We start from the raw sequence: 72,089 nt of genomic DNA on the forward strand, positions 1-72,089 counted from the left end.
TTTTTATAAGTTACATAGGAATTAAAATAACCACTTCTATTGTGAGCTTTCGACGTTTTTGGCTTTCATTTGACAACGACTTCACACAATGCAAAATTGATTGTCTGTCATGTGCTAAGAATTGAATTTCAAGTAGAATGTGAATATGAAGATTGAAAAATTTTCATTGAAGCTCGAAAAGGCTGCCTATCATCTATATCATGACACACAAAGAGTGGAATGTGCGCACCGCATATCAAAGTCAATGAATTATTTTCGACATCAGGAGGAATTGATCTGCAGAGTGCATAGAATTTCGTATATAAAATATTTTGTGCATCATTTGGTAAGTGGCTATCACCTAGAGTGAACATATTCACTACTTCACAACATATTCACCCCATGAAAATTTCATATTCCATCAAATGATATTGTTAAGTCTACGGCTAACGACTGGGCCAATATTAACAAGCAATCGAATTTTATTTCAATAAAAAATGCACTGGCCCCAAATTCACTGCTTAGAAATCTCACGCTCTACCTCATTAATATACGTTAATATCTGCAATGAGATCTCGATAAGTCAGTCAACAATGGAAGAATAATAAAATTAATTTATTGCTTGAGGAAAAAATCGAGAGGAAATTCCATTCGATCAGTTTTTAGTGCATTTCCATTCTTTTTATTATGAAAATATGTGATGAGAAAGAATTTGATAGAAAAAAAATGAATGGATTTTTATTATTTCTTCTGAATTTGTTCATAGCCATATTTTTTCCACTGTGTCTATTCCATATTTCGTTAAACAGTAGAGGGGAAAAATATAAATTTCATGTCAAACAATTCCTGTAGGACAATGAAGAAGAATCTTTCTTTAATAAAATCATAATTGATTAATTTATTTTAAAAATAGACAAAATACTAATGAATGCACTAAGAATTCCTCTCGATGTTTTCCGCAAGTGCTGTGACATTGAGAATGAAAAATTCATGAAGCGAGTTCTAAGTACTGAGCAATATCCAAAATGTCAGTTATTCATCGATAGTAAATAATCTTTGCTTCTTAATTCTACCCTTAAGTCCCGTAAATAAGTTTACATGGTAATAACCCTGTCTATCACATGAAAGTTTCACTCAACGCAGATCGCTGATCCTAATGTATTTTTTAAATAGCGTTGTCGCGTCATCAATTTCAGCCTTTTGCTATCCAACTAGACGCATTCACAACTCGAGCGATAAAATATGACAGAATTGATTCGTTAGTGGAGGATATTTTCTGTGGATTCGAGAATATTTTGGTCATTATATCGAAATTTGATAAATATTCAGTGTTAAGATTTTTTTCGTGGGAGATTAAATTTGATTATTAAATATCGCAGTGGTATGGATTGGGAAAATCATTTATAAGGGGTGCAGTAACAGCTCCATCCCAAGCAAGTTTTCGGTAAACAAGTCTATTCGTCTGTAAGTTTATTTTAATAACTCTACCAAACATGGAGTCCACCGAGTAATCCATATCTTACTCTATTATATATATATATTCATTGGTGGAGATGATGGTGATAGAGCTGCAATGGCTTGAGAAATCAGACTAGCCATAATCATCGATAGAGTTATCATTACCATTCTGCTTCCGAATGGAGACATTGCATTCGTCAAATTCGAATTTTTCAACTTCTTACCGTTCCCTGTTGAATTCAATTTAAAATACATCGTCATAGAAATTCCATTCGGAAGCAAATTGCTAATTTATTAGCAAAAATATACTGACCTCGATGTTCGTTATAGTTGTTATGATAGACCTGAGCATGGACAGACTTGTTAACGGGAGACTTGTTTCGGATAGAGTGCTTGTTGAACCGGAAATATCATTTCTAAAGTACATTACTCATTAACTCGACTAAACTCTAGTTACTGTGGTCCCTCTAGGTCTCAGTAATGACCACCGATAATTGCCAATTCAGATTGGCTAATGAACGAGTCAATGCACTTGCAATTGCTCGAATTTTCTCTCTTGTTTCATTATCTCGTAACATTTAACTACATATAATTGTAGGAATTAAAAAACACTCTTCATGATAAATCATTAATTAATTCAAATTTTTGAATGGACAAGCGGATTGCGACCTGTCAGGGTTTGCTCGATTGAGCTGCAATTTCAGGTTTTCATGTCCTCCATTCACTTACGATTTATAACAACAATTAAATCATATTTATATATTTACACTCAAAATCATTCATAATCTGAGAAAAAAGATGAATCTATTAAAGAATTGAATGAATTGGAAATGATTCTCAATCATTGCATCGATAAAATATAAAATAGACAACATTATTATTTCAGACATAAATATCTTGATCATTTGGTACGCTAGAATGATAACTGTCAATTCACTGGCAACAAACAACTATATTTTATTTACCCCTTTCTTTCAATCCTGGATTGATTTAATAGTGCAGTGGTAAAAATAAACATTTTTGAATTTGACGTATTTATTAATTTTGCCTTCACTTTGAGAATAACTAATTTTATGTAAAAAAATTCTATATTGGAATGCTTTATTTTCGGCTAAATGAATTAAGAAAAATGTTCCTTGCAATTATTTTCTGAAATTCCTGACCATTAACATCACTTGAGATAATTTTTTTTTTTTGAATTATTTTCAGCACAATTTCATGAAAATTAGGAAGAATTTTAATCCGAATTGCAACAATAGATTATCGAAAATTTTGCATGGGTTTTATTTTTGAAACTATTTGAACCGTTAGAAAACATTTCGAAAAACGAAAAAAGGGAAGTCTTCTATGATGATTCAGAAAATAATTGAAAACTTGCCCATATTGAAAATTAAGAGCTTTTCCATGGATCATTGATAAATAACCAATTTTATACTGTAGAAATTATTTAGCCAAATTCGTAATCAATTTATTTCTGTTCAGTATGTTCCGAGAAATCTGTTTAATGATGGAAAAAACAGATTTCAAGTTCAACCAATCTCTATTACCTATTCATAAAAAGAATTTTTTTTAAACTGACGCATTCTAAAATGTAATTGGAATGATGCTGATTACCTATAAATTTTCCCTGGTTTCTCCCACGCCTATTCATTAAAAAAAAATTTATAATTGAAAATCTCTCAATTAAGGGGATACCAAACTGAAATTCCGGAATCGCTGGTGCCTTAAGCTATCGTGCCGATGTGTTTACTACTTCAGTTTTAATGCGAAAAATAATAAAAAATTAGGTTTTGATTTTTTTATTCATCAGACTGAAGCTTTAAAGGAATTTGGCAAACAATTCTAACCATGGGCTTCCCGCGCACTTGCGAGAGCATTGTAAGAAAGTTGATGGGATCGCAACACGTGTCTGTGAATATACAAAGAAAAGATTTTCATATTTATTGGGCACCAACGTTGGTAGCCGAGTGGGCCAGACGCAAGTCCGATGTGCTGAAGGTTGCGAGTTCGATCCCAAGTGGAACCGAATTTTTCAACCTGACGCTTTGACGAGTGGGAGGTCGCTAAACAGTAACCGCCTGTATGTGAATGCGATACAGTGTAAAATCCACAGCCGCATGAATAGTGTTAGATAGAGTGCCAACCCGAGTGGAAATTCTGTTCAGGTCTCGATCAGAAACTGATCAAGTCCGATCCGAAATTCTGATCAGGTATGTTGCGCCTCTGCCTTATGTTTTTCCACTAGGGTTTCTCCGCCTTCCATCATTAGGCATTAATTAAATTTAATTTTTTGAGAGAAAAAATTGGTAACTTCCTAGCCGGGAATCGACCCCGGGACCTCCCAATGTCGCGTCAGGTGCTCTTACTATCGGAGTTACCAGGACACTTACGAATTTCACTCTCAAATTGACTCATACCTGAGTGGAAATTCTGTTCAGGTCTCGATCAGAAACTGATCAAGTCCGATCCAAAATTCTGATCAGGCATGTTACGCCTCTGCCTTATGTTTTTCCACTAGGGAAATGGGACGCGAAAAGGGACTCGAAGGCCATAAAAACATTTTCGTCACTCGGCCCGATAAACGGCGCTTACTCGGGCTCTGTCGAGAGGGGGTAAAGAGAGTTTACCGCGGCACTTGAATAATCGGTGCTCCAAGGAGGGTAAATGAGACGCTCGGTGCTCCAAGGAGGGTAAATCTCACTTACCCATCCTAGGAGCGATAAAGTGGGCGTCACCATGTGCCCTGACGTTCCCCCCACTTGGGCATGCGCTCTGCGTTCGGGTAAACGTATAGTCGGATGAGCTGTACAGCGCCTCTAGCGGCCTTCTCTACAACTTAACCCACTAGTGGTAGCCATGTTGTTGTGTGTCATTGAGAAGATTTATCATTAGAAAAAAGTCACTCTCCGAGTTTTTGTTCAATTTAAAGTTGATATTTTTGTTCAAAAAACAACAATTTCTAAAATATCAGTATTTATAACGTCGACTTCTGTTCTTAATAAAAGAAGAAAAATTGAACAGCTGAGTATCTTCTTTTATCTTTGATATCTGTTCTTATTTTCTATTTTTTATGCAATTTTCTTTTCACAGGTCCAAAATTACCGTCATCAACCTACTGTTTTTGGATATTTTGGCGGACTTTACTAGTTATTTATTTTCGCATCAACTGATATTGATTTTATTTCGATTTATTNTTTGTCTGGGTCATTCTCATCGCCCCAGGGGACCCAGAAGGCAGGCGGGACAGTTTCAAAAGATCACCTCATGGGTTACAAGGAAATATACTTTCCTTCCTTGAAGCAGGATTTTAAAGAGATTTATGTATACACAAGGCTTGGAGGCTATTATATGTGGAAGAATCAGAAGGATTAGATTCATCAGAGGAATAACTAACATCTGTACAGAAATTGGAACAATTAGAGTCCGAAAATGAGTGGGCGGAATTGAGAGATTTAATCGGCAAATATATTGGAGTACCTTCAACACATGATTTAGTAGTGAATAAAGTGACTAAGTGACTCTGTGGTCCCATACGATGCTGAAAAACAATGTCAGATTTTCTTGAACAATGATCGAACCAGTTATTATCCTGGGTATGAAGTCTTTGAGATAAAACTACCTGCCTTCTTTACTCCTGGTGTGAAATTTGTCTGGAATACGTGAGAAGCACCAACAGATTTACCGCAAATGGGTTTTTCTCCACATAGTACGGAGATCATTGAAATGGTATATCAAAAAGCCGTTGGGACGGGGAATGACCAATTGAAAGATATTTTGAAAACCAATCTGGAACGGAACCCAAGCGCAATCGAAATTATTCACTGGTTAGAAAGAAGTCCTGGATGGGAAGGACTCGTCGACAGTGCCTTGTTTGAACGAAGTATTGATATTCATACTGGCAAAAACTTGTGCTACAATCGTTATTCCAAACCAGAAAACATTTCAATACTAGAAAACCAGGGTCATAGAAAGCCAGGGTCATGTAATTATTCCAAGGGAAATCATTTGGAGCCGAGACATTGTGTCCGTAACATTGGTGGATCTCCAAATTGAACATCCACCTTCGGTGACAAGACAACAAGATCAAAATTTTACGATGGCCCTACCGAGTAGAACACATCTGGCTGATCTAGCGATGAACGAAAGTCCTGTGGATGGAGCAATACTCGATGGCCAGTACTATGAATCGATAAATCGAATGTATTGTACTTGGGGAATCTATTATGAAAAATTTAATGAAGTTAGATACATTTGTACGCGTTGTTATGAAGAATGGTAATGTTATCATGACCTTGAGTATGCACAAAATATGGTCCGTGAAACTAGCAAAACACCATACGTTCATCTTTGCTCAATATATCAGATGGATTTTTTCACTAGTATGCCAGAAATTACTTGTCTTTAATGTATTGAAATCTATCAACACAATAAAGCGATATATTCTTCGAGTTCGAAGAATTTCCTCTGTATACCGTATGCATGGAAAATATGAATAGAGTACTATGGCAACCCAAATTATAAAATATTAAGTATTCTATCTGCATGGAACTACCTGCATAACAACCAGCAATGAAACCTTTCAAGTGAGAACTCTTTGACTGATGTGGCGGTGACAATCATTGGCAGACTTCACGCAGAACTGAATGAGTAACTTCGACGTTTCATTAGTAATACGGGCGAGCTGAGGAATTCCAATCAATATCGATCGTGGTATTCTATGAAGACGGAATTTAAGTATTTAAAAAAAAGAAAGAAGAGAAAAAATTCATGAAAAGTTTCCTATTTTAATTCATGACAAAATTTTAAATATTATATTAGTATATTATTATGTCAAGATTTTTTATTATATAACAAGAGACTGAATTCGTACTTGAAAAATTAATTAGTAAGGAGAGAAAAAGTAGTGAATATTTAAACATTGCAAAAATTAGTCAATAAATAAATTGATTAAGAAAATATGTATATATATATATATCTATATAAGTATTACCATGGATTTTATTATATTGTGGTGGTTAAATATCTCAACTATTGCTCATCAATTATATAAAATGTGAGAGAAATTAATATATAAGAATAATCAAAAAGATAAATATTATCTTTGAAAATACAATCGAAAATCAAATGAAACAGGAAGATAAGTCTAATTCGCGATGAGGATTTTCAGGTAATTGTGATGTCTAGATTGGATAAATCCAATTAAAAAAATTTTCTCTTTAGATTTATAGTTCTCAAGTTTTTCTAGGAACGCGTGGGTCTATTTTTAGGTGAGAATCTAGGCACCTTGCTGTCAAGTGCAATGTAGATCGCATGAAACTGCGCCATGAGTTGATACATTTTTGTTCCTTTTTACTCTTTCACTCGATCGTCTCATGTGATCGTCTTCCGATCACGACACACTGAACATCGATTAAAATTTGAGAACAATGCTAATACTCGTGGAAAAATCCAGTCTAGGCACGACTATATCTCGTCATGAACACCTAGCAACAACCTTGTCTCTAGCCTGTAAAAAGTAATGCACAAGCCTAGCAGGAGCACTACTTCCAATTGTACTTTTACGGAACCAATTTCCTCACTACCGTTAATCTCAGATTTTCAAAAGAAGTCTGATCCGAATCCTATTTCAAACGTAAGTCAAACAAATAGGATATTGAAATAAGATTCAAAATCTTTAAAAACAGCTTGCATGACCATAGAAGCCTGATTATTAAAAAATTCTATTAAAATCCATCAAATAATCTAAAATTCTTCAAATTCAAATTAGATAGAAAAAGTAAGTAAAAGGAAATAACAAGAACGGAGCGTATTCATTGTAACTTGAGAACATTTTATCATAACTGACCTGCGAGCGGACGACATACGCATCGAATAAAGAAGATGTATTGAAATGTTTAAAAGACTTTTTGAATTGAATTTGATCAATAAATTGGCAAATAACTTTCTTTTCTGAAATTTATTGGAATCAGCCGAGTATCCATCTATAATAGTTCTATTCTCAACCAATTAAATCAGCAGAAGGCATCAGCCAAAGTCGAATATCTTAAGGATATTCGACTTTGGTCTCTGTCCCTGGAGTAGAAAGCATAATTTTTTTGCTTTGAATCGAAATACAGACTATCATTAAGTATTGTGTTTGGACGTAACAATCCTAATGCTCATTTTTAATTGAGGTGCTTTGTGATGTCTCAACTTAAAAAAGAAAAAAAGAAATTTACTTATAACTAAATAAATTAGTCCTGAGAAAGATTTGCTAGGCTTAGAAGCCGTTAGTGGAAAATTCCACGCTAAACAAGTGGCTATCCACCTGCATGGAAGTCATGCAGGCATTATACAATGACAGTTTTTTTCCTATTATTCTCGCCATCACACGTCCGGAGATGATATTCACCAGTGATTCATCTAAATCATAATGCACGGGTGCATAGAGAATAGTTCCGCGCATAATTGACGTCACTTGTTCTTAGCAACAACGCTAGATTTCTCACTGTAAAACGGAATGCAAAAAATCCATCAGACTCACTTCCAATTGTGCATTTAAATAGTAAACTAGATCTGTATAATTTTTCGAGAAGAAAATGGGATTGAGACTCAGTTTCATACATAAGTCTGCATGATAATTGAGAAATATTTAAAACTGCTTGCATAGCTAAAGAAGTTCAATTAACATTGTCTGTCTCCTCAAATCGCTTTTAAAACATAAAAATCGAAAAGCCTCTGGAGGTCAGTTAACCGAGTAAGAAAGAAGATAACAATACAATCGATACGAGCTCATTGCTACCAGAGCGGTTTGTTATCATAACTGACGAGGAATCAATAATTGTACGCATCGCTTGAAGAGAAGGATTATAAAATTAAGGAATCAACTCTTGCTGTAATTTGGATTAATAAATTGGCAATGAACTTTCCTTCCTGCACTTTTATTTAGATAAACCTTGCTCAACTCTACTTCTCATCCAACGGAAAACGTTCAGAAGACATTTGCACATCTAAAGGACATTTGACTTTGGTCTCGGTCCCTGGAGTAAAGAGCATAATATTTGCTTTGACCCGAAACAGAGACCATCAGTAAGTATTGTGTTCAGACGTAACATAACTATGTATTTCAATTTTTAAATTTCTCAGATTTCGTACCTGTAGCAATTTTGAGAAAAAAAATCCAAAGCCCGCAAAAATAAAGATTTTCACAAAGCCCCATTTAGTCAAACAATCAAGAATTACATCATAAAGACACTTCAAGATTCAAGCAATGGAAAAAATCAAAACTTCATTTTTTCTTATTTTTTTACATTAAAACTGAACTAGTAAACTCAGCACGATAAAGAAAGCCTATGCGATATTGAAATTTCAGTCCGGTCTCTCCTCACTATCATGATCCGTCCGAAACTAGATGAAACTGGGATTACCTCATTAAGATGTTTACAAATAACCCGTTCTTTATTACATTCCACCACTTCGCTATTGAATAAAGAAAATTAACATGAAAAATATCGAAGTATTGGTCCTCTGGAATCGATATACGCGCAAGCACATTGTATATTTAAATTCCCTCTTCGCGCACACATACTCATTTAATCTAACCAATGGAAAATAAAAAGCCACGAAAGGTTTTTTCCATCCAAAGTCGATGGACGTGATGATAAAAAGTTGGATTTGCATTTACTCACCTTCCCAAGGACTTTACGTGTGTGTAATAGCCCTTATATTCCCAGAGAGTAAACAGATTTTTCCATTCTAGATCATATATCCCCCCTATCGCCGGCTTTTCACGAAAAATCCGTCTATAGGATTATTTATTTACTCGCATTACGTACATGCCATGCAGCGAAATTGCGCGAAACTATCACTCCAGCACTAAAATCAATATATATTAAACCTGGAAGATGAATTTTCGTTGGTTCGTACAAACGATTTGTGACGATCGTTTCCTCCGACTTGAGTTGAACAATTGTTGATGTATCAACCAACATTACGATTGATTGGTCCCCACTGATTCGTTAACCCTATCATTTTCTCATGGCATTGGAGTCAATGGAGAGTGTTGTAGGTCACCGTTTCTCGACTTCCACCTCTTGAACACTGACCTCTGTCAATGGTGGCAGTGATGTGTCAACTGACACTTGCCTGTGGAGTAAATCGTAATTGAGAAAACTTTGCAAAGGGAGAGAGAAAAAGTTTCTAGTTTCAGAACTGCAGCGAGCAAAAAATTTGACATGAAATCTGTTCACTTCAACTATTTCTTGATATTTCTAGCACTACAATTTTGTTGATCCAAAGAAATTTTGTCTGAATTGTTCCCTCGTATTACCGCAAGATCTTTCAAAACTGGAAATCGAAATGAAGTAGCCAATATTAGGTGCTCGATGTCGGTCCAACGAAACCATAGAGATTGGCTATTGTGCATGTACTATAAGAAGATTGAAAGAGATTTGAAACACAAACAATTCCTTACCTTCCATTCGTCTGCCACTCGTAAGAGTCTGGTGCGGAATTGCTTCTCCCAGCTTTATGAAATTGCTTAGTTCTAGTCTTCATGGTCTCCCTGATTTGAGCCCCATCACAGTTACCAGAGGCTGCGGTCTTGAGACAACTCGGTACAGCATCTCCCATCGTCGGTTTCACCATTCTCCTCGGTAAAAATGGATTCTATCGAACACAAAAGGGAAGTAGCAATCAGATAATTGTCTTTTGTTATCCTTGTATGACTATTCTCAGTAGTGAATTAGTAATTTGCTATGGAATGGATATAATTTCAAATTTGATTTTTTTTTCTAAAAAAAAGTGTCGGTATTATTTCGAATCGAAAATCAGAACTCGAACATGGCGGATATCTCGAACGAATGGAAACAGTACGGCGGTTTTAATGATGAGTGCAATCGTTTTGCGTCGAATTTTCATGAAGCCCGCCTAACAAACAAAAGAGAATTCAATACCATTCTGTGAAACATGAATAAATGAATCATAATTGTGCAAATTATTTATCGTGATATGAAAATTTAATAGCTGGTTAATTGGAATTTATGATTCTCATCGGTCGTATTGCTTTTGCGATGAGAATGATTGTAAGCAATTAATTGAGAAAAGAAATATCGAATCTGACAGGAAATAGGGCTTCAACGCTCCAACTACTTGCGGCCGGTGTGGCGCTAGTGTTTTTTAAAATTCAAATGATGGAATTCTTTCATTACAGTCAAACTTTATATAGTAAAATTGCGCAAATTTTACTGTATGGAAAGGTTACCGTGTAGCCATCCAACACAAATCGGCATAAATATTATTTTCACCAATATTTGCACCACAAAAACATATTTTTTGCGTATTCACTAATAACACGTAAATATTTTTCATTATATTATGAATGAGTAGTGAAAAATTAACATCTTTCAAATACCCTATCAATGAATAAAAATAAAAAAACAATTATTTGTCTAATCAGGAATCACATTTGAATATTGTAAAGCAGTCATTCAATCAATAATGAAAACTAAAAAAATTTTATTATTCTATTAATGGGTAGTATTGACCGTCAAAATTTTCATTACTGTGACAATGGAGAATCATTATCGAAATGTTATTCCCTATATGATGATAAGAAATAAAAACTTTCTATTAGGGGAGGGGAGGGTAAAATGGGCACTTTAGACTTTTTAAAAATTATTCATAACTCAGAAACTAATTTATTAATTAAGATCAGTTTAAGCTCAGCACAAAGGGAAATTGTTGCTTGTATTGAAAAAAAAAGATTAAATTTCATCAACATTTCAACCCGTCATTAACATTAAAAAAAAAACTCGTGTCCATTTTACCCCAACCTCCCCTACTCAATTAATCAGTAATTATAGGTGCACATTACTGAGTACTGATCTAATTAATTATGAAATCAACCTCATTAATTGAAATTGAATTTGATTTTATTATTCACGGCGAAAGAAATCGGGATTTTCTGTTTTTCATTTTCCATTAATATAATAATGAAAATAAATTTTGTAACATTATTGATTGAGAAATCATTTGTTTCTTTTTTCATTTTCATTCCTCACTAGTATCGCAATGACAAATACATATGGTATTGTTATTCACTACGAAAAAAAATTATAATTCAATTTTTTTCATTAATCATGGTATAATAATAAAATATTAAGGATGTTCTACACCCTTTCTGCCAAAATTCACGTTTTTTTAATTTTTCTGGCAAACTTATGATGGAATTGACGTGAAAAAATATAACGTTTTTCCGTTTTGTCATTATTTAATGACTGACGAAATTTTAAGGTGGTGCGAACATTTTCCTGCGTTTTCTCTAAACTTTTAAAAAGAATCACAAAACTGTAGAAAAAACGCATGAAAATTATCACACCACTACGCAGCTTCGTGAGCCATTAAAGAATGACAAACCACAAAGTCGTTATATTTTTTCACGTCGCTCCCATCGATAATTTGCCAGAAAAATGAAAACAACGTCAATTTTGGCTAAAAGGGTGTCGAACATCCTTAATAATGGAAATGATTGTTCTGCCGATCTGTGCCATTCGATGTTTCAAAAACTACTCAACCAATTTAGCCCATAAGAGCCCATCGAACAACCAAAATAAAACCATTTAAAAGCCTGCTGTTGATTTATTGTTGGCAAAAAAGCATAAACACACTCCTAAGTATAAAATCTCTAGTCACATGCTCACTGTCACCTGCTTGTTTCTCCCTGCGCATGTAAACTTAATTTTCAGTCCACTTGCAGGTATTTCCAATAAAACCCGGAAATGGTAACGACTCTAGAGCTTTCATACGCTGAAAATACCGTGAAGATTTACAACGCCTCATAAAACGCGTCATCAATTTTGTGGCGAAGCAGTCCCCCATAAATGTTGTACGCGTTTATAGTGAAATGACGTGTGCTGTTGAAAGTACACCGTTTACAGCGCCAATGGCCTTCCTTGAACCCCAGTTGATATTGACCGATCCATCGCATAACGAGGTCAAGTGTTAGATCCCTTACTCGCCGAAATGTAGAATGAATGGGGCGGAAGAAAATGAAAGTTATGCCTCGTAAAGAGCGTGAGTCATTGGCACCGATGGCGATAAATGTACTACCGGTATAACGTGCGAGGACAGCTGTTCGTATTTATGGGAAATGCGAGGTCGATTTATCCCATTTGGTGACGCGAGTGTTTGCTTCCTATGTTGTGCCAGTCGATAATTGACTGTGAAGCATTTTCTGATGAGTATGGAACGAGATATGGAGATTTCGAATGATTATGGAGGGTTTAATTGACCTGATTAGAGACAGGTTTGATTTAATTCCATTGGTAGTGAGAGTGAAGGGATGGAGATGGAGGGGTTGCGATTATTCTGCACAGAGAAACCCAGTTTTGATTTTCAGAGGTCTACCAGCAATTATTGGTGATACTGGACACTGATTAGAATGACCCTGATCATCAGTGATTGTTATCAGTTGAGTTTGGTGATAGATTTCTAAGAATTAGGCGTGACTCCCTGAAAATCAGGAGAGCTACTCTCATGATTTCCTCAATTCTAATTTCGACCAATGAGAGTTTAGTGTTTGGGCTCACGCGATACTTTCACATCAGTTTTATTTTGATTATTTTTCCCAATCGGCTTTCGACCAGTCAGAACGCAGTATTTGAGGCTACCCGACAGTTTTATTTCGGATATTTCCTCCTAGCTTGTCAAAAGTTCGCAATAGCTCTATAATTTTTTCGGCTCATTTCAGATCGAATCTTGTGTTTGACAGTGTACGGAAATCGGACTATTGTATTAACATAATTAGTTAAATCTTCCGTAAATCACCTCCTGATGTTGTCCACTGTACTTTGATTGGCCAAAAAAATCCGATTGAGAAAAATAATCCAAGAAATATCCCTCGAGCTTCATAATTAATTGGGTATTTCCCTCAAGCTCCCCTGTAAACAAACGATCCGGCCAAGTTTTTTAATCTGCAAAACTTGACACTCTCAGTTGTTTGCAACGAAGCTGTCCTGAAATATCGGATAATTGTGAAGCTCTTGTGGTATTACTACTCGTTAGTTGTCCCAAGTGGATTTCGACTAATCAGAGCGCAGTATTTGAGGCTACCCGACAGTTTCATTTCGGATATTTCCTCCTCGCTTTTGGATATTTCCCAGTAGTCCTTCATTTTTTCGGCTCATTTCAGATCGAATCTTGTATTTGACAGTCTATTAATATGATTTGTTCAAATCTTCCCTAATTTACCTCCTGATGTTGTCCACTGTACTTTGATTGGCCAAAAAAATCCGATTCAGAAAAATAATCCAACCCACCCATTGCAAATTAGTTTTGATTTTACTGCAAAACTGATCCCTCTCGTTGCAATGCAACAAAACATTCGGGAAATATCCGATAATTTTGACGGTCTTGGGATATAATAGCTGATAATTCCAATTGTCGATTTTTTGACTGATTCGGACTAACGAAGTATCTCTTATTCCCTCAATATTCGTTTCTCCTGTTATTGCTTCCGAATAGAAGCATTGTATTCGATGAAGGCGAAATTTCCGACATTCAAGGAAACATAAAAAATATTAACCTTGGGGCAATGATGAATTAAACTTAAAATACGTCGTCATAGAAGTTCTATTCCGAAGCAAATTGATAATTTATTAGGAAAAATATATTGACTGTTGTAACGAAAGGAATTTCCCAGTTGTTTCCATTTACATCGAGAATACAATTCCAGTGAAATCCCACCACAAACATCTGATCGATCGCCAGAACGACACTTGTAACCCATCTGTCTTCCTCATTCACTCTCACATTACTCCAACGACAATCAACTTAAAGGTATCTCCAATCATCACAATTAATCGCTTGTAAGTCATTCAAAATTTTAGAATTTAGAAAATTATCACTTGTAATGTACCGAGATCTTCAAACTTGTTAGATATTTGCCGAAAGTTTTGTTGCAAATAACTGAGGGAGTCAAGTTTTGCAGATCAAAACATTCCAAACGCTTGCACGAGGGATTTTTCTGCAAAACTTGGCCGGATCGTTTGTTTGCGGGGGAGCTTAATGGGTGGGGAGTAATTGAATGGGTTACGAGTGTCTTTCCAGCGATCGATTAAATGTTTCTGGTGGAATCTGAATGAAATTCTGTTCTTGACATGAATGGGGATAGCAGCATAGAGGAATGTTGAAGGGACGAGAGATGTTTCATTGATGTGAATCACTGAGACGATCATAATTAGAGACACATTTGTGAGTGAAAATGGTAGGAATTGTACGTGAAATGCTGTAATACAGAATTATTATTCAAATTTCAAGTAAAAGGTCTTGAAATGATCAGCAAGGACTGTTTTACATGAAATTTCCACGTACACTGTTGGACATTTTTGTCTGATATTTCTGGTACACTTTTTGGAAATTTTTATTGAATTTAATGCTCGCTGAAATTTCAAGGAATTTCCTCATTGAAAACTCCGAATTTCGCGGAAAAATCAGAGAACTGTAAATGTCATATTCTGGAATTTTCAGGACAGTTACACTGAGTACGACTTAAGGGGAAAAAATCATGAAATTTCAGATTTCACTGAAAATTCAGTGTAATTTGGCACCGAATATTCATATTAGATTGGAAATTCAAATAAGTTAAGGAATTCTTATATTTATGCTGCTTAAAATCCTGGAATTTTACTCAATGTTCAGTGACACCTGAAATTCCATGATTTTTTTCCCTTAAGTCACATATTGACCAATCAGAATTAAGGATTAGCGGTCAGGCAGTTTCGCGACATTTCGATATAAAACAACTTCACGTTTCTTTCATCTTTAGTAAATATAGAACAAGATCAATGCAAATGCCATGTAAATTATTAGTTGTTAAAAATTTAAAGATTTTTGTCGAATACTAATGAAAAACTAATCAAAAACTAATTTGTCAAATCCACTAAACTACAAAATATCAAATCCTGCATTTCTATTAGTTGACCTTCAGACGGGGGAAATAATCAGTAAATTTTTCAGTAGTATATGCAGATGAGGACTCCGCATCAAATAGAATTATCTCGTCAATGAATGATTTCTGAAGAGACGATCGAAATTAATTGTCGTTCGCAAATTTCTTGAGCTCTGGAAAAAGGATGATATCTAGCTCTGAAATCATTCATTTCCGAGTGGTAGAGTGAATAATTACCTGAAAGCTGTGCTGCTTCAGCATAGTCTTGATGAGAATCAGCGTGTCTAGTTTTGGTACTCTAGTAACGACCCGTGCAACTTCCTCATCAGTGACTGTAACCGGAAGGCGACAGTTGTCAGCCTCGCTGGGTAGTGGTTCATTTCCATGATTGGTCAGCCACCGGTGGCTCTTAATCTCGTCCAATGCGAGCCTCATTGCCGGATCCTTGGCAAGCATGTGCGATAGCAAGTCACGTAAATCGTCCGATAACACGGGCTTATCGGGAAAGCGCAAGGGCTCGGAGCGAACTGCGGCTTGTACACCTATTATACTTCCTGATCCGTCCCATGGTACTCTTCCGGTTACTAGGGAGTAGAGGGTTACTCCCATGGACCAGACGTCACATAACTATTCGAGAAAAAAAAATACGGATCAATAATATATTTATATTTATGAATGTATATTTATGTTATATTTATGTGACATATGGAGTTCTCTCCGATGCCGGTATGGCAAATTTTACTAAACAGGAGGATAATTTTTGCATCCACAGATGTATTTTTGCCTAAAAAATCGTAAGATATCCACTAAAAACCAGTATTTTTTTACTGAATAACATTTCGCTCCACGTTTACCGTTCGTATATTAAAATTTGTCACGATTTTCGAGGTAATTTTTATCCAACTTTTCTCGCCATGCAGTAGGAGGCGATAGGCGCGCGCGTCCAGTCTAGTAAAATAAAGGACAGTCTGTCAGACTCTAAATTATTGATAAAAGTGATCGACGAACTAGTCACATACGTCTGTGAAATGGAATTGGACAGTTGGCTTCAATCAACAAACCAATTAAACGTCGGCCCAAACAATAAAACAACCGTGCGACCCCGATGGATCCCTCAACTGTCGTTCGTGCAAAAGTTCATCTGGCTGTGGCTTTATTTCATTAACTCTCACACGTACGTACACTTTGTAACACCGAGAGATACGCACGTGCCTTCAATGCCCCCATGCGAATCATTAGATTCAATAAGAGTTCGGTGAACTGTGCTCACGTACGTGTACGAAAACACATTTCTTTAAGCTTTAATGGATCCTATTTTCGAGCGTGATTTCGATGGGATGATCTACGCATGTCATCTTGGCAAGCATTTTTGAATTTGGGGAGGCGGGGAGCCATTTTTGGGCTGAGGAATTATGTATTCACGAATCAATGGAATATCATTTCACCACAATAATTATTTTTATCAAATTTCCTGATTTTTTATTTGTTTAAATGCACTACGATTTCCAATAAAACTTTTTTAAGTGTTTTTCAGATGAAGAAAATTATTATTTTATTGAAAATTTGTGGAAAATTATCATAAGGATTGATATTAAAAATTAAAGGGAAGCATAAACTTGGATGACGTCGACTTCACAACGACTGGAAATTTCCGGACGAATGTGGACATAACAAAGAAACATAATTTTTCATTAAAAAAATATCCCGATTTTTTTTCCGATAACTTTTCTCATTTGATCCTTATCACCATAACGTAAAAACGACCATTAACCAAAATTGTCAGACTACTTGACATTAATTGAAGAACTGGTCAGAGCATCTCATACATTACTGTAAGCATACTATGTAAGGGGTATTCCTATACAGAGCAGGTTCTGCACTCCTGGCAAAGCGCCATAATGGAGCTGAATATTGATTTCTCATTTTCCGTCTCGTTTAACACGTATGGAGATTCTATTAAATTTCCGTCTCATAATTCCAGTTTTTCTTATTTCTTCATTAAATCGCTGGAGCGAATGAACACAAAGGGAAAAAACGTTTCTAGGTTCCAGTAAAAATATCTGAATTGGAGAACGCGTTTGTGATAACATTTAGTGGACAAAAAATTCTGAAAATTCGTCGAAATTGTACTCTTCCTAATAAAAATTTTCGTAACAATGAGCCACAAAAGTTTTCATTCCCAGTAATTTGCATTAAAATCTCATAATTATTTTTGAATTAACCCATACTAATTCTGTGCGCGCGCTTATCTATTCGTTGTGAAAATTAAGAATTCAAATTTATTAAAATTCATGTACTCATAAATGTTTTACAATTATTGATAATGACTTAAAGAAAATTAAGAGGATGAAGAGTGAAACATCAATGAATAATTTTTAATCTTCGATCTTCTTATTTTTACTATTTAAAATAATGTTATTAAAATCTGTAATTGCTGAAAAAGGAGGGGAGAGTTATGAATTGATTTTCTAGAAAATTGAAAAAATCTCTGGAATTCTTACTCATTGAATGTAATTCATACCTCTGTTGTCATTTATGTATGATTTATTTCATGCAATTCTCTGATTCATGATGAATTAATATGAACTGATAATTCGTAATGAATTAATAATTTTTAATTAATCTTCAAGTAACCCTGAACTTTATCGCTCTTGACACTTTTTGGTCCAAGGACTTGATTCATCTTCATTTCAAAAACTCGCCTATTTTTTAAACGAATATTTCTAATTTCGGGGGAGATCGCACTGAATTAAATTATTGGAAAAAAAACGTAAAAATTACGTTTCGAAATGTAATCCGCGAGCGAAGTAAAATTCAATAAAAAGTGTGAGTCGAAACTGAAATTGTACGAATCGCCACGTAAATTCTACCATTTGTTCCGTAAAAATTAATCACCCGTCTGGTGACTCATCGCTGTGGGGACAACAAGTCGTTCCGTAATTTTTCCCTAACGATTGATTGAGAAATTTTACAGAACGGAACGTAGAAATAACTCACCAACTTCATAAAAATTGTTGAACGTTCAAGAATTTTTTATTTTGGAGGCATAATAAGTCGGAAAGTTTCTGCAAGATTTTACTTCTTCGGGAAAAATTACGTGACAATTTCGTACTTTGTTCGGTGATGAACCTGAAAATTCACTGAACGTTTCAGATTTCTCCTCTTCCATTCCCATAAAAATTGCCGGAAGACGATTCCCCATTGCGGATTACGTGAATTGTTCCGTAATTTTCACTGAATATTTGTCTCCATATAGAGAGAAATATTCAGAACATTTATTCTCTCCCCTCCCTGCAGTAAAAACCTCAGAATAAACTAGAGAGATAATACAAAAAAATCTTCTCCATATGAGCGGAAAACAAAAAAATTGAAATAAGGGGTGGAATAACATCCGTTTGTTTTTCCTGCACGAAGCGACAACTGGATGAAAAATCAGTGATACGAGAATAAACGAGAGAATCGGAATTATCCATCGGTATCGATGTCGATACTCACCGTTCCGGAATACTGAGCACCTGGGGTAGTGGTTTCAGGGGCAGCGAATGCTGGTGTACCAGCTGAGCCAGACAGAAGTTCACCAGATGCCCTCAATTCCGCACTGACACCCAAGTCCGCGACCTTCACACGGCCCTCGCTGTCAACCAGCAAGTTACTGGGCTTTATATCGCGATGCACAATTCTCTGGTAATGCACTGAAAACATGAACGCGTTAATTTTTGTCGTTGAGTTTCTCATCCGTACGAAGTCCTTCGGGATGACTTAGAGTTTGGCTGATGATATGCGAATTGAACTTTCACGTAACTTCCGTTTATCATCGTGGAAACGTGAGATGTTTTGCACGCTTGCATGTTTACCATATTCATGTACTGCATGTTTCGTAATTACAGTACACATTCAATAGTGTTTCAATGGATGGAATTAGTTACGGGCGGGTGAAAAGCACATGATGAGAAAAGTTTCATGCGTTTGTGGAACGTGTTGTTGACACAGTATTTATCGACATGTCAAATTGGCACAAGTGCGATTTCTGTGGGGACAAAACATGTCCATTGATTCTTCATCCATTTTTTATACCAATCCACACGCCTGTGTAAATTACCCATTTAGAGACGCTGTGCGTAATCTGTAAATATTACCAGATTGTACAGACTGTATACTCTAATTCGTCAAGGCATTTTTGTTTATTGATTTTTGTGATTTAGTGAATTGTAAAGGCTCTGCTTCATATCAGAATAGTAGAATTTTAACTTTTAGGTTATAGGATCTCGGTGATAATTTTTGTATTGGGTTGGTTTGCAGAGCCTGAGGAAGCTTAAGGTGTTTCGGTTGAAAAGTCAAAATAATGAGAAGAATTTGGAGAATTCATGGGAGAAATTTTTAAGTATGCTGCATCATTGAGAATTCTTGCACATTTTCTTCACATCTCAGTTTTACACGGAGAGAAATATTCAATAAAAATTACGTATCTTTTTCGTAATTCCGGAGCGAAATGTGGTTGTAGGAAATTTTACGGAACTGTCACGGAGTTTTTCCGGAGCGTTCCGTAATTTTTATCTGAATCTACTGTGAAAAATTACGATACCGTCACTTAAAAATTCTGAGTCACTTCCGTGATCGGTGAGTGAATTGTGAGTTCCGTAATTTTTATCTGAATCTACTGTGAAAAATTACGATACCGTCACTTAAAAATTCTGAGTCACTTCCGTGATCGGTGAGTGAATTGTGAGTTCCGTAATTTTTATCTGAATCTACTGTGAAAAATTACGATACCGTCACTTAAAAATTCTGAGTCACTTCCGTGATCGGTGAGTGAATTGTGAGTTCCGTAATTTTTACTGAACATTTTTCTCCGTGTACGAAAAAAAAATAATGAAATTTGAATGTTTTTGTAAACCCTCCAGGTATAACTAGTGGGTGATAAATCAAATCTTTCTTGAGAAGACGTATAAGTTTCAGATTGTTTTCAGATTTCATAAGAAAGTTATTTGAACAAATGATTCGGAAAATTATGAGTTTCGGGCGCGTGATTCGAATGTCAGTGAGCATCATGGAGAAGGTATGGGTTGGACCATAGAACTGAGAGAGAGAAAATACTCGACAGGTTTACCAACTCGAGACGCATTTTAATATTATTTCAATAATTAGAATAACATGCAATAAAAATTATTTGACGCCCGTAGGTGATGAGAAAAAAATCAATCAATCTGATAAATAAAATCAGTATTCAAAAAATGTTCAAGCGTCCACTTAAAAAGTTACTTGAAAATTTGAAATTTTCGTGCTCAGCGATTAAATCAGGGCTCGAGAACAATAAGACTCCTCTTCTGTTTCACCCGCCGGTAATTTACACACGAAACACCTTAAACCTCGATCACTCGAGTCCAGCCGCCAGCCTTCATCCGTCGCACGATTAGCGCAGCGCCGCTGGGTTAAACCGAGCGGGCTGTTGCCACGTGAGCGCTTACCGCTATGCGCGCATTTCAAGTGTGGCAATGAATGTAGCAACAATGTCACTCGCGGGGTCGACAGGGAATCACTCGCACGGGCGGTGCGGCGCGGCTTTTCTATCCGCTCGACGTTTCTTTTCTTTTTTTAGCTAGACAAATTTCCCGAGAAAAAAGCGGACAACGCCAATGCTCCTTAATAGAAGGATTGAACTAGGAATTGTTCAGAATTTTTAAGCGTCGAGAAATACCGTAAAACATGAAAAAACGAAAATAGGAGGCATCGCGCTCATTCAGCCAGTGATCGAGGGTTAAATATTTAGCGAAACGTTGCTCATCGACTATGCATTAGGATGATGTACTGATCTTCTAATTTCCCATGATCTAATATAATTGAAATAAACATGGAAATGAGCAGTAATTTCGCTGTGCGTAATTTTTACCATACGATGTATTAATTTTCATATCGACAGGATAAAATTCACTAGCCACACCGACAATGTTCATTCATATTTGAATGAAAATTTTCTAACGAAGCGTAATATTTGATCTTCACACCTCAAATTTTATTGTGGATCATTCAATTTTTACGGATTCTCGGGATAAAAATGGATAGAAGAGGATAAAGAGGAAACGGGGAAAATTGAGGAATGTGAAATTAAGTATGAATGATTCGATTATGATTTATCTTTAATTGACATGTCGGCGAAGAATTCCCTTCAAGTGTGTATTCGAAGTTGAATAAACGAGATTATTTAATCATTCTAGGTTGCGTCAATTAATTCTCATTATACGAGAACACAAAGTCAGTAGCAGAGTTTGCAGTGAAACTTTTAACCAATTCAACTGAATATTCAAGAAAAGGGACAAATCAGTTTATCCGCTTTAAACCGAATTCAAAATAATCGCGTAATTTTGGAAACTGCTTCTAAAAAGAACTCAATTACTTTATTGAATTGAACTTATTTGTTTATGGGTTGGGGAAATACTTTCGGAAACTCGAAAATCGAAGCAGAATTCATCAGAATATTTGGAGCAACGTTAATGAAATTATCCTATGTAAAAATTATCGAACATTTTAGGTGAGCCCAATTAAAATTTAATAAATGGGTTTGGTCAATTACGTTGAATATCGTTATCGTTATATGAATTTTCCTGATGCACGGAAACCATAGCATGAGTGATTTCAAAATTGAAACCACAAAATAAACAAATTGAAAATTAAATTAAAGCAAAAGGGAATGGAGAAAACTGAATTGATGGTATGAATTTCTCTCATTCCAATTGACACGAAAATAAAATCGACAATTAAATTTATTTTGAGGTAATTTTTAATTTTGTGAAATTTTTAATGTGAATACGAAATTTAAGAACAATTTCGTATTCAACCCAAGGTAACATTGTTTTGAAAAAAAATAGAATTTTAATGAAAATTTTCCAGAAAGTTTTACCATCAGTGCAGAATCAAATTAAATTATCATATTCTCACGTCAATTGAAAATATTTACGTTTTCGAAAAAAGGTTTTCTCATAAGAAAAATGGAAAACGCGATTCAAATTAAATTATTCTTTGTAAAAGGAGATCGAACATTTTAGGTGAGCCCAATTAAAATTTAATAAATGGGTTTGGTCAATTACGTTGAATATCGTTATCGTTATATGAATTTTCCTGATGCACGGAAACCATAGCATGAGTGATTTCAAAATTGAAACCACAAAATAAACAAATTGAAAATTAAATTAATGCAAAAGGGAATGGGGAAAACTGAATTATTGCTATGAATTTTTCTCATTCCAATTGACATGAAAACAAAATCGACAATTAAACTTATTTTGAGGTAATGTTTAATTTTGTGAAATTTTTAATATGAATACGAAATTTAAGAACAATTTCGTCTTGAACCTAATGTAACATTGTTGTAAACCTGTGAACATTGTTGTGTTGTTTTAATGAAAATTTTCCAGAAAGTTTTACCATCAGTGTCGAATTGAATTAAATTATTATATTTTCACATCAATTGAAAATATTTCCATTTTCGAATGAAAGTTATCTAATAAAAAATCTACAAAACGAGATTCAAATTGAATTGAATGACTTTTCTAAAGGTATATAAATGCAGCTTACAGTATTCCACTCCCATGACCACATCTCGAAAATTCTTTCTCGCAGTTTCCTCATCCAGTGGTTTATCCGTGGGCAACTGCAGCACTTCGCCCTTCTGCACCAACTCGAACACCAAATACAAATTATCCTCGTCGGGGTCGTCCAACACCTCAACAAGTTTCACCACATTTGGATGATCCAACTTCTTCAACAATGCTATCTCACGGTAAACTTTGGCAAGTGGATTGGATGCTCCCTTTCTCCCCGGTGCCATCCGACCGAATATTCCAGCTTTTTTCATCAGTTTCTTTTTACTCAGTATTTTCATCGCATAGTGAGTCTCATCCTCCTCATTATATGCGAGTTTCACGATTCCAAATGAGCCCTGAAGATGACAAATTGATATTACGTCTCGATAAGTCACTTCTGATTGAAAAATTTCATGCAGTAATGGAGAATGGAGGAAATGGCTTCCTTCCAAATCTTGTCTCTCTATATTGTAAAAATCAAAATCGACTTCTGGTGATGAGAATTTGGTACTCGAAATTAAGACTCCAAAATTAAAAGTCACAAGGGTTAAAATAACGGTCATAAGGAAAAGAATAAGGATCATGAGGCTCCGAATAAGGGTTACAAGGATCAGATTAAGGGTCATGAGGATTAAATTAACGGTGATGAGGGTCAGTATAAGGGTCGTGAGGGTCAGAATAAGGTTCACGAGGGTCAGAATCAGGGTCGCAAGGGTCAGGTTAAGGGTCATGAGGGTCAGAATAAGGGTCACAAGGGTCAGGTTAAGGGTCGTAAAAGTCATAATAAGGGTCGCAAGGGTGAAGTTAAAGGTCATGAGGGTCAGCACAAATGTCACAAAAATCAGAATAAGGGTCTTGAGTGTCAGAATAAGGTTCACGAGGGTTAGAATAAAGGTCAAATTAAGGGTCGTGAGAGTCAAAATAATGATCCCAATAAGGGTCACAAGAGGGAGATTAAAGGTCTAAAAATGGGTCACAAGGCTCATGATAAGGGTCATAAGGCTCATGGAGGTTAAATGGGGGTGATATGGGGATTTCTGTTATTTTTTTTGTTATTAAATATTACTTATATGCTTATTTACTTATTTAAATTACCTAGAGTTATTTTGTCATTTAATTGGTTACTTTGATCATGGTACACAGAAAGAAAGAAAATATTTTCTTAAACTAGTCACACTTGAACCAAGAAAATCGCAAGTTGATAATTGCCAACATAGAAATTGTTTTCTTTGCACATACAAAAGTTTTTTCATCAGTCTTTTTTTACTCGGTATTTTCATCGCATACTGAGTCCGCTCTCCTCCTTATAGATGAGTTCTATAATTCCAAATGAGTCTGAAGATTAAAAATTGATATTAAATCTCAGTAATTCACTTCCGACTGAGAAGTTTCATTCATTAACGAAGGAAATGCAGAGTGAAAGAAACTTCTTCCTTCCGAACCTTTTATGCGATGAATCTGAGAATATTATACAGATATTCCTGTTTGAAAGTCTTCCCGTAAAATGATTTCGTTGCATATTCTTTTTAAGGATTTTCTTCTTTGATTATTTTAGCGCCGGCTATTCCGTTATTTTGTTAGTAAAGAATATTTACTTGGTACTTTGTCATTTAATTGGTTACTTTGATGATGATACACTTAAAGAAAAGAAAACATTTTCTGAAATTAGTCATGTTTGAACTGAGAAAATCGCAAGTTGATAATTGCCAACATGGAAATTGTTTTATTTGATCGTACGAAAGTTGTTTCATCAGTATTTTTTCCTCAGTATTTTCATCGCATAGTGAGTCCACCCTCCTCGTTATAAGTGAGTTCCATAATGCCGAATGAGTACTGAAAATGAAACATTGACACTACGTCTCGGTCATTCACTTCCGACTGAAAAGTTTCATTCATCAAAGGAGTAAATGGAGAGTCGAGGAAACTTCTTCCTTCTGTACTTTTTATGCGATAAATTTTCAAAGATTACACGCACGAAAAGATTTAACAAAATAACTTAGCGCATTCACTAGACAATTCTGTTGAATTTCGATTGGACTTTTTATTAGTTTTTGGTCGATTCTGTTGAAATCTTCAATAGAAAATATTTTGTGGAAAAAGGTAATAGAATTCGAATTTTCTATAAGACGTATTCTATTGAGATATTTTCTGTAGAATTTCCTCGGCTCAAATTTTCTACGTTTTTTTTTGTGTGATTGTCGTAACCTCCTAGAACCTTCGTATGATCATCATGTGATCCCTACATGAAGAGAAAAGTTGGATAAAAAGTGCCTCGAAAATCGTGACAAATTTTACTATAGGAATGGTAATCGTGGAGCGAAATGTAATTCAGTGAAAAAATACTGGGTTTTAGTGGATATCTTACGATTTTCTCGGTAAAAAATTACATCTGTGGATGCAAAAATTATCCTCCTGTTTTGTAATACTTCCCACACCGGCAGGGGATTGTTGATTTTGTATCGTCGGAGGATTCCGTCGCTCCCCATGACCTTTGCAATTTTTACCAAACGGATTCCGTAAAAACTATTCTCTGTTACAAAAAAATTATACGAAAAACTGGAGCAATTATTCACGTTTGGGATAATTTTTGATGGCATGCAGGGTAAATTTTCCAGTTTCCGTACAAATCAACCTCACGTTTAGTTTTTATCAAAAATTTCTCTCCGTGTATCTTTGAGAATTGGGTACAGCCGCAATTAAGAGTGACTCTCCCTTAATTCGCATTAAACGAATAATTTTCTCATGGAGAATACGTATCGTAGTATAAAATAACGAATAGGCAGTGCTAGAAAAAAAATTCCTCTCTATCACGAAAAATATTAAAAACAATTTTAATATTTTTGCCATTTAATATCCCCTATTATATTACTCTATTAAAACTTATGGCTGAATCAACTTTGAGTTGAAACAAATTCTAATCAAGATTCAGTCAATGTCTCCAAAATAAATTGACCACGTTTAGACATGCACGAGCTTTGAATAACTTTCCGGAAACTCGAGTATCCCTGCCTGGAGAGAATTTGACAGTGTCCCAAAAGGACCCTTGATATCCGACACACGAAGACAAATAATAAAGGAAAGAAAAATGAACGTGTCACAGAATGATGAGGGACTTCAAGCTCTTGTAACCTCTCTCAAGTGGGCCCTCAGGGATAGCTTTTACGACTTTACTGCTGAGACAATCGTTTGCAATCGAATTTCCTTTAGATTTCATACACGAACATAACTTATTATTGAGTTTCCCAGACACCAAATGAGCCTGGTAATAAGTTGAGAGCACAGAGAAAGCTGCACAAAGGAAATTGCGAGTATTTGAAACAACTGCAAAATTGCTTTTCTCGCAACATAGTCAATATGTTTGCTAATAAATTAGCAATTTGCTTCCGGATGGAATTTCTAAGAAGATGTATTTTAAATTTCATTTGATTCATTGAATTCAACATTGTCTTAACGTTGGGAGCCAACATTGCCTCAACGTTAGAATTTTTTACCTTCCCCAGAATATTAGTTTCAAGATAAATATTTCCATCAACAGAGGACGCAATCAACCTCATGATCAAACTCGATCAAGATGGCATTGGGAAGAATATTTTAAATTATAATACCGAACTTGCAGGAAGCTCAATTCTTTCTAATTCCCCTATCACGGGAAAATTATATGACCTAGTCATATAAACCTCATATGACTCCCATATGACTCTTAGATGACCCCCACTTAAAAAAAAATTTGGTTGAATTTTCCGAAAAGAGACCTAAAATTCGATTTAAGTGAAAAAAGTCAATGGAATTTCGAGTTTTTCTGAAAATTCAAGTAAAGTCCTCTGTTTTTAGCGGCAGGAAGATGGAAATTCCACGATTTACATGAATTTTCAATTGGAAATTAATATTTACTAGAGAATTTCCTTGAATTTTCAGGGCATTCATTTCAGTCCCAAACTTGAAATTCGAAAATTGAAAAAAATCATGCAAGTTCTCGATTGGATTCATTTAAACAATTATTTTTTCGAATATGAATATCATATTCAAACTCCTGAGGCCATAATTAGTTATCCTGATACAAATAATTAGCAATTTCGTATTTAACGAATACAATGCTTTTATTCAGAACCAAAATAATCGAACAAAGTTTCTTCCTTTGTTTGAATTAAGTTAATGGAAGGCCGTTAATTGCCATTACTTGCTTCCAAGATATTGGCTATTTTTATTAGACGTATCGGGTGGCTAATGGATTCTTAATGCTCCCAAGAGCTTAAAGGAGTTATCAACTCGATTTACAGCATCCCAAGACAAGCATTATCTGGGGAAATATTCCATGAACTACTTATCAAATTACTTTATGCAATGAATGAAAAATTCGGATGATATACTCGACAATTCAGGAAGTGTCTCAAATTAATATGAAACGTTCTTGAATTTATGGGAAGTTTCATTATGTCTTTTCTTCGCGAAATTATTCTTATTGTCAAATCGCTTTCCAAAAATAGATCCATTCTAAAGCGATTCAGAAGAAACAAACCATCGCTCGTCAACCCAAATGAATTCCGAAGGAACGTCGATAATTTCTTTCGCACCACAATTTTCCCGGAAATTTATGCAGAAACTTGAGAAATTGCCCTACTATAATTCGATAACTCGCCCACAACAATCTACCGTGACTCCAATATCCTACAAAGTAATCCCAACAATAAATGGTGAGCAATTACCTGTCCTATATTGTCAAGCAGCTTGTATTGATTCAGTTGCAGTGCACCCTGCCTATTGTCTATGGAAACCCGTCTACTCTCCCGCAGTGGTCGTCTCCGTGTCCTCGGGGATCCCTGTGGGCTGCCATACGGCGAATACGGACAGTAAGGATAGATCGGTCTGATTCCAACGTTTCCATTGTCCCCGAGCAATCTCTGCGCCATACCCACTTCACCAGGTGATGATAGCTTTCGCACCGGTGACAATCTCCTCACATCTAACGTCTGTACGTCGGCCACCTCCTGCTCTCGTTCTGCAGGAGGAATTTTCAGAAGAGGCACACTATCAGCATGAAGAAGCCTCTTGTCTTCTGGCGATGCTAGTGTTGCCGAGGGGGACTCATCTTCCTCCTGCCTTGTTATCTGCAAGGAGATACGCCTGTCCATGAGCCTGGGCTCTCCATCCCCTCGATCCTCGGACTGTGTCGACAGTAGTTGATAAACTTTGATGGATTTGGGAAGGACTCTCTGGGCGATCTGATCCTCTTCCCTTCCCGTACTTCTTGTTTCATCGTCTTCGTTCCTTTCTTCTGACGATGAAGAAGTTCTCACAGCGTTGACAACAATTATCGTGCTGCTGTCCTGAGAAGCCACCTCCGGCGGCGAATTCTCGGATGGCTTCTCCGGAATCCTCTCCAATTCCGGGTTCGACGAGCATGGAGAACTGAATTGATGGACCACTCGCTTCCTTTGGCGACTTCTGGGACTGCCTGGTGTCTCATCTTGGTGCCTAGCACTCTCCGACCTCGTTATCAACTTTTTCCTACTCCCTTCCGGATTCTTCTGACTGTCCAATGTTTCCCCAGTCTCAGCACGAAACTCCTCCGAGGACTTTAGTATCTGCGAACCTTCAGGCGATATCAGCGTTGAACATCCAAGCATCACGCGGCTGTTTTTTAACGCTGCATCTCCTGTGGATCGAGTGCGGATGGCTTTATTTCCGGTCAGGGTCGTCTCCGAGAGTCTGCTGCTGAGCTCTCTAGTGTCCTGGAGGTGCCTCGTTCTATCAATGTCATTGGGCTCTCTATCCTCATTGATATTTGGCATCTCCACTGTAATCCCACTGATTCGCTTGCACATTTCCGTTTCGTTATCATCAAACTTGTCGAATATTGATTTTTTCGCTGATCTTCGTCGCTCTCTTGGCACTTGTATGTCAGGAAATGTGTCGAGCTTAGTCAACCCCTTGAGGTCTTCCTGGAAAGTGTCCCGAATCTCCTTGAGCTCCTCGATATTTGGCATCTCGATACCAGCGGTGGAGACTTTACGATAAATCTCCGTTGTTGGCATTCTATCGGTCTCGTCGTCTCTACCAAATCTGGTGAATCGCTTTGTCGAGGATCTTCGTCGCTCACGCCAGCAGGAGAGGGCTTGAAGGGCATCAGTTGTCGAGTTTCTCCTGTCCTCATCGAAGGTACTCAGATTGCTGGAGTAACCGCTGCTCTCTCGTCGCGGTCGGTAATACTTTTCTAATCGTTTTCGGGGAGGTGGGTCTTCATCAAGGCTCTCATTGTTCTTGTGGAAGGAAGCTGTGGACACCGTAGGGATTCTCCGTGATGGTATGCTGGGGAGAATTTCCGCGTTCTCGAAAGCTTTTTCGAACAACGTCTCCTTGATTCTCGATAGGGCTTCGTCCTCCTCCAGGCACACAGCACTATCCTTCCTCGAATCTAGATCAACCTCAGGAAAGTTGTCTGTGTCAATGGAATTCGATACAGAATCTTGGTGCGAACTGTCTCGAAAGTAGGATCGCCACTTTATTTTTGTATTCACTCCCTCAACGCTCGCTATTTCCCCGAGGGTACCAATGCTACCTGACAATTTGTCCCTCACGGATAGAATTGTTGAAATTACACTTCTCTGGTTACTGGTATTTGATACCTCCGGCGAACCGGCACTGCCAGCTACCCATGTGATTTGTCGGAACTCTGACACACCCGGCAATCGTTTATCAACACTGACGATTCTCTCGGGTGCAATTTGGGCATCAGTCACCCTTCTTGAGTTCTTCTGGATGTCCTCAGGTGTTGGAGGACTTTTGCTTAGAGGCGTTTGGGCTCCAGTGACATAGGTAACAGGACTCCCATGAGGTGCTGGCGATATATCCGGCAGAGGGTTTGTCACTTCCGGAGATGTCGCTGGTAGCCGACGGCAGGAGGAGCCTGGAGACTCTTCGTCGACTGCTACGTGCCTGAAATATGAAAATTAGAATTTATATATGAGGGCATTTGTGGTGAGATTGGGGTTTTTGAGTATTGTTCATGATGTGTCTAGTTTTTAGCTTTGATGAGCAAGAATTTTTCATTCAGGACAGAACTGTTGAAGAAGTCTAATGGGGAGCGCAGTTCTATTCAAACCTCTCGTTTACGATCTAATTTTCATAAAAAATTCGGAAATTTTTACGGAATATACTCTATACATTTCTTTTTCGAATGGCGTAAACGAAATTTCGATTCAATGAATTACTGATTTGTTATTAACAAATTTCCGACAATTGCCGATCTTGGCAACCGGTTGTTATATCAAACTAAGATCAGTCTTGAAAATTCCAGAAAAATCAGTATAAAGGAATACCATAATTGTCCAACTTATTGGTGAAAGATCAAGATTATCATGACTATTCAGATGATAATTTTTCGATCATCGGTGAAGAAACTGTCGCGTATTGAATAGCGAATTCGGGTAGGCGGGAGACCGTCAGCCGATGAGGACACACCGCGCGATATGGGCGTCGTACTTGAGGGATTGATATTATCGAATGATGTATTGTAGTTAGTATACTAGCTGGCTATATACACTCATATACACACACGCACCGACCACCTTTACCGAGAGAAGATGATTGACGGGAGCACGAAACTCCTCGCGCCGTCTCACTTGCACTCATTGTGTCACACGTATATTTTTTATTTATTCCGTTCAAGGATGTAGTACACCTTTTCAGCCAAAATTCGTTTGACGCCAAATGATATATCGTTTTTGCGTTTTATCATTATTGACTGACTTACGAAATTTCATGGTAGTGCAATCATTTTCCTGCATTTTTTCTAAAGTTTTGTGAATTTCCGAAAAGTTTTAGAAGAAACGCAGGAAAATGATTGCACGCACTGCGAAAATTAATGTCTGAATTTCAGACACTTTTGTAGACACTTTTCAAACACTTTTGGGACGATTTTGTAGAGACTTTTGAGGCATTAAAATGTGTCTGAATCAATGGAGATATTTCAATTTCAGACACCAAGATGTCTGAAATTAAGATACAGACATCAGTTTTAGACACAAGCGGTGTTTGCAATTTTCAGCCATCAGTTAGATTTTCAGACACGGTTAAAGATTCAGACGTTTTTTGCCATCTGTTATCTTAAATTCAGATGGTTGTCAGACACCTAGTTTTTGCAGTGGATGAGTCAACTTTTCAGACATGAGAAATATCTTAAAAATTAATGTTTGAATGGACTTTGCCGTCTGAATCAGGTGAGATATCTTAATAGTGAAATGTTTGAATCGCTCATAAATAACTGAATTTCAGACATAGAAAATATTTGAAAATAAATACCTGATATTTTTCAGACACAAAAAATGTCTACCATTTTCAGACAGAAACGGTGGTTGAAATTTTCAGACATTAGTCCGATTTTCAGACACTTTTGAAAATTCAGACGTTTTTTACCATCTGACATCTTAAATTCAGATAGCTGTCAGACACCTGGTTTTTGTGGTGCGATCATGAAATTTCGTCAACCATTAAGTAATGATAACACGAAAAAAACGGCATTTTTCACGTCAATCTGACCAACAATTTACCAGAATAATTCAAAAAACGTGAATTTTGGCGAAAAGGGTGTAATACATCCTTGAGGGATTCGGCTGTCTTGCGAATCCTGAAACATCTATAACCGACAGTCGGTTACGAACCTCATACCGGATTACATCTGTGTTTACTTGTTTATATATTTCTAACGTTTTTCAAATACACTGTGATTACTTTACTAAACCGCAATTATCAATGAATTTTACATTCCGACAACGCCTCGATTATTACTAGAGTGTTCCGTTAGCGATAAAGTAAACAGACGAGAAATTCTCATTTGAACCTGAATAACTGGGGGCATTATGAACACATGCAAATTATAAATACACCATGAGATGAATCTCATTAATTTGCTAGATTAATCTGCTGGATATCAGGAATTATCTCGTGATATGTATTCGGCGGAATGAAAATTTCAACAATTTATGAATTTCTGACCGGCACGAGACGGCGAAAATATCAACTTTTTAATAAATAATTGATGGGACTATTAAGTAAACCACATGTAGTCCACAATCTTTCGAAGCGGATTGTAATTAATTCAAACTGTCCTGTCCATTAAAAAATTTCTTTGCGGTTGAGTGCAAATACTGAAGATTAAATGAGATTTTTGTAATCCTGTACAATTTTTATGTGAATTCGCCACCCACGGTAATCTCCCTTATAATGGACACTGCGGTTTTTGCGACCCCATCTGAATCCCTCCACTTTTGAAAGCTCTGAGTAACATTTTTGAAGCCTCTATTCCGCTAATTGAGCGTCGTACTATAATTTGTACCACTTTCTTTCTCTCACTTGTATTTCTCCAATGTTCGATATACTGTTGGATTTTTTTCTAATTTTCGTGTTTTTACTTGAATTAAACAATAACTGCAGTTGAAGTTTTAATGTTATGAATTTGAATTTAATTGAAGGTCAAAAGTTTCATGAAATTTTGCCTTCACGTTAAAATTGAATAGAATAGACATTTTTATTTAAAAAGAATTGGAATTCGAATTGAAATTTCATAGAATGTTTCAAAGAAAGCCCTTTTTTAATGAATAATTTTGAATTTTCGAATCCTCAAATTCCAATTCTTCCCGAGCCCTCAATGTTTGAAATTTCATTCTCATGTCCACTCAAAAGTGGTAAATCTCGTTATAGTAACTCGATACATTTCCGATTGCGCGATAAAAATGATTGATACCACTATCTAATAATAAAAACCACCCATCAAGCGGAATTGACTGTAATTCAACGTCAAATGGTTCAAAAAATTCTGCTTCACGTAAAAAATCAGTAGAATGGAGCTTTTCATATAAAAATAATCAGAATTGGGTTGAAATTCTAATAAAAATTCGATAGAATTTTCCAAAGAAACTCATTGTTTATTAGCAATTTCGAATCTTTGAATCCTCAAATTCGAATTCTTTCCGAGCCCTCAATGTTTGAAAATTCATCCTCACGTCCACTCAAAAGTGGTAAATATCATTATAGTAACTCGATACATTTCCGATTGAGCCATAACAATTACGGATACCACTATCTAATAATAAAAACCACCCATCAGGCGGAATTGACTGTAATTCAACGTCAAATGGTTCAAAAAATTCTGCTTCACGTAAAAAATCAGTAGAATGGAGCTTTTCATATAAAAATAATCAGAATTGGGTTGAAATTCTAATAAAAATTCGATAGAATTTTCCAAAGAAACTCATTGTTTATTAGCAATTTCGAATCTTTGAATCCTCAAATTCGAATTCTTTCCGAGCCCTCAATGTTTGAAATTTCATCCTCACGTCCACTCAAAAGTGGTAAATCTCTGTACGGTAACTCGATACATTTCCGATAGCGCCATAAAAACTATGGAAACCGCTATCTAAAAATAAAACCCACCCATCAATAAACATGATTTTCCCCAGAGGTGATTATCATACAACACTCGAGGCGTGCGTCAGACTAGAAAGAACTAGATCATGGTATTTATCACGGCTGAATTACGACTAGTACCCTTCCAAGTTACAAAATTAAATCCAATGTGTTGGCTCAACAAGCTTGCCCTTCTGAACAAGGAAAATCGACAAAATAGATCTTCAAACGAGAAAAGTAAATGCGATTCTTCAAGCCTCTTTCTCCCATCAACTTTTAGACGTGATCGGGATTCGGAAGTGCACCATCTGCGTCTTTACCAAGGAAAAGAACTGCAATGTTGACTCCAAAGTCAAAGAGTATTGCTTTTGTTTGTCGTTTTTATTTTCGTCTTTTCTCCTCTTCTCGGGTTTTGTTTCTCTCTCGACCATCTGTCACTTGTTTACCACTGCGTAATTACACCTGGAGGGGGTCTGTCTTTATACCGGTTCAGTCATGATTTTATTCGACATTCGAGTGAATTCTTGAGCTCCGGAGGTAAAACATTGTTTCACGGATTGCTATTCCACTGTCTCCCTGATTTATTCAACCTCAATTTTGTTCTTCTTTGATAGTAACGATGTTTCATGCATTTTATATCTGTGAAGAAACTATTGGAATATACGTCGTTTAAAATATAAAAAGCTCAATATCTGAAAAGTTCTGCATTTTTACCATTCCGTATTTTAAATTGAATTTAATGAATCGTTGAATTCAATTCAAAATACATCGTCATAGCAATTCCATTCGGAAGCAAATTGCTAATTTATTAGCAAAAATATATTGACTATACTCTGACGAAAGCAATTTCTCGTATTGCTGAAAATAAAACATTTTTCTCTCTGCGTCGTATTGCATTTTTTCTACCAACAAATCTACACAACCCGTATTTTTTCATTTTATTATTTTGGTTCCATATGTATACCCTCTCGGGTTTTTACATTTTGTTCCCTTCCCTATCTGCGTTACCATGGGCCGTCTTACTTTATCCTCAACTGCACCCCATTCGGGATTGGACTGCCAGGGAAACCATGGAAAACCTCAGTCGTGCAACCGGCCGATAATGCAGAGATTCCACTGTGTCCAATAGTCACACTGACTTATTCGTGCCTAGCGACTGTAGTCCCACGCGGTTAGGTGCCCCCAAGCGGACACCCATCCAAGTACTGGACAGACTGAACGCCGCTTAGCCTGGATGACCGCCGGAGCCACACACTTCCCGCGCGACCACTACAGCCACTCCGTATTTTTTCATATTTTTCTATTTTTTTTTTTTTTTTTGAGTAATACGCGGAGAGAAATTTTGGATGAAAATTATCCTAGCGTTCTATAAAAGTGTATCATGAGTCATCGTTTCCTCATCTCCTTCCCGTAATTTAGTAAAAATTGGTATATGATGATCAAATTTTATTCTGACTTATTCTCTTTAGAGAAATTTTATCCTAACGCATAATAAATTTTACCCTACCGGTACAGTAATTTTTACTCTATCGGCACGGTAATTTTTATTTCTATCAGGATAAAATTTCTCTAGCGTAGAATAAAATTTGATCATTATATATTAATTTTTACTAAATTTCGGGGTGGAAATGAGGAAACGATGAGTCATGATACACTTTTATAGAACGGTAGGATAATTTTTATCAAAAATTTCTGTCCAGACTGAAGTCTGTTTATCTACATGAACAGAAATGAATATGAAATATACAATTGAAATTGAATAAAAAATTGGAATTGAATTGAAACATACAATTGAATTGATTTGAATATGGAATATGCAAATTTAAAAAAAAATTGTGAAATCACTCTATTGACGTTCGAAGTCAGAATAGTTTGGAAAAATAGAAAAGGGCGGGTGGATAACGACAGATCTACATTGGGTGAATATGTTGCGTTTCTCTTGTGAAATTAGCAATTTAGATGGCCCCTGGAGCGACAGTTAAAATATGAAATTTAAATTCGCAGACCTATGATGCGGGACACGTAGCCTTCTCCGCGGGAATGTACGTTGTATATTATGACATTATAGATATGTAGAAAAAGAGGTGGATTGGATTCTTGAGTGGTGAGGAAGGTGAACTGCGTCATCCCACGACACTGAGCGACTGTGTGAGTATCAGATGATGGGACGCATTCAGTTGTCAGACGCAGATACTCTAACTTTTCGAGGGAAAACATGCATAAATTGCGCGGTGGCTTTTTCGGCGGTATTTATCGATTTATTTGGCGACGGGGTTATGTAAGCGGCGAGACCGTTTAGGGGTAAACTTCACGGAAAGAAAAGTCGAGGAAAAATTAAAAACAATAATAATTGAATTTTTATTTGCGATTATTGAGAAATCAAGATCAACTCAAAAAAGAAGAAGGAAAAGGAGAAATTTACGTATTTTAAGGTAAAAAAATATGCATCCCATAAGGAAAGCACATATATGAGATATGTAGGGGAGGCGATGCCTGTACCTCTCAGCAGCCAATCCCGTTCACCTGATTTTCTCCGCAACCACTTACTTTTTCCACCTACTTTTTTCCCACTGTCTTTCACTCAATCTAAGACCTCTACAATCAGTAGGGGAGCTGGTGCACGTACAGCCTCGCACTCTACAAGGGGTCATAAACGGTTAGAATGGGTTCTTCGAGGTGTTTACTCGAAGATGTGAAGAGGAGAGCTTTTTTATTAACATGAAACATATTTAATTATGTAATTCAATTTCCATCGGCCAGTGAGCGATGGAATTGAACTTTGAGGGTAATACCGCCCGGCATGCGTCCAATACCGCCCACCTTGTTTTGATGCCTTTTTTGAGCAATGCAGACCAACTGTTATAATTTTTCCTATTTTCATCCTTCGTTTCCGTTCTTTGGCTTCATTTTGAGAAAGATTTCATGTGAATAATAATAAATTATCCTGAATTTACCCGATGTTCCAGCGGCCACCGATTACTCCAAACAATCGAGCTGTCACTTGACCGCCCTCTAACTGCAGCGTCTAGCAGCCCTATAGAAACCCTGGGCGGCATTACCCACAAACTCTGGGCGGAATTACCCACAAACGCGGAGGCTGATAAAATAGCCAATAATAACTGATGAAGATATTTTTCTGCTGTTGAAACGGTCGCAATGGATGTGGAAATGTATAACGAACATATATTTCGCACTCCATTCAATTATGGACCACCGGAAAGCTTGAAAAATCTTACATTCTGGGATCGAAATATTTTGGGAATGTGGTAGGAAATGATTCAGATTTTTTTAACGATGATTTCACGGGAGAAAATTCAAAATTTCTGTTGAGATTACTTTTTATTAAATATTTGCATAATAAAAAAAAATTTCTCAGCCAATCCTGAGAAATACGATTCAGCAGTATATTACCCGCTGGACGGTACAGACACCAGTTACTCTAAATATCTGGCTAAATAGCCAAAAAATGCTATGCGACTATAATTTTTATTCAAATTCATGGGTTGGGATGTGAAAATTATCATTATTCCTTAGATGAGCGATACAGGCACCACTTCCCCTTAGAATAAACATCGTAATCGAATTTCGTAAACCCCAAGCATTGTCAAGAAATGAAAATATTCTTTTTTGAAATGCCTTCAACAATCGCCAAGAAAATATCACTCAATGGAATGAGAATGGAAAAACAGTAATGACATAATGCACGTAATAAGTAGAATTATGGGTCTGATTGATACTTCCACAAGTCCCAACGGAAGCAATCGGTTTGTCATCAACGATATGTCACTCAGATTGTTACATAATGACAGAGATGGTGTCGACCAAAGGATATTCTCCAAACGGGAAACGGAAGGAAAATAAAAACTGAAAGAAAGTGAATGACGCATGTGTCATGTATATCTGTTTAACAACATCATTGAATGTGATATGGAGATTGAAGAGATGTGGAATGAATATACATGAGCTCGGATTAAACAAAATATCCATAATTCCCCTGTTTACGGATTACATTATGCGGAGACTGACGCAAGGAGGATGATAATATTTGCACTGTCGATGAATAATATTGCCGGAGTAATCGACGAGTCTGATGGCATGTGCTGATTGATGGAGTGATAAACTTTGACTCAAAACTTCGTGTCCTTCGGATTGAATTGATCGTTTGGAAATGGAAGATCTCTCGTGTTGAAATCATTTTGATGTTCTGACTTCAAAGTAGCAATAAACTCCGGAAGGTTGGTAGAGAAGGAAGACGGATTTTAAGGTCATAAGATGGAGAGATGAAATGAGAGGAAAGGTGACAAGGAACTATTCGCTTTTATCCCCGTACGGGAATAAAGTATCCGTTACCTCAACAGAAATGGTTTAGTTGATTCAAGTAAATGGAATTTACGATGCATTGAATGAAAGAATTGTGGGAAATAATGGATTCACTCTTTGAATGAATACAATTATATATTCTCTCTTGCTTAATGATAGACCTCGGTAGCGAAGTAATTTTTTTTCGAAATAGCGAAAAATATCTTGAGGTTATCTCCTCGGATAACGCTTGGTAGCGATGTCTCTATGATTTATTTACATCTTATATGCAGATGTGAAGCGTTGTATCACTTTTTATGAAACTGTAAGAAAGCGGAAGTAATCTATGAATCTAACAGCATGTGGCGGTTGATGGAGCGTTAAACTTCGACTTAGAACTTCGTATCCTACGGACTGAGCTGATCCTTTCGAAATGAGAAATTTTTCATGTTGAAATCATTCTGAAGTTTTTGATTTCAAAGTAGCAATAAACTCCGGAAAGTTGGTAGAGAAGGAAGACGGATTTTAATGTCATGGGGTGGAGAGATGAAATGAGAGGAAATGTGAAGAGGAACTATTCGCTTTTATCCCCGTACGGGAGTAAAGTATCTGTTACCTCAACAGAAATGGTTTAGTCGATTTAAGTAAATGGAATTTATGATGCAGCGAATGAAAGAATTATGGGAAGTAGTGGATTCACTCTTTGAATAAAAACAATTATTTATTCTCTTTTGCTTGATGATGGACTTCGGTAGCGAAGTAATTTTTTTCGAAATGGCGAAAAATATATTGAGGTTATCTCCTCGGATAACGCTTGGTAGTGATATCTCTATGATTTATTTACATCTTATATGGAGATGTGAAGGGTTGTATCCCTTTTTATGAAACTGTAAGAAAGCGGAAGTAATCTATGAATCTAACAGCATGTGGCGGTTGATGGAGCGTTAAACTTCGACTTAGAACTTCGTGTCCTACGGACTGGGCTGGTCCTTTCGAAATGAGAAATCTTTCATGTTGAAATCATTCTGATGTTTTTGACTTCAAAGTAGCAATAAACTCCGGAAAGTTGGTAGCGAAGAAAGATGGATTTCAATGTCATGGGGTGGAGAGATGAAATGAGAGGAAAGGTGAAGAGGAACTATTCGCTTTTACCTCCGTACGGGAGTAAAGTACCCATTACCTCTACAGAAATGGTTTAGTTGATTCCAGTAAATAGAATTTAGGATGCATCACATTACAGAATTGTGCGAAGTAATGGATTCACTCTTTGAATGAAAACAATTACATATTCTCTTTTGCTTGATAATGGACTTCGGTCGGGAAGTAATTGTTTTCGACATGAAGGAAAAATATCTTGCGGTTATGTCTTCCGACAACGCACGGTAGTGATGGTTCTATGATTTACTTAAATCTTATATGCAAATGTGAAGCGTTGTATGACTTTTTATAGAGCTGTAAAAAAGTGAGAGTAATCTATGAATCCAGCAGTATGTGCTGGTTGATGGAGCGTTAAACTTTAACTCAGAACTCCGTCTCCTCCGGACTGCGATAATCCATTGAAAATGGGAAATCTTTCATGGCGAAATCATTTTGATATTTGACTTCGAAGTAGTAGTGAACTTTGTGAAGTTGATTGAGAAGGAAGTTGGATTATAAGGCCATGGGGTGAAGAGATGGAATCAGAGGAAAGTATTTATCTTCGTACTAGAGATAGAGTATCCATTACATCCGCAGGAATGATTTAGTTGACCCAAGTAAACGGAATTTATGGTACGTCGCATGCATGCGATGGATCACTCTTCGAATAAAAAAGAAATTTTTTCCATCATAATGGAGGATTCAATGTTTTGTGAATGAGAAAAAAAAAGAGAGACTCCCCTGTAATTTACTTAGATGCCGTATGCTTATGTGAAGTGTTTTATGGCTTCCTCGCAAATTGGTTCATTTGAATAAACAACGATTTGTTGAATGATAAACAGAATATTTTCTCAAATTGAAAGGAACGGTTCATTCGAATCGAATAATATTTATTTCTCAACCCAGAGAAGAATCTGTGTGTCAAAACGATGATCTGCTTCGAAAATAAGCACTCAACGGATTATCTCCACTCGATCTGAATGAGTCAGCGTTCTTCTTCGTCGTGGTCAATATTGAACTAAACTGGAATTAGCACATGCTAAAAAAAGTCAACAATCACTCGACACTCCTCACAAGACGACCCATTCAATGAATACACATTTCCATCGTTTGTCAAAGGGCACTCGTCGAATGCAAAAAGTCAGGTTGTTTACCGAGTAGTTGATACATTGATCTACAACAATGACATTGCAAGAATATGAAGATCGGAAGAGCCACGATAACACATGGTCTTTTTTCGATAATAGTTTAGTCGAACAAAAAATTTAAGAATAAATTAACCGGAAAATAACGCACAATTTACCGTCAATAAATGTATTTTTCGTGAAGGATATTTCACAACCCGCCGCATGAGAAAGTGACAATACAATATTTTTTGCTGACGACGATGAGAACGACATGCAAGTGAAACTATTTATCTGTAGTGACGGAAGACTAAAATCGATCATCGTTAGAGAATCATTCCCAGATTGAATATGTCGACCGGCCGATATTCCTGAGCTAGGAGTTAAGCTAATCACGTTATTTACAGTTTTTATGTCATTTCATTTTTCGTTTCATTAAATTAACATTCAAGACAGTATTTTATTTCAGTTTTCAGTTATATTTTTTGATATTTATTATTTATTACAATGATGAATAAAATTTTCATTGAAATGTTCATAGTTTAACTTCATTAGAATTAGTATAAAAATAAACAATAATTGAGTTCATTTTTGAATGTCCAATACACTGAGAGAAAAATCGGCGTAATAACATAAAAATAATTTCGTGAGTGGAAAACATCACTTGCATAGTCGATCAATTCATGGTAGGTTTCAGACAAGAAATCGATGCGCTCTTCGGGCTAAAGGACGATAATACTGAGTGAACAAATCATTTTTTTTTTTGAAATTAGATAAGATTCCTGAAGAGACAAAGTAAGTTTGAGAGAAGGAAAATATGTTATTGCTTTCCTTCGAACTCATTGCGATTGAGAACAAGTGACGGTTATATTTTAGAAATATTTGAAGCTTCTCCCCTGTATAAATTCTGTATTCATTCAATATGTGAAAGTCATTATGCGCAATTCTTATTCCAAGCGTTTTATCCTGAAGAGATGAGATATTTAACGCAAGAAATTAGTTTTATGATATCATGTCGATATTTCTCTCAGTAAGTACTATGTACTACACATTTCCAGCTCCTTCCATCCGGCTACGTCATACCGACCCATTTTTTTCCGGATATAAACCTCTAGCGCATGAAAATCCAAAGCTGAAATTCAGAATCTCAAGAGCCCATCGAATATGCCACCGTTTTTGCCGATGCAAGACGTCCTCGACTCAACAAATTCTCGCCATGATGCGTTTATAAAATCGATAAAGTAAATATTTATTGATACTTGTATACACGTGGCTCTAGTGCCACCAAGAAGTAGCTCGCGTCACAAGTGACGTACACGGGGAAAAAAGTTGAGGAAAAGTTACCCAACAAGTCAACTAATCGTTGAGTACCCTCAATTTCCAGTATTTTTTTACCTTAAATTGGAGAAAGAATGCGAGATTAATAGTGAATTTTACTCCGTTGGCCCGGGAAAATTTACTAAACGTGAGGGTGATTTGTATCGGAACTGTAAAATTTACCCTGTATCCTATTAAAAATTATCTCAGTGAACGTGAATAATTGCTCCGATTTTTCGTATAATTTTTCTTTAATGGAGAAAAGTGGCGAAGTGGTTTTTTACCGAACCAGTTCGCTAAAAATTCACTTCCGTCCGTACCCGTGACCTTCACACGTGTACAAAACAAACAGTCCCATACCGGCGTGGGAAATTTTACAAAACAGGAGGATAATTTTTGAATCCATAGATGTATGTTTTTTTTTACACTGGTAGAATAATTCAATTTATCCCAAACAAGATTCGTTAACTATTGGTGTTTCGGTGGAAAAGTTGAAATAATAAAAAAAAAATTGGAAACTTCATGGGGGAAATTTTTAAGTATGCTGCATGATTGAGAATTCTTGCACATTTTCTTCAGATCTCAGTTTCAAGAAAAAAAATATTGAAATTTGCATGTTTTTGTAACCCCTCCAGCTATAACCTCTGAGGTTACCCTACTCTCAATTAAGAAAATTTCCATGGCACCCAAAAAAATAATGAACTATTGAGGAAAAACTAGTGGGGGATAAATCAAATCGTTCTTGAGAACACGTATAAGTTTCAGATTTTTTTCAGATTTCATAAGAAAGTTATTTGAACAAATAATTCGGAAAATTATGAGTTTCGGGGCAATTACGCCCTCACGCGCAGGCGCGTGATTCGAATACCAGTGAGCATCATGGAAAAGGTATGGGTTGGACCATGGAACTGAGAGAGAGAAAACACTCGACAGGTTTACCAACTCGAGACGCATTTAAATATTATTTCAATAATTAGAATAACATCCAATAAAAATTATTTGACACCCGTAAGTGATGAGCAAAAAATCAATCAGTCTGATAAATAAAATCAATATTCAAAAAATGTTCAAATGCACACTTAAACAGTTACTTGAAAATTGGAAAATTTCGTGCTGAGTGATTGAATCAGGGCTCGAGAACAATAAACTCCCCTTCCGTTTCACCTCCCGGTGATCTACACACGAAACGCCTTCACGAATGGTAGAATTGAATATGAACAAATAAATATTCGTTAATAGTTAACGAATGGTACACATGAAAGGTCAAAGTGGAGTCAAACAAGGCTCTTCAAATATGCATTTGGTAACTATTAACAAATGAACATTTGGTGAGACCGAATAGACTCTAGCCTCCAACCAAATCCATTTTTTAACAATAACTAATCCTTCCTATCAGCGCAGAAAATCGTAAGATATCCACTAAAAACCTGGATTTTTTCACTGAATTACATTTCGCTCCACGATTACCATTCGTACAGCAAAATTTGGCACGATCAGAGAAAGCCATCAATTTTTCGATTCTCCAATATTAAAAGAATTTCCGACTTACATTGATCTAGGTTTAAATATATTAAACAAAATTTAAAAATACTGACATAATCGAGAATCTAAATTTCCAATCGATGGTGAATTAAATATTTAATAATATACGTCTGTAAATCTTCTATCAAGTAAATAATACTAAATTTCTTATAAGGGATTTCCGATTATCCAAATCATCGTCAACGTTCCTAACTAAATTATTGATCAATAAATAATTCGGAATTTGAATATTTAAATTGATGATTACTTCAAGAATTAAAATTTCAGAGTGATATTAGCTAACTGACTACAAAATAATTTAACGGTAATTATAGCATGTGGATATGGCCGTCACGAATTTCGAGGTAATTTGTATTCAATTTTTCTCTTCATGTAAGCGAACACTCCGAGGATCTGCAAAAAACGATTCAATCCTCACTGCGTATTAACAACCGGTGATGCTAATAACGTAGAGCTTCAACTTCTTTGTCGCACTTTTTCATTCAATCCCTCATTCGTCAGACTTGCACGACAAACACACTCGCCGTTGAATTAATGAGCCTACTAATGACTCAGGGAGAAAACGGAAACAATCCATTTACAAGTGCTTGACCTATATGTCTAATAATTGGAACTGGAAATTTCCGGATTGTTCCAGCCCACCCTTGCTAGCCGGATTTTGTTTTTCTAAATTACTCGCGCACTGGAGTGATGGATTGTCTTGACAACGACAGGATACGATTCTTCACGTGACTGAGCGATTAACGCAATTGTTCTGACTTCTGATTTAATCAGCAAGAACGCTCATTATTGGATGATGAATTAGAAAAATCGAGCAAACGCTTCCAGGAGACGACAAAAAAAATCACTGAATTGAACGCATGTTTTTCTCTACACTGAGAGAAAAACAAACACGCTGTCAAACAAGACTTGTTTAGGCCAACAAAATCGCTAGTTGAAAATTGCCAAAAAAGAATTTGTTTGTTTCAATGTGAAAGTTTCAAGCATGAATAATCGTTCTGCTTTCGACAGCAACGAAATATTTGGCTCAAGAGGCGGATAATTCACACCAGACGGTGCCTTTTCAGGATGAAAATATCTCATATAGAGGAAAATTTATCAACAAATATTTTATCACTGAGTTAGAAGATTGCTATCATATCATTATTATTGTTTCATTTATAAATGAAACATAAACCCTTATAAGGGTTCATTTCTTGTCTATGATTATTACACAGGCGAAATGAAAAACTACTATCCCTTGTTTCGCATAAAACAAAGATTTTTCGGGAACAAAATACGTATGGGAGAATCGAATAACGAAGGAGTAGTGCTAGAAATGACATTTCTAGGGTGAACAGAGAATGCAAGTTTTTTTTGACTACTAAATTTATTTTTGTGACAAAAATTTTTCATTCCGGCGCAAGCTCTGCACTTTTGGCACGAAAAAATAATTTTTTGATAATTTTCAAAAAACTATTTTCTCGGCACAAGTAAGACTTATTTGAGAACTTTGTCGTTTTTCTCTCAGTGTACGAACGAACATCGTCACCTAGGATAATCTCGTCGACATAAATTATTCGTTTATCAATAAACATTCGACTCTATCGAGATCAATTGGATTAGTCATTTCTCACGTTTCTAATTTCTGTGAGTCATGGTTGATCATCGTTCTGACAAAGTGATGATTGGAGTTGAGTGGAAAAGTGATAAAATGGGATGAGCGAACTCAACTTAGGTATCAATTCAATTCTTGTAGCAAGAGCCGGCGTTCTATAATTCGATTACTTTGACGACGACTCAATTTCATAAAAATTTGGTGACTTTATCGGAATTATTCATCTGTTGATTGATCAATCTTGAAGCTGGATGATGAGCTGCTGTTCTTGTCCCAAAAGTGAATTTTTTACAACGAAAACCCTTGTGAAAGAAAATGTTCTCCTCTTGCAGCTGAAGGAATTCCTTCTCAATAATTTTTTTCGTATCTAAATTATTCAGAGTGTTTATATTCTTTACGTGACTGAGCGATTAACGCAGTTGTTCTGACTTCTGACTTAATCGGCAGGAATTCTCGTTATTTGATTATGAATTAGAAAAAAGGCGGCAAAAAAATCGAGTGAAATGAACGCAATTTTTTATCTGCGAAGGGACATCGTCATCGAGGCTCATCTCGTCGACATTAATTATTCGTTTATCAATGAGCGTTCGAGCTATTGATATAAACTGGCTTAGTCATTTCTCACAGTGCTAATTTTTGAGAGTCATTGTTGCTCATTGTTCTGTCACAGTGATATTTTAAATTAAGTAGAAAAGTGGTAAAATGAGACAAGCGAACTCAACTTAGGGATCAAGTCAATTCTCGTGGCAATAACAGTAGTTTTTCAATTGAATTACTTTGATGAAGACGCAATGTCATGAGAAATTGATGATCTTATCCAAAATATTCATCTATGGATTGTTCAATCTAGAATTCGGTTCAGTGACGAACTTTTGTTCCTGTACTAAAATTGAATTTTTCAGTACGAGAACTCTTGTGCCAAAGCTGAAGAAATTCGTTCTCAATAATTTTTTTCGCATCTAAATTATTCAGAGAAATTATATCGTTACGTGACTGAGCAATTAACGCAATTCAGTAGCGAAGCGGTAAACCGGGTTAAGTCGATTTTGACTATTGGCTAGTTTTTGACGAATATCTGGGAATCTAAAAGAGATAGAAAAATTTTTGTCATGACCTTTTTTGTAGAGTCAACTGAGGGTTATAAAAAAGGTAATGAGCAAAATTTTGCTATCGCTGTTAGATTCCGAGATATTTGTCAAAAAATGGCCAAAAGTCAAAATCGACTTGACCCGGTTTACCGCTTCGCTACTGAATTGTCCTGAGTTCTAATTTAATCGGCAGGAATGCTCATTATTGGATGATCAATTAGAAGAATCGAGCAATTCCTTCCAGCAAACGACAAAAAATTGATTGAATTAAATACAAGATTTTTTCTGCAACGGAATCTCTAAATTATTCGCTCATCAATGAACGTTCCATTCTATCGGGATCAACTGGCTTAGTCATTTCTGATGTTTCTGATTTCTGAGAGTCATGTCTGATAATTGTTCTGTTGAAGTAATGTTTGCAATTCAGTAGTAAAGTCATGGAATGAGATACGTCAACTCAACTTGAGAATCAATTCAGGGTTCAAATGAATTCAATTCGAGTTCTTCAATTCGATTACTTTGATGAAGACGCAATTTCATGGAAAATTGGTGACTTTATCCAAAAAATTCGTCTATTGATTGATCAATCTCGAATTTTGATCATCGACAATCAGTTATTCTTACAACAAAAGTAAGGTTTCCATGAGCAAAAATAGTCTGAACAATTTTTCCCGTATCTGAATTATTTAGAGACATTCTGTCAGCTCAATGAATTACTTGAATAATTCCACTTCATCATCCTCTCGCGATTAAAATTTTTTTCCTCAACAAACTCGTCCCAAATATTTATCTCCCAATTAATCACCGTCGGATCTCGACGAACGAAGCTGTTTCTGCCACACTACCTTCATCCAGTTATGACGGCTGTTTGTTCATCAGGCAAAAAATTGTAATAAAAATCACATGAAATTTTTTAACTCTGTACGAAGCTCCTTTAGGAAAAAATTAGAAAGCAAAATAATATGGAATTCTCGCATTCGCTATAAAAAGCCTTCCCCTAAAAAGGACGCCGAAAAATATTTATGTTTCAATTAATCTTCCTCGAAATGAAATAATCGAAGCACATCTGTTTCCCTGAGACTCGCTCTATCCGGTCAGCAAGGATGTTTAGCCAAAACCCACATTATTCACCACAACTTTGATATTGTCTCATATGCCAGGTTCATATTTGAGCCACACCTTAGTAATAATCTTAATCCTTCCATCGGAGTATCCTAGTGAGAAATTAATTTCTGAAAATCACTTCTTGTAACATTACGCTTAGAGAAGAAACGTGATTGTGTGAACTTTGATCGAGATGTTGCAAGGGTTAGACACTCAAGATATTGGAAAAAAAACCACAAGCCATTTACTTTAGACTGTGGAGAATCTATTGCCGCCGACAACAAGTAGGGGACCGGGCCATATAGGCGTGATATCTTCGATTGATTTTCGAATTCCTCTTAAGGGGTCTCCGCAGTTGCGATCGGCGCGCGGGTGAGTGGAGTGTGAAATAGTCAAGTTAGTGAGGTTAGTTTCAAGAGAGCTCGGACATCAAACATGGCGTATGTTGGATAATGACAGACATCGCCATAGTATTTTTAACATTAATTACTGAGCACATCAACGATAAAACCCAATGGGACTTCGTGCCCATATTGTTTAGGGCTTAATATAGAACAATTTAGCTTCCTTTACTGGCTAGCACATTGTCAACAGTGTGAGAGGTATGGGACAAAGTAGCGTCCATAAAGGTTGTGTATAAGGCGCAATTTGAATAATTAATTAAACACGAACGAAACCATAAAAGTAGTTAGAATTGCTTTTACAAATACCTTTTTAACATTTTTGATTACTAGTTTATTTTCCTATGTATACCCTCTCGGGTCTTTACATTTTGTTCCCCGCCCCATATAAGTTATGAGATATTTCAAAATATACAATACAATACAATATCAAAGCACTAAAAAATACAATAGGTTAATAATAATAAAAAATTAGGAAGTCAATAAACACCCAGATCCCCCTAGCGATACTCTTCCCTATCCTCGTCGGAGGTCTGACGAACATTTTTCATTATTATATGATATATTTAATTCGCAAGCACATTGTCACATTTTACCCAAAAGTACTGCGGAGACCCCTTAAAAAAAATTGACCGCCATTACGAGTCGAGCAACGCGACAACACTGCACCACAGCTGATCGAGGTCGGTAAAGTGGTGACGATAATTCAGTGCTAGAAGCATATGGACACGTATAACACACACAAACATTCATCTCACTGTTACAACCCCACTACTAGCCGAAGCGTGCGACGTTGCCCGATCAAAATTCGACTGTTACCACTGCAGTCACAAGTCCTCCATTATCTATGAACATTCTCTTTAATTATTGTTTTTGAGACCGGAAAAGTACGCCACAACACTCCTAATTTGATGAGAAAAATAATTTGTAACATGAATGATTTATTTAGTCAATTTTATTTTTCTTTTCACCTGAGTTGTCTACTTGATAGGTTAAACATCCTTAAGAAGAGAAAGTAATCCATTAGTGTCATACTTGGAGTTCCTCAGATTATCCCACCTGAAATCCGTCATCGGAAGTATCCTGGCGGTGGGTGCCGTGTACCCTAGTCGGTTATACAACTTTTTCCCATCCAATGAACATATCTCGAGTGGAATCGGGTCGCCGGGGTCGTCAAGATAAATGGCAATGCGCCACTTCGCCCGAAACAAGCTTGCCCTATGAATTAGAGGCGGTAATACTGAGAGGAGGAGGGCCTCTGGCACAACACGTTTTGGCGAGAATTTCGGAATAGTTTCCGGTGAATAAATCATCTGTGCAGGCGATCCTATATACACACGGCATTTGAAATGCTCATTTTTTTCCGTCCCGAGTTTATGACTCTCTTTTTATCGGACCCTCTGGAATCTTCAAATTACTCGTTTCCAGGGGTGTTCCTCAGCTTTTTCTCGATATTCATTTCCAGCATATGAACCGTGATATCGTGTGACTGAAAGGAAGGCTCACGCTATGGAATTGGAAAATTCTTCGAGATAGAAAATTCTGGTCGAGATGTGGGTAGAGAGGCTTTCTTGAGGCTAGATTTTCTTAGGATTATAATCCTGAATAGGTGGGAATGCACTGAGAAAAAATGAGGTGAGAATATCACACAGGAAATCTTGATTCAAGATGATTGCGACTTGAGTCAAGTATTTTTTCCTCCCGGCGGGCGCAAAGTGCAAAGGATCTTCCGCTTCGCGGGGGGGAAATCTGATTTTGCGCCAACGCCGAAAGAAAAAGCACGGTTCTAACCACGGGAAGTGAAATTATTTTTGTAAAAAACACTGGACCAAGGAAAATTTTTCTTTGGGTTTTCATGGAAATAAGGAAGACTATTTTCTAGAAAAATACAACTTTCATAAAAAACTTGAAAAAAACGGAAACTAATGAAAATGAGCTGAGTCAGGGCTCAATAAAAAATCAGTAAAGATAGAACCAACGTCTTTAGCGTGGGTCAGATTGATGTTAGGCAGTGATTGCAAGAATTCCGCGCCAAGGACGTTGGTTATATCTTTACTGATTTTTTATGGAGCCCTGACATGGCTTATTTTCATGAGATTCTGTATTGTTTTAATTTCGTTACGAAAGTTGTATTTTTATCGAAAATTTTCTTCCTCATTTCCAGGAAAAACCGAAGAAAAATTTTGCTTGGCACAGTGTTTTGTACAAAAAATAATTGTTCATGTTTTTTTAAGATGATCTCATTAATTATTCATTTGAGAAAGTAAGCAATTTTGCTTGTCTAATTTTCTCTGTTGAACTCAAATTTGATGTATTTTTTTTCGCGAAAAGCACATTATTTCTGTCATGTTACATTTATACATCTAGAAAATTTTAGTCCATTTTGTACACTAAGAGAAAAATATAATTCTTCTGACTATATTCCATTACCATCGAATTATAGTCAAAAAGTCCTCAACAAATTTTCATGGGTTACGGTAATTATGGCCGGAGAAGTAATTACTACAATGGAATGTAGTCATTGCAACTATTTTATAGTTCTCCTCACGATAGATTTGTCGTGGTTACTTTTGAACTTTGGTTAGTTTAACTGCATGTTGATTTGCAAAAATTACGCTTGTGAAGTTACTATAATGTTATGTGCACTGATAGAAAGGATTAGTTATTGTTAACGAATAGATTTTGGTTGGAGGTTAGGGTCTATTCGGTCCCACCAAATGTTCATTCGTTAATAGTTAACGAATGGATATTTGAGGAGTCTTGTTTGACTTGACTTTCGCCATTCAAATGAACCATTCGTTAACTATTAACGAATATTCATTTGGTCATATTCAACTATTTTCTTATTGTAAATCGAACTTCAGATTGTTCTCTCAGTGTAAAGCCTCAATTTACGATCTCTGAAATTTCAAAAACAGTTTTTTCGTGAGAAGACCCGTAAACCGCGATCAAACCGAGCGAAGCGAGGAAAATTGCATTCATCACACGGTCCAAAAGTATTTTCTGACGAATGTGATTATAGGCCTCGCCTTCGGTTCGGCCTACAAAGCCACATTCGTCAGAAAATACTTTGTGGACCTTGTGATAAAAATAACTATTTTTTTGGGTGAAAATTTTCTATTCTGCTGCTACTGACCAAAAATATGCGAACCGTTGAGGATTTCATGGGATGAAATCCATCATTCAAAAAATGAAGCTCCATTGTTATGGCTCTATCGCCCCCCGAAAATCACGATGATCAGCTTACGTCCAGATGGATGAAGATAAGCCAGATAGTATGATAAATCGTGTGAAATGGACTCTAATGTATTCCGTGAAATATCCAACATCTGATGTTATCGTACGTTATGTAAATGATTTCTCATTGAATTTCAATTCAGTCCTCCCTCACGTGAGAGTTTTTGTTCATCTGAATCATCATGACTTCGAATGATCTTTACACAGTTCTAAAGGACTGGTAAGTAGTTCGTGAAGAATTCAGTACCGTGGGGGTACCGGTATTCGACAGTCTGAGGAGAATGCCAGGGTCAAACCCGTTCATTTCGTTATTGGACAGGATGAATAATGCATCTCCCTGTATTATAAAAATCCAAATCGACTTCTGGTGATGAAAATTTGGTACTCGAAATTAAGACTCCAAAATTAAGGGTCAGAAATGAAGGGTCAAAAAAGAAGGGTCAGAAACATTCAAGAACCTACGGGCCACAAGTGTCGAAATAAGGATCGCGAGGGTTCTAATGAGGATTACAATAAGGGTCACAAGGGTTATAATGAGGGTCAGAATAAGGGACACGAGGGACATGTTAAGGGTCATGGAGGTCATAATAAAGGTCAGAATAAGGGACAATCCCGGTGGCTTGGTGCAGTGGGTAAATTCGTTGCCTCACATGCGAAAGGTTCCGAGTTAAAATCCCGGCCGAGTAGAATGGTGCGATCTAACCATTTAAAGTCTTGATCATCATCGCAGTATACCCTAACCGGGTCGAAGCGATGTAAAGTAACGATAAGAAAAAAAAAAGAATAAGGAACACGAGGATCACGTTAAGGGTCATGGAGGTCAAAATAAAGATCAGAATAAGGGTCACGGGGGTCATTTTCCAATTTATTCATCGTTTAGACCAATACAGTCTTGCACAATGAACAGTCGAGACAATTAGTGTTCTTACAAAGTAGCGATTAATATTAATATTGTAATTGACACAATTCCATGTGGGAAATTTTTACAAATTTTATTCAAGAGGAAAAAGGACCATGGGAGTCATGGGGCTATATGGGGACCATCTGTGGGTTGGCGAGCGGGGCGAGCAGGGGGCGTAGCCCCCTAGTCTTTGAATAAATATCGAGGTAAATAAATCGTGTCCAAGAGAAATATTCAGTAAAAATTACGGCACAATTCACGTAATCCGCAATAGGGAATCGTTTTCTGGCAATTTTTATAGGAATGGAAGAGAAGAAATCTGAAACGTTCGGTGAATTTTCAGGTTCATCACCGAGCAAAGTACGAAATTGTCACGTCATTTTTTCCGAAGAAGTAAAATCTTACAGAACTTTCCCGACTTATTATCCCTGGTAGGAGATGAGGAATGGGCCAAGATTGGTCGAGGGTGGCCCAATGTTGGCCACCACCGGGCCATCCTCGGCCTACCCTAGGCCTTTTCTCATTTCTTACCAGGGTATGCCTCCAAAATCAAAAATTCTTGAACCTTCAACAATTTTTATGAAGCTGGCGAGTTATTTCTACGTTCCGTTCCGTGAAATTTCTTAATCGTTGGGGAAAAATTAGAGAACGACTTGTTGTCCCCACGGCGGAACAAATCGTAGAGCTTACGTAGCAATTACTACAATTTCAGTTCCGACTCACACTTTTTATTGAATTTTACTTCGATCACGGATTACGTTTGAAACGTAATTTTTACATTTTTTTTTTGTAATTTTTATTCATTTTTCTCTCCGTGTAGTCATCATATCCCGTTCATGTTTAGGCAATATAATTGTTTGGCGATTGTGATGTTTATTCAACTGTGGCATTGAAAGAAACAGTAGGAAGCGAGAAAGCAATAGATCTGCGAAGAAAATCTCCATCGAAATACGGGATATTTTTCTTGGATTCAAAGGTATTCATCAAGACCTCACGTCGATGATAAATTGACGTGCGACGTGACTTATCATGTTTTGTCACTACGCTGGTGAATTCATCGTTAAGATTACATTTTCGACATTGCGATCTGGGGGCTGAAGCCCCCCAGAAAATTCTTCTCGAAAAATAGTTCATAATAATATTATTCAACCCTTCTAGAAAACCTAACAGCCATTCGTACAGAAAAATACGGTAATGACAATTGGCGAGGCATAACTCACTCCCAATAACATCATCCCATAATAATAATTACAACAATAGCTCTCTACTTCCTTAACCATGACTACATCTCTCAAATTGTTTCACTCTCATTTCATCCATGATAATGTGAAACAACTTACCTGTCCTACTCAACCATACAATACTATCAGCTATCTGAAATAATTATTTATCTACTCTTTGTTTTTTTTTCGTGTCCTATAATCAAAACATTCCATAACATATGTCAATATCCACGGACGATAAAATTTAATAGAAAAACCTATCGAATTCGTTAGGAAATTCTATTGAATTTCTATTGAACTATTCTATTACTTTTGGCCGATTCTATTGAAATGTTCAATAGAAAATATTTAGTAGAAAAAGTCAATAGAATTCAATTTTTCTACACAACTTATTCTATTGAGATATTTTCTATAGAATTTCCTCGGCTCAAATTTTCCAAGTTTTTTCGTTTAATTTTCTTGATGAAAAGAAAAGACAAATAGAATGAAAAAAACTTGTAAAATTTGAGTCGAGCAAATTTTATAGAAAATGTATGAAAAGAATAAGTTATATAGAAAAATCGAATTCAGTTGACTTTTTCTATTGAATGTGTTCTATTGAACATGTCAATAAAATCAGCCAAAAACTAATAGAAATTTAAAAGAATTTTCCAACGAATTCGATAGGTTTTTCTATTGAATTTTTTCGTCCGTGTCAGGCTGAAGGCCCCCGGGCGATGGCCACTCTCAAGCTTCTTGTGACAAATTTCGTTAAAAAGAAAAAAAAAATTATTCGCCATAATATGTCGTTCCTCCGATGACTTTGACCTACAATATTGAATATTATCGAACTATAATATGTAGCGGTGTAACCCAGGACGACAGGAAAGCGAAACTATAATACTATTTCAGCAGTAATCCTCAGTATATAATTTTGATAAACTTGTTTCGTCGAGTGAAAACAAAAGCGTATTCCAACCTGATGAATAATTTATAAGAATTGATCTTTAAAAAATCCATTCGAATTGCATGAAAAATATTCAACAAAAACCCGCTATTCTATCCAGACGAATTATTGTATTAGCATATGAAGATTACACACGGAAATGTCCAACAAATACGTATGAATTTATACATGGAAATTACCTCTAATGGAAGTGAAAATGAACCGATAGAAAAACGCCGGCGACTGTATTTCCCTGACATTTGCAATGTAGAGTTATTTGTATTTGAAAACTGGAAATGTCTTTATCGCTTCTGCGATCGCTTTCGATCGTTATGTTTCAAATTAAATTCATTATTTATCGAAATAAAAAAATTGGAACGCCGTACATAAGCGAATATTCCACCAAATTCATCGATGCTTGCGTCATGGGAAAACACGTGGCGGATTGGAATGTCACCGCAACCTGGGCTGGGTAAATGTTACAAAATTCCTCGCAATTCGAAAATCGATCGAATAAATTCAGTAGTCAAATGGTAAAACAGGGTGGGTTTCAGTTTCCGACAGCGGCCGCAGATATTTAACTTGAGAGAGAGTTTACTTTTTGAGGAAGATTGATGAAATAATGAAAAAATTGCAATTTTTGAGAATTACAAGTATTTTCTATGAATAATTCTTAAGCAATTAATTTCATATCGGAAACATAAGGTTTCTGAAAGTTTAAACAATTTAAATTGTGTATTTATAGACAACGAACATTTGAAAAATAAAAATTCTGTGCAGAAATTAAACCCAGAAAAATGGTTCTTTTGAATCCACTAAAAATCTTATTTTAAATTTTGTACTCATTTCAAGAAAAAGAATTTAATTGTAGTAAACAAACAATTTATTTATTTGAAATAAAATTTTTATTCAATTTGCAAAAACAGAATAAACAATTTATTTATTTCAAATAACTAATTTTCTTATTTTAAGAAAATGATATTTTTTTAATTTTATGAAAGAATTTCAAAAGTGTGTTTCTACAATATTCGTAGACTATGCGGAAAAAGGTCGTATGAACCTAATCTCGGAAACCTGAAATATAGTGGATTTAAACTTGGGATTTGGTGAAATCTGGTCGATTTTTCCGTTCCACCATTCCGTGGAAATTCGAAAAAATCAGGTAAATTCAGGGAAAGTTCCCCTGAAAACTCACGGATTCCCTTGAATTCTACCTAAAACTCGAAATATCATAACTATTTTTCCCTTAAAACGAATTCAATGTTACTCCCATGAGAATTCCTACCATATTCTCCATGAAATTTCGAAAAATTTCTAACACTGTAGCTTATATTACCTGTAAATAATATTGTATTACAGATTTACAATTCCTTTTAAGAAAAACATCAAATCAAATCGACGAAATAATCTCCAGGTGCAATCGGCTGATCCTAGCCAGCCATTAACCACTGAATTCTACTTTTTCCGAATATTTAGTGACAACACTTGACCTTGAATTACAATGAATTCCAAAGTTTGTTTAGCCCGGCGGTCTACAGTCACCTAGACCTCACACAAATTTAAAGTGATCGTCAAACCAAACAAACCCCCGTCTCATTCTCCTTTCCTACTTGCGTCTAAACCCCACTCATTCCAGTGAACTTTACATCGATGTTCATGAAAAGTTTTCTCCACCTTTGTCACACTCATATTCGAAAACAAAGCATGAAGAAACTTTTAAGAAGCAAACTTTCACAAGAGACACGTTCCAAGACACCATTTCTCGCTTTACAGAACCTATCCGTGCACTCCAGGTGATGAAAACCCGAGTCTTGAAATAATCTTCAACAGTCCTCGAAGAGAATGACTATCTGTTCAATAGAAAAAACCCAAAGTTTCCACGATATCCGAGAAAAAAACTCAGCTGCGAATCATTTCCAAAGCTGACAAATTTCGAAATAAGTTTCCACTTTTACTCACCTCGAGTAAAATCCCGGTTTCCGGTAAATGTCACTGCGAGCCCACGTGTGAGATCACACAAACAAGTGGAATAAGAAAGAACAGTAAAGAGTCAGCGCGGAACATCAACGAACAAATCACAATTTTCAAAAATTCATAATTCCACAAAAAAAAAACACCAATTAAAAATTGACAGAGCAGTTGAAATCAGTTGATCACGTGTGCTCCAGGGATGACAATCCGTGAAAATCCGGCAAGATTCGACCCCTCGCCACGTGATTCGTCTGACCTGGGCGCAAATCAAAACAAAAAACCCGAATCGCTGGAAAAAAAAGTCAGCAAAAACGTTTTCAATGATTTCGTCAATAAAAGTCAGCACGATCTTGAGATGACGATCGTCAATAACAATTCACTGACATAACTCATGTTTACAAATCCGCGAGGCGTGACTATTGTGACTTGCGCCAGATCCAGAGGCTGACTCTGGTCTGCGTGGTCTCCGCTGGCTACTCATACCCAGAGTTTGGACCGCGTGTTCCCTTCCACTACCATTGCGCCTCCTCGACCGGCGTAACCAACGACGCGACATCGTACAATCCCCTCCCGCGTCACTTCACCTTCATCCCACGCTGGCTCATGGGACACTTGCATTAAGAAGTTTCCTTCTTTGTTCACCAGACGGTGTAGATGGGGAAAGGGGTGAGAGGTTTTCCGGTGCAAGGAGAGAAAAATTGACGGAAAGTTATGCACAAAATCACGGCACATTTTACTGCCCGAACAGAGATAGGCAAAATTGTAATACAGAATTAAAATTATTTTATTATATACACTGTTAGAAAAGAATGGAATTCCATAGACAGTGGACTACTAATTTTCAGGACAGTGACACTGAATGCGATTGAGGAGAAAAAATAATGAAATTTCAGGTTTCACTGAAAATTCTGTAAAATTCTAGAATTTTAACCAGCATAACGACGAGAATTCCGTACTTTATGTGAATTTTCAAACTGATATGAATATTCAGTGCCAAATTACATTGAATTTTCGGTGAAATCTGCAATTTCATGATTTTTTTCCCCCTAAATCACATTCACTGTTACTGATTTACCAGAATTTTCTGGTTTTCTATGTAATTTCAGGAAAAAATGGAACTGAAATTTACAGTTGTCTTTGATTTTTCCACGAAATTCTGGATTTTCAATGACGAAATTCCTTGAAACTTCGCTGATAATTAAATTCGATAAAAATTTCCAAAAAGTGTACCGGAAATTTCAGACAAAATTTTTTAACCGTGTACTAAACCAAGTAACTGTATTGTACAATTCATCGAATTTCATTGTAATTTTTATTATACCAATGATCAATCGATAATTTCACTTTTGCAAATATTTTACAAATCAGTCATCAACTTTGTAAGAATGGTGGTTATTCGAGCAATTGAAAAATCAAGTTCAGATATTTATAATTAATTGTCTCCACAGCGGTGAGTCATCAGACGGGTGTTTAATTTTTACGGAAGAAATACGGCTTTTGAGTGAATGCATGCATTCAGTTTTTCAGAAAAGTGTAGGAAGATTCGAGTTCAGTCAATACCATTCACGTGAGAGAACAAGTACACGTTCGGAATTCATGTATTTTCATCTCTAGATGTAACACTTCAACTCCCGACATTCCAACTAGAATATTATGAACAAATGGAGATGGATCACTCTTGATGACATCACTCGGTGATGTCATGAAGAAATCCATCTCCAAATATCATGAAACGTGACCAACCGGGCTGTTCATTTGCGTTGTGTTTACAAATTTGTATACACATCCGGGAAAACCATCGAAATAGCTTGACAGCTGACAATCCTCACGAATAGTGGGCAGTGAATAGCTAAAGTGAATCTATTTCCATCTGTGAAATTTTTTTTCCAACGCCTTTTGAGTGCCCTTTTTTCGGGGCTCATTTCGGCACTCTACCCGAGTCGAATATCTGGACCTTATTCTCCCCTATTACCTCCTCGAGTCGTATATCTGGACCTTATTCCCCCTATTACCTCCTTGAGATATTTTTTCCTCCTTTCTTCACCCTATACATCCTGAATAATCCTTATATGATCCTGCTTCATCCTAAAGGCGTAAAAACCCTTCTCCATTGATACTTTTTTCCCCCTTCTCCTCCTGTCGAATGAAAAGGAATCATAAATCCCCTGAATTAACCCTGATAGCCAGGATGATTGAGTAGCTCACTATTTTGTTCATTTCTGTTTGCGGTGAAAATTACTGAAATTCCCATCCTTATTTTTGCCTGTCGTTTCTGACCGTTACTTTTAACCCTTATATATGACTCTTGAGTATGACCTTAATTTTCATCCGTACTTCTCATGTTAATAATTTAAAATAAATAAAAAATACCTTGAAAGGGCTTTTAGGTTCTTTCCAGGAGGGATGGAGTGGAAAACATTTTAGGGGGTGCAGGCGATAAATAGGTTTAACACACCTCCTGTTTTCCTCCTGAACCCTCAGAATTTGGAAATAACTCGCACGTTCAGGCGGAAACCAGGGGGACTTTCTGAATGTAAATACACCCTAACTTCATCCTGGTCCTCCTACTCATGATAGGTGTTCAAGGGGGAATTCAGGTCCTAATATTTTACTCGGGTATCCAACCCTATGCATGCGGCTGTTGATTCTATACTAATAGTCAGTGCAGAATATTATTCCGGACTCCGGAATATAATATACCGGAATCCGGAATATTACTCCTGGTTTCGGAATATAATATCCCAGATTTCGGAATACACATACACATGATTCCGAAATATTATATACCCGATAGGAGATTATTTTTGTTTCCGTGAATGTTTTGACCCTAATATTCTGACACTTAGTGTCTGACCCCTATATTTCACTTAAGAGGGTTGCTACAACCCGGCCTGATACAAAAGCTGATGGGTATTTCATCTTCGAATTGAATTACCCATCCCCCAACTGAGTATAAAATCTACTCGAATCAAGTATATTATATACTTGAATCAAGAATAATATACTTGAATTAAGTCTACTGTATACTCACTTCATCTTTTTTTCTGTCCTGGAACGGATATGAAGATTAGAAATAGGGGCAAAGGGGATGGGTGAAGCATTAATTTCCATACGAGACACCAGATCGGGGTCCAGTTGAGGTTGATGGATAACAGCCAGTGACAACCCAGCGATCATTTGTTTGTTCTTTCGATAGGGTAACATTTTTTACGGAGGTTAATTTATCTTCGGGTCTTGATGTGGGGGCAGTTGGGTGGGTTCAGGTGGGAGATAGATTAGGGTTTTGTCAAAGGGACGAGGTCAAGTCCGAAATGACATTGACAATGCAAATGACTCACATTTTTTGTTGTAATTACTCATTTTTTTCTACTAATAAATTTTTTTTGTGAATTTTTTTTATGATTTTCCTATGAAAGATTCTAGTTTGAGGTCTGAGTTGTTGAGTTTTCAGGCTCTCAATGTGAATAACCAACGAATAAATCGATATCTATAGATGTAAAATCAAGGGAGATTGGAGAATGGAGTAACCACTTTTATTACATTGTCATGGGTACGAAGCTTCGCTCAATATTTGAGCTTCATCAGGTTCTTGAAATTATCAACGCTTCTTCGGAATATTCTTTAAAATTATCTGTAAAAAATGCTACTTCTCTGTTACAATAGAAGTTCAATTTCATGGACAGTTAAATTTGATTTAGGGGTAAAAAATAATGAAATTTCCAACTTCAATGAAATTTTTATTTTTTTTCGCAACGGGAAGACTAGAACCTCAACTTGTTTGAATTTTTAATTAACTTAAAATTCAAGAATGTATATTACTTACCAAATTTTTTAAATTTTTATCAGTTTTCATGCAATAATTGTACTGAAATTTACAGTTTTCTTTTTTTTTTTCATGGAATTGTGAATTTCTAATGATGAAATAAATTGAAATTTTAATGTAAAGTGATAAAAAATTTCCATGTGTACGGAAATTTCAGCGACAAATTTGTAACGGTGTTGTGATTTGTTTATGTAACTTATTCATTTTTTCTTTGTTCATTTATTCATTTATTCATTTATTCGTTTATTCATTTATTCATTTATTCATTTATTCATTTATTAATTTATTCATTTATTCATTTATTCATTTATTCATTTATTCCTTCATGCAATTGACACATGGTATCATTCATTACCGAATATTCATAGGATATTCCTTTTTTCTGGACAACTGTTAGGAAATTAGCATTCAAAATTAAAGTGAAAAATCGTAAAATTTTTAGCAACGACTAATTTACATGGATTTTCCCTACACATTATTACAGAATATTCACATGCAGCTGTTGCTCAACGTTCATAACGCTTTACAGTTTTATTGGCCAGGTGAATGATCAGAATTTTACTGCATTCCTACAAAAATACAAGAAGATTTTCGAACTCCAGAAGCATTTTCCATGAATATTCAACGGAAATCTTGAAACGCAAGGATGCTTTGCATATTTGAAGCCTTCAAGAAAAATCTCACCATCACTTGACCCATTCCAATGCCGAGCATTTCCCCACTTTTCGTTATTTTGTAGTTGTGTGCGTGCGCCCCACACGTTCTTAATGGCGCACTAACACACTCGTCTCTCCCCTCAACTCTTCACACCGATAAGTTTCTTGATCTTGGCACCGGAATGAGTTGAAAAGTTTCAACAATGAATTTCCTCCTACATTCTTTGTCTCCGTCTGTGTCTTTCAGAAGCTGAGACGGAAAATGATCGTCTCAGGAGGTGGTTACGGTGTCGGAAGAAAACCATAAAAAAATCTTACGTAAATATATTGGTATTACTATAGAACATACAAGACTACCTCACCTTAGACTTACGACTTCATATCGTCATCGTAGAGCCAAAGGGGCGGAACACTTATGCTTATGTACATCTCTTACGCCCCTTGGGCTTCACAGCGACAATATATTGATTCAATGCATTTTGACAACTTATTAATCGAATCGAATTAATTCGGTTGTTGTGATGTTATGATATGTGAAATTGTTGAATTTCTGGTTGAAATCATACACTGAGAAAAAAATTACTTTTGCCAAATATAATTGCTAACTACAAGACAATTTACACAAGCCTTATGCAGATATTTATATGCAGTTACTTGTGGCAAGTAAATATCTTTGGCAAAAGCAATTTTTTTTCTCAGTGTACGAAGTAAAAATTAATCTTATATTGGAGTATGTGTAGTAAACTATTATCGGCGAAAATTCTGAATACACAGTGTTAAAAATTTTTGGCTGAAATGTCCGGTACACTTTTTGGAAATTTTTATCGAATTTAATTACCATTGAAATTTCAAGGAATTGCGCAATTGAAAATTCAGAATTTCGTGAAAAAATCAAAGAGAACTATAAATTTCCATTCCATTTTTTCCGGAAAATGAATAGAAATATATTTATGCTGCTCAAAATTCTGGAATTTCACCAAATTTTCCGTGAAATCTGAAATTTCATGATGTTTTTCCCCCCTAAATCGCACCCAGTGTCACTGTCCTAAAAATTTGTAGTCAACTGTACATGAAATTTTTTTTTTTTTTCTAACAGTGCACGGAGAAAAAAGTTGGATTATGAACCTCAATATCTGACCGCTGTGATCCTTATTCTAACTCTCATGACCCTTATACTGACCCTTGTGGCTCTTATTCTGACCCTCATGACCCTAATTTGACCCTCATGACCATTATTTTGACTCTCGTGACCCTCATTTTGACCTTTATAACCCTTAATTGTGGAGTCTTCATTTCTAGTACCAAATTTTGATCACCAGAAGTCGATTTGGATTTTTTTAATATAGAGAGATTAAAGAATTCATTTGGCTTTGATTATTGAATATCCGAAGCGACAAACTACTATTCCTTGTTTCATAAAAAGCATTGGCCGGGAGCAAAGTACGTCGGAGCATCCAATACCAAGCAATAGTGCTAAAAATTACACTTCTTGCTTGCACAGAGAATAATTTTTTTTTTGAAAAGACCATCAACTTTTACAATAAAAATTTTCAATCTCGACGCACGCTTCGCACGTTTGGCCCAAAAAAACCTTTTTTTGATCATGTTTAACAAACGACTTTCTTGGGAGGAGTGATACTTGTTTCATAACTCTGCTGTTTTTTNATTTTTTTTTTGAAAAGACCATCTACTTTTACAATAAAAATTTTCAATCTCAACGCACGCTTCGCACGTTAGGCCCAAAAAAATTTTTTTTGATCATGTTTAACAAACGATTTTCTTGGCACGAATGATACTCATTTCATAATTCTGCTGTTTTTCACTCAATGTACTCTGATATATATTTTTGACATAACTTCCATGGAGGTAATCTCGCATATTTCATCCTGCAACTCAAATTGAATAATTCCCTAAATTTATGGGGAATCATCTGACACTTTGCCGCCACTCAAACACCCGATACCATATCAATTGACTCACCAAGGAATCCAATTACAATATCCATGACATCGAGTCCCCCACACATCGATGAGTGCCTAACACAACACCGTACATGCTCAAGGTTTCCCCGTCAACTGTTCATGTTATCGCATCGGTGTATGCATTTGCTCCCTGAAATTAACGATCAACCGTAGTTTACGAGTGAAAAAACTTTTAAAATACGTGGATGGCTGTGAGTAACCGAGTAATAACCGGGGAAATGGGTGGGAGGATTACGGCGGTCGTTAACTAGAGGTGAATCTGCAGGCGAACCTTGACCGAGACACAGAAGAGCCCTTGCCACAGCTACAAGACTATGCCTTTGCTTTCGTCAAGAGCGTTGCACGAAAATCGTAGAACATCTTTCTGTCGACCTCGGTGGAGAGCACGCGAGCTCCTTGAACACATATAGATCCTTTGTACTGATGTAAGAGCTTTTTATTGGTTTAGGTTGCCTTTGTGCACGAGTAAGTATGCGCATTTACTCGAGGGACTGTATTTTCAGGGGTATCAAAGGCACTAGTGCCATTGACCGAAAATAATTCCAGGATCATGGGCATTTCGAGAGAATATTTTTAGACTCGAGAACTTGATATTCGAGATTATGTGGCTTCTATACTCAGTGGGGATTTTATTCGAGGGGGATTTTAATCGGTGAGCGAGCGAATTGTAATGCTTGGGGTGATGTTCATGCTCTCAATATGGAAATTGGTGAGTTTTTGTTTATTTGGAAATTTGTGTTTTTGATTATAGATTGCTATTTTTAAAATAGTTTTTCGATGAGTGCTGGAGTATGGGGTAATTGCGGGAGAGATGGGCATTGGCGATTCATCAACTATGGTGAATTCACATAAACCACGATCTGGAGTTTAAGGGGAGACTACTATGAGTTTTAAAAGTCGCAGACTATTGGAATGAGATTTCTCATACATTGAAGATGGATTATATAGGTTTAGAAATAAATAATAAGTGCAAAACATGCGTTATTTATTGTTCTTTTGCCCTTGTAAAATAGCCAAAAAAATGTTTGTGAAACAATCGAGAATATATTTTAAATATCTCTCTATATTATGAAAATCCAAATCGACTTCAGGTAATAAAAATTTGCCAAAACTTTCGCCAAAATCGAATTTTTTAGCCGGGGGAACGTTGATTCCAACTATTTAAGGGACGGGCTATTCAGAACTCTCAAAAGTATGTGGAAAAAGTGAAAACTGAAAAAAATTGTTTTTCCATATTTTCAAAGAGTCAGATTTTCCGTTTTTCCAGGGGGAAAGTCGACTTTCGCCAAAATCGAATTTTTTAGCCGGGGGAACGTTGATTCCAACTATTTAAGGGACGGGCTATTCAGAACTCTCAAAAGTATGTGGAAAAAGTGAAAACTGAAAAAAATTGTTTTTCCATATTTTCAAAGAGTCAGATTTTCCGTTTTTCCAGGGGGAAAGTCGACTTTCGCCAAAATCGAATTTTTTAGCCGGGTGAACGTTGATTCCAACTATTTAAGGGACGGGCTATTCAGAACTCTCAAAAGTATGTGGAAAAAATGTAAATTAAAAAAGTTTTTTTTTCAGATTTTCAAAGGGTCAGATTTCCCGTTTGTCCAGGGGGAAAGTCGACTTTTGCCAAAATTGAATTTTTTAGCCAGGGGAATGCTGATTCCAACTATTTAAGGGACGGGCTATTCAGAACTCTCAAAAGTATGTGGAAAAAGTGAAAACTGAAAAAAATTGTTTTTCCATATTTTCAAAGAGTCAGATTTTCCGTTTTTCCAGGGAGAAAGTCGACTTTCGCCAAAATCGAATTTTTTAGCCGGGGGAACGTTGATTCTAATTATTTAAGCGGCAGGTTATTCAGAACTCTCAAAAGTATGTGGAAAAAGTGAGAACTGAAAAAAAAAAATTTTTCACCCGAATTTCTACTGAAGCTTTACTCAGTAACACTCTATGCATTGTTGCTGTGTCATTCTTTTTCGGGCACCAAGCAGAAGATTACTGCTGCGAAATAATCAGTTTCTAATGACGAAATAGGTCCTTCGCCTAATCTAGACCATTCTAGAGTACTCACGAGTCGAGGGGCAAATTCACAAAAGTTTCATATTACTAACGTAATAGTCTGCAGGATTCAGTGATACAAAGCGGTGAGGAATACTATCAACTCTGTCAGATATACGGAAAGTTTCACAATTATAAGTTCACCCTTTCTCTACATCATGTTCACTCGCAACGGCGTATCACACAGATTGACGAGTCACTAGTGTGTAGCAACATCTTGGAATTTCGATACGCCTTTCGAGTCGGAGGGTCGAACTTCCTGTTACGGCGCAAATAATCCCTCTTGAAGGAAAAAATATCAATAAATAAAGTGAACTTTCGATTCCGAATTCTTCTAGTATCTTCTCTTACATCTTCAGGTGAATAGTCTCAAACTAGATTAGGTGAACGGCCTAGAGCGACACAGAACATACAAAATACAATAGAATGTTGATATTTTTGGAATCACAGAGAAAATAATTTTTAGTTTCCAATAAAAATTTCAGACTTTTAGAACTCTATTGAGGGATGGGTATTTCAATTCGAAGTTGATTCTTTTGTATCAGACCGGGTTGTCGCAAGCCCTCTCAAGTATAATATAAGGGTCATGTACTAAGTGTCAGAATATAAGGGTCAAAAAGTGGAGGTTAAAAAGTGAGGGTCAGAATATTAGGGTCAAAACATTAGGATCAGAATACAAAAGTAAAAAATGTGGGTGTCAGGCAATGAGGGTCTAAATATAAATCATATATTATGCTTGATCACCGTTTTTAGCCCTTACATGACCCTCATTGCTTGACACCCACTATTTTTACTTTTATATTCTGACCCTAATTTTTTATCCTAATATTCTGACCCTCTTTCTTTAACCCTAACATTCTGACCCTCATTCCTCGACCTTTACATTCAGGCCCTCAGTTTTTGACTCTAATATTCCGACCCTCATTTTTTAACCTCCACTTTTTGACCCTTACATTGTCACACTTAGGGTCTGACCCTTATGTTACACTTGAGAGCGTTTCTTACAACCCGGGCTGATACGAAATAATCATCCTCGAATTGAAACACCCATCCCTCATTCGAGTGCAAAATATACTTGAATCAAGTATATTTTATACTCGAATGGAGTATAATATATTTGATTTTTTAAACTTTTTTTTCAATTCACAATCATAATTTTCTGGGGTCTCTGAGTGACAGGGCATCGAATTGAAGTTTCGAGATAAATATCGAACAAAACTTTCCCAACTTCTACACTGTTAAAAACCTTTGTCTGAATTTTCCGTACCAAATTTCGGAAATTTTTGTCGTGTTTCAATTCCACTGAAATTTCAGGAAATCTTGTCATTGAAAATTCAGAATTTCGGGGAAAAACAAACATATCTGTAAATTTCCATTGCATTTTTCCCTGAAAATGAATGACAAAACCAGAAAATTCTAGTGAATATATTCTTGAATTTTCAGAACAGTGACGCTGAATGCGGTTTAGGGATGAAAAAATCATGAAATTTCCTATTTCACTGAAAATTCAACGCAATTTCAAATAAATTAAGGAAATTCAAATAAATTAAGGAATTCTCGTCTTTATGCCCCTTCAAATTTTAGAATTTCACTGAATTTTGAGTGAAACCTGAAACTTCAAGACTTTCTTTCCCCCTAAATCGCATTCAATGTCACTGTCCAGAAAATTGGTAGTCAACTGTCCATGAAATTTCATTTTTTTTTCTAACAGTGTATACAAGGGAAACAATTGAATAATTATCAACGCACAAATTAAAAACGTCGGAGGCACATGGGCTCGAACTCAGACAGATTATGATCCCACATCTCCAGTTTACCGGACTGGTGCTCTGTCAATTGATACAAGATATTCTCCTCAGTCGCTCTCCAGACTATTCAATTCAAATCCCAACTCTTGATTGCGCTCTGCAGTTTATTTTTGCCCCTCAATTAATTCTCCTCAATATAGAGAGGAACCTGGAGTACGAGAGTCTATAAGAATAATCAGTCATTGCCCTAGATTCTTTCTTTCCATAAACCGACCCATTTTATTGCTGCCGTCAAGAAAAAATTCTGTGGGAGGTTTATCAGGGATGATCGAACCAGTGAAAAAACTAGAAGGAGTGACACACATAGTAGAATATACAAGAATAGATATTTATGATGACGATAGGTAAAAACTTTGATGTGCTTCAGTGGATTGGAACGATCAGGGTGGCTTCCCATTCGACGAGCTGTGCAAGCTCAACGAGGCTGCAGTCTGCTAACTATATTTAAAAGTATAGCAGTCATTCCTATTCTAACTGCTCTATTGCGACTACTGGCCTGAAAAGATAACAAAGACATCCATCGGCTTTTTTTGTAATTCACAGGGAGCGGAGGATGTCTGGCTCCATCTGAAATCAATGGATTGGTTATCGGGAGTTTTTGAAGGAGATTGAATGGGTTGAGGAGGGGCAGGAGGAAATGCCTCAGGAAATGCCTGAGCTTTCATTGATAAGTTACGTATCAATTCATCATCTTCAGCCTGAATGAATCCAATTTTCACGCGCAATTTCGGTAATTCGGCTTGAGATGTAGTGAGAGAAAAAGTTTCTTGTTTCCAGAAACTTGTTATTGGTTTTTGGAGAGTCATGGTTCTCAACGGGCATTGAACTAAGAATAAGGTACTACACGGTTAGAAAATCACTCCTGAAATTTCGAGTCAAAAATCTTGAAATTTTTATCAATCACTCATTCACACGAAATTTTCATGCATTTTGTTATTGAAAAATGAGTTAAATTTTGGAAATTCCGGAAATTTTTATCGTGTTGAAGTTCCAGTGACATTTTAGGAAATCTTGTCATTGGAAATTCAGAATTTCGTGGAAAAATCAAACAGAACTGTAGAGTTCCGTTACATTTTTCCCTGAAAATGATTCCAGAAACTTATTATTGGTTTTTGGAGAGTCATGGTTCTCAACGGGCATTAAACAACGAATAAGGTACTACACTGCTTAAAAATTACGCCTGAAATTTCAAGTCAAAAATCTTGAAATTTTTATCAATCACTCATTATTTTGTTATTGAAAAATGAGTTGCATTCTGGAACACCCTGTTAAAAATCTCCGTCTAAATTTTGCGTGCAATAAATTTTGGAAATTTTTATCGGGTCAAGTTCCACTGAAATTTCAAAAAATCTTGTCATTGAAAATTCAGAATTTTGTGGAAAAATCAAACCGAACTGCAAATTTCCGTTCCATTTTTCCCTGAAAATGAACGGAAAATTCTGATAAATATGTTCGTGAATTTTCAAGACAGTGACATTGAATGCGATTTAGGGGGAAAAAAATCATGAAATTTCACATTTCACTGATCCATATTAAATTGGAAATTCAAATGAATTAAGGAATTCTGGTCTTTATTCCACTTAAAATTCTGGAATTTTACTGAATTTTCACTGAAACCTGAAATTTCATGATTTTATGGTCAATATACAGTTGGAGGATACAAACTTGTACCGGTTTACCACTTCGCTACTAAAACGTCCAGTAACCCACTGTGAAAGTGGGTTGAATTGGAGCTTTTATTCAACGAGTCACTCGAAGTGTTTTGTGAAAAAAAGTTTTCTTCATTTGTTGCTCTACTTCACTCGCGACCCATAACATGTCATGGGCGTGTAGTCTGACACAAATTCTCAGAATGGATGCACATGGATCAATGAATTCCACCCATAGCATACGCTTTGATGTGGGACATCAGACGAGTAAACTCGTGATTATTGATATTTTGCAGCAACTTGTGCTTACTTTATTCAGTTCAAACACACGTTGACCAGATTCGAGCTCCATTGCACCGAAGTTACAGGCGGTCACTTTAATCGATTGGCCTTGTATCGAAGCTTCACAGGGGTAAAAATATCTATTTGCGTGTCGATACAAAAGGAGTGGGGAAACGGTGAGAGATGATGCAGGAGTGATTAGAGCGATTTCAGGTGAGTCCACCTTGACCAAAAAAAAAGAGGAAAAGGCTATCTATAGATTCAGTGATTCGATGCTCCACCATTTGTCTTCATCGCCTCTCCTGTGATGATTAAATTCCTGAAATATTCAGCCCAGAGGATACAATAGTTATTTGCCTTGAATTTATCGAGTGCCGTGTAGATCGTAGTGATAATGTATGGCTGATCTCACCATCGATTCTTCACTTACACCACGTGCACGAGAGTTCAACCGCAAATACTGATAAAATGGAGGTCGTGTCTCCATGAATATAAATAAAATTCAGCGATAAACCACGACGAACCGTGGACTTGACGTTTTCTTCTGTATACTTGCCAGACTTTTCTATTCTTTTTCTCTCGTCATCAATATTCTCGGGTTCATGAAAAATGGAACTATTGGACGCTATTCTTAGTATTTCAATGTGATTTTTTCTCGCACTTTGAGACGGGAACATTTATGACTTCGACGGATGTAAGGATGTACACTATTTTGTTAGAATTGTTAATGTGGAAGTAGATACACGGAGAAAAAGATTAGAGGAAAATTACCGAAAGAGTCAGGTAATCGTGGAGCAAACTCGATCTTGAGCACTCTTTCACCCTATGTCGGCGAAAAGGGGCGAAATGAATAAGGAATTTTTCTCCGTTGGCCCGGGAAAATTGAGTGAACGTGAGAGCAATTTATGCTGAAACTGTACAATTTATCCTGCATTCCATTAAAAAGTGTCGTAGTGAATGTGAAAGGTTCCCTAGTGAAAAACCTAAGGCAGAGGCGTCACACGCCTGATCAGAATTTCGGATCGGACTTGATCAGTTTCTGATCAAGACCTGAACAGAATTTCCACTCGGGTATGAGTCAATTTGAGAGTGAAATTCGTAAGTGTCCTGGTAGCTCAGATGGTAAGAGCACCCGACGCGACATTGGGAGGTCCCGGGTTCGATTCCCGGCTAGGAAGTTACTAATTTTTTCTCTCAAAAAAATTAAATTTAATTAATGCCTAATGATGGAAGGCGGAGAAACCCTAGTGGAAAAACCTAAGGCAGAGGCGTAACACGCCTGATCAGAATTTCGGATCGGACTTGATCAGTTTCTGATCAAGACCTGAACAGAATTTCCACTCGGGTTGCTCAATATTGTATTATTACTCAATACTGTATTTCGGGAGCAAAATACGTATGGGAGTATCGAATAACAAAGGAGTAGTGCTAGACAGGACTTTTCTTGCGTGCACAGAGAATGCAATTTTTTTTCAACTACTAAAGCTAATTTTGTGACAAAAAATTTTCATTCCGGCGCACTCTCTGCATGTTTGACACAAAAAATTCCTTTTTTGATAACTTTCAAAAAACTATTTTCTCGGAACAAGTAAGACTTGTTTGAGACCTCTGTCATCTTTCTCTCAGTGCACTTTTTGACCCTCACGTTCTCACACTTAGTGTCTGATCCTTATATTACATTTGAGGGCGCCTGGTACAATCCGAGCTGATGGGAAATAATCATCCCCGAATGGAAACGGCCATCACCCATTCGAGTATGTGAAATATACTTGAATCAAGTATATTTTATACTCTCGATTTTTCTCTGCATCATTGGAGAACCAAAAAATCCTATCATAAATTACCTCTAGGAGTGGGATAGCTTCTGGAGATTCTACATCAAATCAACATTTTATTAAAGAACTAGAATGTCCTCCACAAATAATTGCCTCCAGCTGTTCAACAACTGCAGATACTACTATATACCCCAGTGAAAAATACCCCACATAAAATGAGAGACTTGATGAAAGAATTTAATTGCCACTGGGTTCACTTAATAGTTTTCCATTAATTGTTTCCGGCGACTTTACCTTTCCCATCCCTCTGCTAGTTCCTGTACCTCGTTCCTCGCAACCGTAAATAGGGAGAAAAACAGAATTGGTTCCGGGATAAACAGACGCTTTGGCTTGTCAGCCTTTGAAACTGCGCTGCCACGTGTCAAATTTGTGTTTCTTGGTTGTTGACACTTACCTCGGTATTTCTCCAATTCGCGGCGGTCGGGTTTTCCGTTGACGAACATCTCCCCAAACGTTGCACGCTGGAAAATAACAAACATTTCGGGTTTGAATGTTGTTTTTATTCGACAGTTTGTTATTGCGAAAACAGCCAATTAGTGGGGAATCATTTGAAGGTAGAAAGGAGATGGGTTGGGGCGCAGAATAAAATTTTGCAAGCATGGAAGTTAAGTTAATGGAACTGGGCCGTAATGTTGACATAAAAAATTGTATTTTTTAGTGGGATTCCATGCTGCGGTTACGTGTTGATGGAGTTACATATTGATACTAATTTTATGAAGTCTATTATTGTTGACTTCATGGCTTTGATTGTTGGATATTTGCAAAGTAATGCAAGAATGATTACTATAGACATGAGTGAATAAAATACTAAATGAACATTGTTTCACAAAAGTGAAACGACTCTTGGTATATACGGAGAGAAATCTTTGATGAAAATTATTCTACTCTTCTATGAAAGTGTATCATGAGTCCTCGCTTCATTTCTATCCCGTAATTTAGTAAAAATTAATATATGATCATCAAATTTTATTCTACGTTAGAGAATTTTTATCCTGGCGCATAATAAGTTTTACCCTTCCAGTCCAATAATTTTTATGTAGATAACGAAAATTCTAGAACTGTTGGTAAATTGTACCCTATCAGTACAGTAATTTTTACTCTACTGGCACGGTAATTTTTATTTTTATCAGGATAAAATTTCTCTAACGTAGAATAAAATTTGATCAGCATATATTAATTTTTACTAAATTTCGGGACAGAAATGAAGAAACGATGACTCATGATACACTTTTACAGAACCGTAGAATAATTTTTATCAAAAATTTCTCTCCGTGTATGAGTAATCTACAGTTTTTCCCAATCAGGGAGAAAACTACCTGATGTCACAAGAATAATTTCTTGACCTAAGAAAATAGTATATATATTCGATGAATTAATAGTGGATCATTTTTGCTTCCACTGAAGTCTTTTTTTATTACAACATGTAAAATTTCTTTTGCGTAAAGTGTTTTTTATTCAATTAAAATTCGGCGGATCAAAATTTGATCAGAGTATTTCGGATTAGATCGACTAAATCAAGAATTGATCAGGTCCTCATCAAGTACCATTTGATCAGTCAAATCTGATCATCGATATATCAAGACCTGATCAAATCGCAAGCTCGCCTAAGGCTATTTCCACTCGAGTAACTGTTAAAAAATTTTTTTCTGAATTTTCTGTGCACGGAAAGAAATTTTCGATAACAATTAGACCTCCAGAGGGCGAAACGTGGGACGAAGGTTAGTTTAATCGCAAAAATTAGACTCCCAAGTCTAATTTTTCCGACAAAACTTGACCTAAAAAGTGGTTGAATGTCATTTCGTCCCACGTTTGGCCCTCTGGAGGTCTAATTTTTATCGAAAATTTCTTTCCGTGTGCCAAATTCCGGAAATTTTTATCGTGTTTCAATTCCACTGAAATTTCAGGAAATCTTGTCACTGAAAATTCGGAATTTCGTGGAAAAACCACGAACTGTAAAACAGAACAGAACCGGAAAACAGAACTGTAAATTTCCGTCCCATTTTTCCCTGAAGATGAATAGAAAACCAGAAAATTCTGGTAAATATATTCTTGAATCTTCAAGACAGTGACACTGAATGCGATTTAGAGAGAAAAAATAATGAAATTTCAGATGTCACTGAAAATTCAGTGCAATTTGATACTGAATATTCATATTAGATTGAAAATTCAAATAAATTATGGAATTCTGGTCTCTATGCCCCTTAAAATTCTGGAATTTTTTCGGAATTTTCAGTGAAACTTGAAATTTTATGATGTTTTCCCCTAAATCGCATTCAGTGTCACTGTCCTGAAAATTGGTAGTCAACTGTCCATGAAATTTCATTTTTTTTTCCAACAACATATGATGTAATCTAATTTATGTTGAGGTTAAAATCGTGGTTTATCGGGCCTTGTGACATAAATCTGACTTTGCGTCAATGCCGGGTTGAACAATACGGTTCTAACTACAAGAGGTAAAATAAAGGATTTGTGCCCACGTGCAGAATTATCTTGTGGTAAGCACGTGGGTGAGAGTAAAAGAAAAGAGTTATTGATGTAAAATATAAAAGGATTATTTTCCTTAAAAAAAAACAAAGGTAATCATTATTGTTCATGTTGGAAATTACCCGCAGGTTGCCCACGTGCGGAATTACCACCTGATAGGCACGTGGGGACGACGTCTTTATTTTGCCTCCCTCGGTTACCGATATACCAATTCCCTTTTGAATATTTACATGAAAATTTACATGGAAATGTGATTTTCTTAAAAGAAGAAAGCAATTTATTCGAAATATATAAATTGTTTTCTCAAATTTAA

At 36.3% G+C, this 72,089-nt stretch overlaps 2 protein-coding genes across 2 annotated transcripts in view; one reads left to right on the plus strand and one right to left on the minus strand.

Moving 5' to 3' along the window:
• LOC107035792 (alpha-N-acetylglucosaminidase) overlaps positions 1 to 53 on the plus strand; it is a 12,271-nt gene extending 12,218 nt beyond the window's left edge. Inside the window, exon 13 of the mRNA XM_015253382.1 lies at positions 1 to 53. This exon is cut by the window's left edge and continues 288 nt beyond it. The gene's annotated coding sequence lies outside the window, so the exon portion shown is untranslated.
• Positions 54 to 6,398: 6,345 nt separating this feature from the next.
• Positions 6,399 to 31,603, minus strand: LOC107035688 (probable serine/threonine-protein kinase SIS8). The gene is made up of 7 exons (XM_015253236.1): positions 31,599 to 31,603; positions 27,645 to 29,874; positions 22,934 to 23,297; positions 18,860 to 19,056; positions 15,602 to 15,991; positions 9,890 to 10,083; positions 6,399 to 9,561 (listed from the first exon to the last, which is right to left on the minus strand). Exons 1-7 carry the CDS (start codon positions 31,601 to 31,603, stop codon positions 9,486 to 9,488), a joined length of 3,456 nt encoding a protein of 1,151 aa, XP_015108722.1. The 3' UTR covers positions 6,399 to 9,485.
• Between the last annotated feature and the right edge of the window lie 40,486 nt (positions 31,604 to 72,089).

The sequence above is a fragment of the Diachasma alloeum genome, unplaced genomic scaffold, assembly GCF_001412515.2.
Source record: "Diachasma alloeum isolate Michigan unplaced genomic scaffold, Dall2.0 Dall_scaffold_00200, whole genome shotgun sequence".
NCBI lineage: Eukaryota > Metazoa > Arthropoda > Insecta > Hymenoptera > Braconidae > Diachasma > Diachasma alloeum.

Excerpts from the sequence above, each read along its gene's own strand:
- LOC107035688 (XM_015253236.1), bottom strand. Across the intron at positions 23,298-27,644 it reads TGCTTGACAATATAGGACAG|GGCTCATTTGGAATCGTGAA; the intron begins GTAATTGCTCAC and ends TGTCATCTTCAG. Across the intron at positions 9,562-9,889 it reads GAGTGGCAGACGAATGGAAG|GCAAGTGTCAGTTGACACAT; the intron begins GTAAGGAATTGT and ends TTTACTCCACAG.